At 39.5% G+C, this 72,089-nt stretch overlaps 1 long non-coding RNA gene across 2 annotated transcripts; it reads left to right on the top strand.

Annotated features, from left to right (window-relative positions):
• Positions 1 to 23,937: 23,937 nt before the first annotated feature.
• Positions 23,938 to 56,165, top strand: LOC110295484 (uncharacterized). Of its 2 annotated transcripts, none has more exons than XR_003836747.1 (4): positions 23,938 to 24,124; positions 25,452 to 25,650; positions 29,905 to 29,978; positions 55,838 to 56,165. It is a non-coding gene; the product is annotated as an uncharacterized LOC110295484 (long non-coding RNA). The 2 variants fall into 2 exon arrangements; XR_003836748.2 differs by lacking the exon at positions 55,838 to 56,165 and adding an exon at positions 31,677 to 31,816.
• Positions 56,166 to 72,089: the final 15,924 nt, after the last annotated feature.

Here is a 72,089-nt window from a genome sequence, read left to right as displayed (position 1 = left end):
AAAATGAAACCATGTTCAGAATTTTACATAAATTAGACATGGTCACATGTGCCTGTATCTGCTACTGGAGAGGTTGAGGCAGGAAGATTGCTGGCTTAAATTACACAGTGAGTCTGAGACCAGCAGAAGCTATCTTTCCTGAGTAAGCTCCCTTCTCAGGAAACAGCTGCCACAGCAAAACCTGAGGTGATCAACTGGAGCAAGAGACAGAGGACAGCTCTACCTAGTCCAGTCTTAAATGTTTTCTCTTAATGCACCCATGGGCTGGGAATCAACTCATGGGAATTTGGGGGGACACTCAGACTCCAAATGAGAAAACCAGCTTGTCTAGCAAAAGCCAACACATCCTCTTCAGCCCCTTGTTCTTTATATCCTGTCTTATCTTTCTTCATGGCTGTTATTAGGCATTGGGTCATCTGTCTCATGAGAACAGGGCCCACGATTGGTTTATTCCCTGTACTCCTGGGACGATCCTAACACGTAAGGAAACCTCAACCACTTCTCTTAGACTTATTAATTAATTACTCACTCATTAGCCTTTGCAGAAATAAATAAATGCTTCGATATGTTACATATTTAAATAATATTAGTCGCTGGACTTGAAGTTGTGGATTAGGGATTTATCTTTCTACTGTGCCATATACAAACTCTAGGAAGTGCATCTAATTCTTGTTCCTTTTAAACAATTGAAAGCTAACCTTCAAGGCAAGCCCGTGCTCTGAACTTCTCTGTACCCACCAGACCTTGCTTTCCCATCTTTCTTCCTCTATCCCAAGTGTTGATGTATATCTGTAAGACAGTGGTGACTCGGGACTAAGCTAATACGCCTAAAAGGAAGGCAGAAGGGTGAATAATTGAACTACATTGGAAAAAGACTAAATTGACTTTTAGAAATGCTTTTCTATGTGTATGGAGTTAGAGTGTTTGTGCATGTGGGGACACAAGAGCACACACCAGCACACGTGTGGAGGACAGGGTAAGGCATGAGGTGCTCTCTATTTCTCTCTGCTTTATTCCTCTGAGAAAAGATTTCTTACTGACCCAGAGTTTGTCATTTTTCAGCCCAGCTGGTAGCCAACAAGCTTCATCTTTCTTCCTGCCTTCCTCTCCCTGGGTGCTGGGACTACAGCAGAACATAGCCATGCCTGGCTTTTGACATGGCTGGCTACTGGGGCTGGAAACATAAGTCCTCATGCACGTGCAGCAAGCACTCTCACCCCTGAACCATCTTCCAATCCCTGTCAGTGTTTGCATTAGTATCTATTGATGATGCATTAAAATGAGTTTCATTATGATGTATTTATACATGTATGTAATTTATTTTGATCAAGTCTGTCCCAGCTTCTCTCTCCTATTCCTGACTGTGTCCATCGCTCCCCCTTCTTCCCAAGCAGCTGCCCTCCATCTTTCCTGTCTTCTTTGCCTGCTTTATTAGGATGGTTTTATCAGAGCATGGGTGATGCTTGATTTTCAGGAACCTGGACAACTTCCTGTGACTACACCACTGAAGAAAATATTCTTTTCTCTGTACCAACCATTGACCATGATGAATCCTCAGGAGCAGGTGAGGCCCTGTCAGTCCTACCTCTTCCAAGACAAACTGCTGACAGGCTCCATCTTGGGCCAATCTTCCACAGGCAATTGCAGTTGAGATGGACCTGGAGAGATGATCCAGCAGTTTCCAGCAGTAAAAAAACAGCCACTAGCGTCTACCACTCTTACAGAAAACCCAGCTTCGGTTCTTTGCACCCATGTTGGCTGAGTTGCATCCACCTATAACTCCAGCTCCAGTGTCCAAAGCACTCTTCTGGACTTTGTAAGAACCTGCGTTCTCATACTCACACCCATACACCCTGATACACATAGTTAAAAATAATATAAATCTTCTAAAAAGTAGTGCAAAAGTCACGTCCTGAGCAGAAGTCAGCGTTCCATAAACCCCTCTGCTCTTTCATTCGTTCAGCTCGTTCTGTAATATTCTCTGAGCCTTGTTGGGGGTTGTACAGATGCTCCATTTATGTCTAGACATCCGATAATCATTTATCCCCAGCACTTTGGCCACTTACGGATCTTTGCAATTATCACTGAGCACGACAAAGAGAAGTGTCTCTGACAAAAGCTGACAGCATTACTCACCTGTGAGCCTGCACAGTTATTTAGAGGGCAGATTAACAGACATATCATGTCCGTCTAGCAAAAGGTAAGGCTGTAGCTTCCCCTGTAGTGTCTGTATCCTCATCAGCATTTAATTAGGTTTATAGTTCTATGTGTGCATTCCCTCTAGAGGAACAGGAATCAAATCCAATTAGAAAGTGGATGGCCTTTCACTATAACAGGGTTCCCATTATTGTGCCAATGTGTATGGTTGCAAATAGGGTCCACAGCAAAGTTAAGTCTGTTGATATTTGTTCTCCCCAGCAGCCAGTATAGCACCTTCTGGAACGATCTAAGCTAGCCAGCAAGAAGGAGGTTCCCAGACAAATATAGGTTGATTTTTCTATATCCCTTGACTAAGGCATTTGGCCTCTTCAATATTAGGGTCTTAGTGTCTCTTCTGGTGATCATCCAACAGCAATGGCAATTGATTGTATTGTTTGTGTAACTCAATAGCCTCCCTGGCTAACAACTCACAAGGACCCAGACACTGGTTTACTCATTTAGTAACCTATGACTTTGGGGAAGATGTTATCTACCCATGGGGTACCTCTCTTTTTAACTCTCATTTTAAAATATCTTTATCATTATATTTATTGAGTATCACATTTCCTCATGGGTTTTTGCAGACATAAACACATTTAAAACACACACACACTTACACACACACACACACACACACACACGAGTACAGTCATTGTCTCCAAGCAGAGTAAGAGAGCGACATTGAGTTGGATCTCTGCCCAATGGGGCTATGCAGAGAGAAAGCAGGGTCTGTAGCTGAGAGGAGTTACACTCAGAGTGAGATCTGGAGTGACTAGTTCAGTGGCCAACAGGCTTGCAAGGTTTCAACAGTGTCAGTCATTGTAGCTTTTAGTGAATTGGTAAGTTCAAGGGCAGAGGGCCACTCACTACCAGAGGGGTGATCTAAGAGGGCGAGAGAGAGTTAACTTCTCTTCTGGAAAGTCTGAGAAAGGGAGGAACCACAGAAGAGGGCAGGGTCAGGGAGCTGTAAGGATGGCAAGTGCCCGGGCATTGCTGGGAGGTGAACCTGTTTGAACCAGAAGGCCTGGGTGTGAACAGGAAGACAGCTGGGGGCGGAGGGGGGTGTCATCCAAATGTGGCTCAGGGATAGAGAGACTCACCTTCCTCAGGGACCGGGGAGGAGAGAAAGGAAAGAATCAAGAAGTCATAGCTGGGCATTCGTAGGCCGCGGGGCAGGGTATAATTCCCCAAAGCCTGTTATTTCTTTAGTAAAAATGATGTTAGGTTGTGTGGGGAGCAGAGTGGAGGAGAGGTTGAGTTGGAGATCTGCCCTCCCCCAGAACATTAGCATGACCTCTGAAGATGAATGTTACCACTGAGGTCCCTCCGCTGACTAATGCCCAGCAGATGAGGAGATAGTATTTCTGTTGACAATTACACTGTCAGCCTAATGGCTTGCTTTTTTGATGATTTCTACCTTCGTCACGGGCTGTTAACAAGCACTAAATTGTGCGTGGGCTTAACTCTCATGTCCAAGGCTAATTATATTAATATTCTTTTGCTGTTTTAACTTCCTAATATGAAAGCATAATAAACAACGTTGCTGAGAACAGCTCAGCATCTGGTGTCCACCAAGAAGTCACGGATGCTCATGAGTCAGCGGGTGCATCTCACCCGTCAGGAGAGCAGGGCTACTTATCTATATTGCTTCATCTTCTGTTAATGGAAAGGCAGCAATGTGCAGACATTCATTCGGGAAGCATCAGCTCGTCTCTTGGCTATGTCAGGTACTCCGGCTGTGGGCGAGGATTTGATGATGGGAGGCACAGCCCTCAGTACTGATGACTGAATGCTTTTCTAGAAGTGAACCCAGGAATTTACTCAATATAGCTGCAGATTTTCCAACATTACAGCTAAAGTCAGTTGTAGCACGTGACCCATGTGAAATATGGTTTGAGTGTCAGAATGTATTTTCCAGTACTCAATTGAAAGTCTCTGAGCCGTGTGTTTTTTTAGTGAGTTATCAAACTGCATTTATCCCTTAGAAGTCAAAGAGAAAGAACAGCTTCCTGCCTGTTTATTTCCCACTCTGCCCTGCATAGATCTGCATTGCCTCCTACCTGACTCCCATCCCCATCCCCCATCGCCATCCCCAACCCCACCCCCACCCAGGCCTCCAATGGCAGTGGGGCATGGCCATCTCCCAGGCTGCTTGCTGCCTTTGCTCTGCATGCATTTCAATTTCTAATTCCCTCCAATAAAAGGTGATTTTTGCAAAAAAATAAAAAAAAATGTGTATAAAAATTTTTTTTGAAAAACCTCAAGGATGTAAGGGAATAGATTTGCTAATATCATCTTTATTTTTGATATAGAGTTGACTGCTAGGCATCATTCATTGTCCCATTCACCCCCTCCAGGTGGAAGGAAGTTTCGCTGACTGTGGTTTCAGGGGGACATTTCTAGTTTCCTTGTTTTCCTTTCACATTCTTCCCTTCCAATTTCCTTCTCTCCCTTCTGCCCTTCTCACCTCCCCTTTTCCTTCCCTAGCCTCTCAGTCCACTAGTGCTTACTGAGCACTATTTTTTGCGGTGGGCTGTGTGGGTGCACAGTCGAATTATTGAGATAGCATGGCAGGCACACACACACATCCACGCACACATGCACTCATGCGCCAGTCACACTGAGGTGTGTTAGGTTAGCGCATGTAGCAAGGGACAGAACTGCCTGGGAGAAAGGCTCCACAAGAGCCTGGAAGTGGAGTAAGGGCTTCACTTAGCTAAACAGGGAAAAAAGCAAGCATAGCCTAGTCCAATGAAGCTGGGCAGAAAGAAGGGAGCAAGTGTGCCTTTAGATTTAGAGGTTTGGGTTAGACCTTTGCTATACAGGACATGGATTAAAGGATCATAATCAGCTACTCCATCATCTTCTGCAAAGGATGCAGGTCTCTGCTGCTCTTTGAAGCTGACTTTTCCCTTCGGTCAGCCAGATCTGAGGCAGGAGTTCTGTAGTGTTACCAGGCCACATTAGCTTAGTTTGTGACATGAGATACAAGACATAATCCCTTTCACGATGCCACTACACCTCCTCCTTACATGCATCCCTGTGGCCACGGTTTCCCTGGGCACCATGGAATGAGGGATTCTGTCTGTTCTGACCTGCAAACTGCCTGGTCTTTTCCTAACTACAGGACACACTTGGCATTTGGTTTATGTTTGCTTTAAAGTAAAAGATCGTCTGCAAACAAAGGGTTGACATAATCACTATTGCACCCTTTTCCTTTAAGAGAAGCTCATGTGGGCTGGTGAGATGGCTCAGTGGTCAGGCTGTGTGCCACCCAGCCTGACCAGACAACCCGAGTTCAATCCCTGAGACCAAAGTGGTGGAAGCCTAGAGCTGATGCCTACAAGTCATCTTGATTTTCACATGAGCCTCAGGACACATGATGAATATGCATACACACACACACACACACAAAGAGAAAATGCAATACAATTTTTTGAAAAGAAACTTGTATAAAAATACTACTTATGATGCAGAGCTATGCTCTTTCTTATCTATATGCTCTTCTTTATACCTTATAAGGAAATATTTCTCCTTTAACATCTCAGTATCCTGAGTATCTTATTTTAAGTGTGTGCTTCCCAATCTGCCACTGAACATCTTTTTTGTTTGTTTGCTTCAATTGCTAGCTCTTCGCCAAGGTGGTATATACAATCATTAGAAGTCTCCTTTACTAGTATACCTGGAGTAGTAGGGTGAGCATCCTATATGCTCTGAGCATGCCTTGCATTGCTCACTGTGGTTATGTTACTGCCTGATAGCTTGGCCAAATCCTTTCTAGACTGTACATACCAAGAATACAAGGTTAAGTCTATGTAGAATAACCATGAACTTTGTAGTAATGCATCTTTGCATTTTGAGAAAATTGACTGGTTAATAGTCATTTACAGCAGTTATTTTCCATGATCAACTTCTATATTTTATTAAGTTTTCTCATATTACACTTAATTTTTTTGCATTAACCATGACTACCTAAGAAACAAATGTTTTCTTATCACAGGTATTTTTCTCTGCATCTGCCTAGAATATTTTCTTTCTTTTAAGACATTTTCAATCATATATATCAACAAAAAATTATCTACAATATAGAATTTAATTGTGTTTGTCTACAACTCCCCAGTATTTTCATTATTGATGGGTTACATCATTGTAGCAACATTACATATATCCTTTTATTTAATATAACTTATATGTGCATTTTTTATATTAATTCATTTTAAAATCACTTAAGTACTCATTCTTCACTGTATTTGAAAAGTGACTTACATTTATTTTTTATCAGCACTTAAATTTCCAAGAAGATGGTTTTGTTTATTTTTATTTGGGCTCTACATAGAGCAATAGTTATGAACTTCATACCTTCTCGCTATTTTTTGCAGAACCCTTAGTAAATAGTTATGTTAACTAACTTGAGAGACCAGGCAAATATGTAGAATCTGGCCACTGTTCTTTTGTTTTCTTTTGTTTGTTTGTTTGTTTGGTTGGTTGGTTGGTTGGGTTTTTTATTTATATTTTATTTTATTTTATTTTTTCGATAAGGATGATTGCTATCAAACTGGTAGCCCTGAGTGAAGGTGGAGATTCTTCTGAAAACTTTCCAGACTGACTAATACTTGTCTAGAGGGAAGTTGTGTCACGTAAGCAACAGAGTGATCATCCTTTCTTTCGCATTTTCCGCATATTGATGCCTTTGTTGGGGAGTGGCCGTTGCGCAGGCTCTTACTCAGGTTTTGTCAGAGCCAACACCATACCTGGCAAAGCCATTCATCACGAGAATTTTAGGTTGGGCTAGAATTTCTGAAAGTTACTATTGGGTGGGGTGAGCAGAAATCCAGTGTGTTTTCTGTAGGTTAGTTTAACTTCTTTACAGGAGACCTACATGAAAGAGTGAGTCACCTGAAATCTAGATCCCAAAGTGGCTCCGTGGGCATTCTTGATGGGACAACCGGGAGTTCATAGGATGTGTGAAGGGCTGTGTCCCCTGAGTACCAAAATGTGAAACTGATGGCCTTCCTCATCTCAGTGGGTCATGAGAAGGAGGAATCTTGCCCTGACCGATGTTTTCCACTATGCCCTTGCTTCTAGGAGTTCTGTTTTATCACGGATATATCTTGTTTGTCTTATACCGTAGCAAGTACAAATGCTGTCATGTTTGGCTGGAAGTTGGGTCTCAGCCACTCTTGTGTAAAAGACACATGTCTTTTGGGACATACAGGACACCGGCAGTGTGGAGTGGTTATGGTGATTGTGTAGGGACATACAGTGACTCGAATAGTCATTCGCCAGAAGCCATGTGCTGAGCTCCAGAGACCATAACAGTTGTGCAAAGTCACTGGTGTCATTCTGTTGCTCTGTCCATTCTCTGAGACAGAAATCATGGCTCTGTTGCAATGATGGCCACCACAGCAGCCTTCTATTAACTTGGCTTTTCCAGATGAAGAAACAGTCCCTTGGCTGCCACGATAAGGCCAGCACCCTAGGAATCTATTTTTTTTTTTTACAACTTCTATTTTGATGGACCTAAGCAGCTCAGAAGATTGCTCTATGACTTCTTTATTTAAGAAAAATAAGGAACACTTCAATTCAACTTTTAAGTAAAGCCTTCTAACTTGGTCACAGCTATTTCACATGATGATTATTCTAGCACATAGCTCCAGGTAAACAGGAATGTGCAACTATGTGCCTGCTGGGCAGGGCTTCCAGAGAATTCCATTCAGACCTCAGATCTGCTGCTGTGTCCCAGAAAAGGCCAGTGCTCTATCTCCAGAGACCACCATGTGTTCCTGTAGTCTCCAGAGACCACCATGAGCTCCTGAAGTGCTTATTTTCAAAGGGCTTCTACGTGCCCTGTTCTGAGCACATCACACTTAATGTCTATCACAAGTCTGCCAGGCAAGTAAGCAAGTATTTTCATTTTAAGTTTGGAGCAAGGAGAGCACAGTGGTTGACAGGTAAGCTCATGATGGGAGGAGGAAGAAAAGCCTGCAGTCTGGTACTGTTAACCCCGTTCACTGTGGTCAGAAAGGTCACGCTAGAAGATTCTGCACAGCAGATGCCAGGGGAAAAGACCATTAGACCACTACTCTCTGTTTTCTTCTCTTCCATTTGGCAGCCAATCAGGCCTGGAGTCAACTGAATGTAGCTGTTCATACTTCAAAAAATAATAAAGTTGAGGAGGTAAAAACTCAAGCAGATTTCTAATTTATAATATTTAAGAGACTACTAAAATGTATTTTAAAATATTTGAGCAAAATTATTAGCTAAATTCTAAAACTCTTAGCATGTGTTTGTTCTGAACTAGTGTTCTCCAAACTTAATGCTTTTGACATTTCCTGAGCCCAAGGGAGACGATGGTTTCTGGGGTTTCATTAGATCTACTTGGGCCCAGTCCTGGGTTTGTGGTTTATTATACTATTTTGTGACGTTTAAATGAACACTTGTAGGTTTTCTGGGTTTCTTTTCTGATCTCTGTGATTAGTACAATCCTCTTCTCTCCCTTCCAGCTCATTCATTCTTTCTGCCCTGTCTAACACAGTGTTTTCTAAGCCTCAGAACAGGTAGAATGAAGGCCTTCTTTAGGGCATTCTTGCCATCTTGGGTCTTCATGAGCTTACCACAATGAGGCTTCTCTGATGAAGGTTGAGAGTACCATTTGTCTATTGGTATAAAGACAGACATTTCAAGGGCAGGTTGATACAGTGCTGATCTCCCTAAAGAACAGTAGTAAGCACTTCTGATCTATGAAATGTGCAGTCTTCCCAGTCATGGATATTTAACCAAGTTAGAGTGTCAGATATATTTTTTTCCTCTAACGGTGAGTATTAAATCCAATCAGAGAGCAGATAGGCATCCCTAACAGCTGTGCCACTATTACTCAGGTGGGGCAGGGAAAGCTATAGGTCCTCAGGGGTGGAAGACACTTACTTCTGCTTGTTAGGAAGACTGACATAGCATCAAACTGTGTACAAAGTATTACAGGTCTTTAACGTTCCTCTTGGTAACCCGCTAGAATTATTACTGACACTATCAAGGGATGTTACTGGGACTTCCTTGATCAGCAGCTCTTACAGAGGTACCCTGTACCTGGTACTGCGATTTTTATTTAGTAATGCTTTGTTTCTATGGACACCATGCTCCAAGCTATACAGTACCTCCCTTCAGATCCTTTTAATTAGATTGCAAGGCAGTAGGATTCCAAGTGGTGTTTTCACACATCCTTTGTTTAGGTTAACCCTCTCCTTCTGCCCCCTTAAAATCCCCATTCCCTTATCCTTTTATCCTTGAGTGGTCTTTGTGAAAATGGGATAGGGATGCCACCTCTCTTCTTACCTCTGTCTCCCATTGTCTTTTTACTCACAGAAAAGGTTCCACCCCTTTTCTTCCAAAAATATGTGGCAGCTGGTAGAGAAGCACTTCTGAATCAGCGAGAAGCAGGGCCTGAAGCCAGCTTGCTGACTCACTCATAGACGTAGAGGACTAGACAATTGGAGAATTAAAAGCTGTAACTTCAATTGAAGGGGTAGTGCTTTGAAAGGTGGTTTATACAAGCACTCTTATTACCTGTGACACGACAGGAAACTCATTTGATTATTACTTTTTATTCATACACCCACACTAAACTTGTTTTAACTCATTTGGTATGGGGAACTTATCACGGAAATAGGCTATGACCATTTCAGGATTTTATGGACATGTCATAGAGTAGAAAGCACAATGCCAACAACTTAGACTTGGTATCATTTCTATTTCACTTTTCCTGGAACAAGACCTGGAACAGTGCCCTATTCCTTGGGTAAAGGTTTTCAAGCAGGCTTAGAGAATGGGGATCAGTGACAACCAGGTGTTTGCCATTAAGAGCTATAATTGCCTTGTGCATTTGGGCTGAGATAGGCTACATTATGAAATCTAAACTACCTACACAGTATAAATCAAACAAAAATTACTACAAAGAGATATTCTGAAACATATTTACCTATTTAGAGTAAAATCTTCACTAAGGTTTCTATTATTTCTCCTGGGAAGATAAGTGAAACTATGGTAGGAATACACAGAGGTAACTGTAGAATAGCTTCATCTTCACTTTGTAAATATACCATGTCTAGCAACTGGATCAGGGCTTTCTTTTTAATAGTGAGGATGGATACATCTGAATTCAATGTTACTGTAAGACAGACGACATGAGTTATCTTTATGTATCCTTGTGTCCTTTTCACACATGACTTTATTTTCATCTATTACATTTCTCATCTTTCTGAGTCAGAATTCACCATGAAGTTACAGAGGAGAGCATCTACTCTTCTATTGACATGTGTAGGATACTTTGAAGTGCCATGGAAGCATCTTTCAAATGTTGAAAAACTAAGCTTTGGCAATAGGTTGTACTCCAATGGGCATTAGGAAAAATGTAAGAAAAGAGGGGGCGGGAGGTAGCCTGCTCCCTCTTCCATGAGAGAAGGAGCTGGAACAGAAGAGCGATTACTGGGACAGGTGGAACTGAGACAGGGTGAGTCAGCCAGCAGGGGGGAAGGACTTGAAAGTTACCTTCCACTTATGTTTGTCCATTAATGAACACAGTGCTTAGGTCTGTAAATGTAGGGGGAGGTACTTTACTCGGAAGGAACAGTAAAGCCTTCAGAATGGATGCCAAGTTGGTTTTGTTAAAGGGAGTTACTTTTACTGGGAAAGTTATTGTCTTTCCTATGAGGTAAATTTTGAATTGAATAACTTGTGGTTTTCTCTTACTAAAACGGACCTTGAATCTAGAAGCTTCTTCCTACATGTAGACTGTAGTCCAAATGGCCTTCTCAATGTGGTCTTTGCTTGGTATTCTCTTTCATTTCTCCTTGATTAGTGATAAGAACAGTAACATGTGGTTGTTGCTTTGTAACAATGTTATTCCATTTTAAATTTTAGTATTTTAAAATTATACTTTTACTTGTTCATTGGGAACATCATATTACGTATTTATATCAAATTCACTGCCCACACTTTTTTTTCTCTCTAACTTCTCATATCCTGCCCCCATTCCACCCTACCCCAATTTGATGTCCACTTAAAATAAATAACTCACAGAGTACAATTAATGTTGCTCATATACACAGCATGGAGCCTCCCAATGGAATATGGTCAGCCAACCAGGGACACACCTTTAAATAAAACTGACTATTCTCTCCCAGCAATCCTCAGCTTCCCATAGCTCCTCAGGCAGGGGGAGGGCTTAACTGTCCCTCCTACATCTTTGCTATTTAGTTTTAGTTTTAAACGTTGGCTATCCAAAATTTATTTATTTTTCTTACAAATGCAATGGCAAGTGCTCTTATCTAGAATCTCTGCATGTCTCTGTCTTTCTTGTTATTCAGGTATCTGTTCCAAAGTCCCTCTGGCTACCTGGTTGACAGGAATCACCCTGTCACCTGTCATCTGGTTGTCCTGGTGTCTCCCCTTCCTTCCACCATAAGCTTTTGTTCATTTGTTTGTTTGTGTAATCTTGTTTCTCTAAAACCAAAGTCTCAGTAAGCCTAGAGAGCTATATGTCACACTAACTACTTAGAGTCCCAGCTGCACATCTGCAGGAGCTCAACAAGCCCTTGGTGAAGGAGTGAACTATTCCTCTATTCTATGGTCTGCTGACCATAGAAATTGCCCCCATCTACAAAGAAATTAGCATTGAGGATGTGCCAAACTCCATCTCTCAACCAGCTTGCTGCCAGCTAGCCAAAAGCATGACTACGCATGCTCACCCATGCATTTTAACACTTTTCTGAAGAAGCTTTGTAGTTTTAGAAAGCTTCATATACTTTCACTGGCCCAAACAGTCCAACAGCTAGCACGAGATACATTCCGTGAACCTAAATCAACTTTCATTTAACATTGCTTACTTTACTTAAACTCTCTATATTAGAAAGACTGACCTGAGAAACCCACAGACATTAATCCAGATCTCAAAGATGGGGCAAACAAAGGCAATAAAACAGGTTTCAAAGATCATTGCTTGGGAATGATGAATCTGCACTGCCAGTCACTTCTCAGGGTTTCCATTTGGATTGCTTCTGATGATTGATTGACATTTTAGGAGCATCAGATCTTTAGGATTATGGCTTGATTTCCTACTTCTTGCCTTTTCCCAAAGGACTGGTTTGGAATGGTCAAATATTTCAAGATAACTCTGATACCGGTTGAATATAATTCGAAAATGAATTTCAGACAGACAGGTTTGTTCTGTGATAAGCAGATGCACATCACGGTGACATAAGTGCTTTGGCACACATCCTTCTTCTACAGTCTTCCTTCTAGCCAGGTCTCTTAACATGTATGGGCCAATCTATTACAGTGGCGAGACCTCCTCTTTCCTTCCCTTCATCTCAAGGTATTTCCTTAGTGCCCAAAAACATGGTCAGAAAGCTACAAAGGTGATACTTTCTTAAAAAGCTAGAATTTGGAGTGGGTGGATTCCTGGTGGCTTAGTTTCAAGTTTATGCTAACAGGCTGTAATTAAATCTTTTCTTCTTCTATACCTGATCAAGCCCTGCACCTTGCCTCACAACTCCAATTCATTTGTGTCTCCTCACTGTCCCAGCATAAAAACCCTAGTTTAATCCCAATCTTCCATACTTGACTTTATACTGGAGCTCAGGAACACAGGCAACTAGACTATACCCTACAGATGGATCTCTGATTACTGAACTAAATTGCTAAATTAGGTTAAGGATCAAGCTGTGTGATAGTAATACAGAGTGATCCGAGCCTGGACAAAATAGCATCCAGTGTGAAACAAGATGTGCCAAAGATCCGTCTTAAGTTAAGAAAGCCCCTCCTGGAATAGGTGGGCAAATGGAAGTGCTCAGAGAGGAACTGGTATGCTGAGCGGAAGGAGGGTAGGCTAAGTTCAGCCTCAAGACATACAACAGGATTCAGTACCTTTGCTCTCTTTTGGAGAAGAATTCGATTTTGGATCTGATATTTTCTTTTAGAACTGCTAATTCCTTCCTACATTTCTCTGCACAATGAAAGTCCAATGAAAGACTGAGAATGAGGACTCAGAAACCTGCTCCTTTAAAATATCTTACTCACTTTGGCAAGGAATTAAAGACAGATATATATATATATATATATATATATATATATATATATATATACATACACAATCAATGTATATGACTTGCCATAATCCCACTGGATGAAGACAGAGATTCAAGTTAAGAACTGAAGTTGTACTTAGTAGAAGGCAAATGGATATTTACGGAGAAGCAGGTGTACACACTGAGGAGGTCTTTTTTTTTCTTTTTCTTTCTTTCTTTCTTTTTTTTTTTTTTCTTTTCTGGTAGTCTTATATCTAAGTCAGCATCCTGTAATAAGGAAGAGCTTAGCATCAGATCACAAGAAGACCAGCCAACCTTACAAGGTTTATTGCCAGCTCAGATGCATGTGACTGTCATTATTTTTCACATATGAACAGGCTTCTGTCCTAAGAGCAGAAATTGTGACTATCTGCCCCTGCAAATACTTGCCAACCAGTCCAGAGGTGACCTGTGAGCTTCCTTTCTACCTGTTTCATCACTCAGGAGAATCATTTACCAAATAGGAGGTGGCCCAGCTTTGTGCATGCCTTGGGAAGGTGACTTCAGAGAACACAGAGAACCTGAACAGTAATTTTTACTGCTTTAGGTTTTCCACAGCTGTCACGAGGCAGTGGGGTAATTAGCGGTCAAGTTCTTCAGTGTAGCAGTCCTCGAGAAAAGTCCTTAGGTCAGATCATTTTTCCAGGTCAGGTCACTTCTCCCAAGACTCTGGAAATCCCAGTCTCACTGGCAGAAATGAGGAGGGGAGTACATTGTGCAGTTAACATTAGCTTCCTCTGGGCATTACCCTGTCTTGTACCTCCAAGTCTGTGTACAACCAGAAGAGGCACATAAACTTCTAAGAGGCACATAAGCAGCCTATTTCTAGATCTTTATTCCATTCCATTCTTTCACTGAACAATTTAAAAAGCAGCTATTTTTTTATACTCTGTATGTAACAACTTTAAAAACTGAAAGCCACTGTGGAAATTCATCTCCAAAGGTTATTAGAAAACATTTCTGTCTTTGTGATTTTTACCCCAATTCTAGGCTGAGTTTTAGACATTTGTGGAATCTGATCATGGAAAGCAAGCAGATCCCATGGTGTCACATATCTGTCCTTATTACTTAGCCATAAGGATAAACAAATCAATTTAATGAGAGAGATAACGTGGGACAGATTAAGAATGACTATTTTCATTAAAACATTAAAGTCAGTGAACTTTAGTTAGTTTTTACTTTGCATCTTTGTAGGGTTTAAAGTTATTTGTGATGATTCTTAGCTCTAAGACTTCCCTTTTGTGATCTAAGGGGACCTGGAGTTACCCATGTCATAGTGTGCGCTGCGATCATTCACTATTTAATCCAGACTGGGCTAAGACCTGTTTTACTAGGCGAATTATGTATTCATCTGAGGTTTGGAAGAAAACAGGAAATGAACTTGGATTCCCTCTTTAATTTAGGAAAAAGACTTTTTCAACTAAAAATTGAATATTAAAATGTCATTTAAAACAGTCCTTTGAAGAAATGATGAGTGAAAATATCTGTAACTCTGAGCAGGGGTAGTCTTAGGTGAAGCCAAGCAGCACAAATCCAGGGATGGTAAAGCAGTGAGAAGAACTGCACAGCACAGGAAGAGCATGAGAAACAAAGGAGGCAAATCACTGACCTGTGGAGACAGGGGGGCTGGGCAGAGGATTGCAGCTATACCTGAGAAATAATAGCTTGATTAACTATGAAGAGAATGATAGTTTAGAAATAATTTGACACTTAACTAACAAGATAACACAACTTGTATAAAAGTGCATCACGGTCATCAGGCCACTCATATTGCAGGATGTGTCACTGAAGATCTCAGAATCAGGAGTCCAACAATGCCAAATGATGGTAATGATGCAGAGTCAGTTTTAGTGAACAGTTTGGAAGTTCATTTTATTCATACATATTTACCACAAGACCAAATATTACCAAGAGATTTTCCAGGGGTAAAGGCAACATATGGAAATCAGTTGATGCCAGGACAGGGGAAGGCAGTTTTCTTCAGTGGAGTTACAGTAGACATATTAACCTTAACCCTAGGCAGGCCTGATGCCCAGGAGTAGTCCCAACACAAACTGGAATCCACTGTTCTATTTTCATTAATGTGTGGGGTTTTTTTTTTTTGTTTGTTTGTTTCTTAAGAATGATCTAGAACATGGAGTTGGGTAGGTAGAGAGGTGGGGAGGGTCTTAAAGGAGTTGGGGGAAGGGAAGCTAAATGACAGAAATATATTTATGGAACTCTCAAAGAATAAATTTTAAAAACATGACTTCAAAATAAGCTAAATGAACTTATGAAGAGCCATCCAGGGACAGTGTGCAAACATATGAAAGTTATCCATAGGATATGTCTATAATGACATATGACTGGGTAATAAGAAGCAGAGCTATACAATAGCAGGCACACGAACAAACGCATCATTGTGCTTCTTGGAAGATACAAGAGGCAAAAGACTGCGTGTATCTGATCATCTGCACGAGGTCCTCGAAAATGGGACAGAATAGGAATGAAAGAAACCAGATCACTGTTTGACAGGGACCAGGAAAAGGGGGAGGAGTCATTGGGGGATAAGGATACATTTTTATTATAGTCGTTATAAGACATATATGTAGGCCAGAACTCATCAACTGCACATTTACAGACATTTGCAACTGTACAGTACAAAAGCAATTGTATAAAATTGCTGAGAAAAGTGTAAGCTTGTGTGGCAATATCATCCATAAAGGGTCCTTCCCTTCTCCTCGGCCCATTACATGACTTCAATTCAGTAGTTTCTCTTTCCAACACCATGCCATTGTTATAACCATATGTATCAGCCTGAATCGATTAAAATTGAATGAAAAATAAAATTTAGTTCTTCAGTTAGACTGGCCTCATTTCTAGACCTGAATAGTACAGATGACTAGAGGTGACGACCACCAGAGGCAGTTCTATGGAGTTAATATCCTTTCATAGAAACTGGCAGCCCTAGCCTGGAGGATCACATTTCTATTAGATATTATATGTGCTATAAAGAAACACCACAAGTAAACACCCAAAAGCCTTTGAACTGAGAGAATCACACATTGTCAGAAGAAAGCATTCTGCCATGGTTCTAAGAAGGGTGTGAGGTGTTTCATGGGAAGCACTGAGCTCAGAGTCCTCCAGGAATGGTTTCCAGAGGAGAATAATGGAGTGGTGAGGATGTCACAGGTCCCAGGAAAAGGTGACCATAAAAGAGAGGAGAGGAGAGGAGAGGAGAGGAGAGGAGAGGAGAGGAGAGGAGAGGAGAGGAGAGGAGAGGAGAGGAGAGGAGAGGAGAGACAGAGACAGACAGAGAGACAGACAGAGAGACAAGAGAGTGACAGAGAGAGTGACAGAAGACAGACAGAGAGAGAGAGAGAGAGAGAGAGAGAGACAGAGAGACAGAGAGACAGAGAGACAGAGAGACAGAGAGACAGTGAAGACCTCCTTCTGAGCATGCTCAATAATACATAAGGCACCTTGAGTTGGATCAGCTTGGGAAAGAAGAAAGAAAGATGGACTAATGGAGAGCAGCAGTCCTACAAGTTGACTGAGGAGGCCACTAAGGGGCTGGAGGAAAGCATGAGTAGTTGCAAATGGGAATGATCAAGTTGCTATCAAGAAAACTTGTAAGTGAATGTATGTGTGAATTCAATTCACACATAAATTGAAACAAACATTGGCTCCAGCTCCTTGAACTGTAACATGTTTCTTATTCTAATCTATTTTATTTCTTTTGCAAAAAAAAAAATGTTGGTCCAAATGTAGTAAATTAGTTTTACAGGTCATTAATGGGTCAAAAATCAGAGTTGTCAATGTCACGGATCGTTCGTGCATAAAGAAGAGAAGCATAAATGGAGCTGAGTAAGGATTACGTCACATCACTCAGACAGGCCTGTTCTATTTCCTACAAGATGACAGTCACAGGTCTTAGGTCAATAAGAATGATGTAATCATTTCTTAATCTTTATAATTTCTAATCTGGAAGATGAAAGTTCAAAGAAAAGACAGTGGAGGAAAGCTGTTTATTGCTTTCTTTGAAACTAGGTATCTGTAGATAAAACAAAAAATCCCTGGCTAAGAGATGAGGAAATGTATCACTCTCTTGAAGCCAAAGTAGGCAAGAGGAGAAAATGACTTTATCCTTGGGACTGTGAGGAGGAAAGGGAGCTACCCTTTGTGGTAAAACACAGACTAGAGCCTCAAGAAGCATAAGGACTCAAGGTCTAGGAGCTACATTTTAAATTTTGATTTTGTTGAATGCCCTCCCTCCCAACCTAACTGCTAGACAACACTCAAAGAAGTCACATATGTAAGATATTGCCCTATAAGCAGGTTCATGAGTAGATATCTTTAGGGTGGAAATAAACCTTCATCAACCACACGTTCACTTTCTGTGGACAACTCAGTTCCTACTAATTGATATCTCTTAGGATGTTTCCTGGACAGTCTGTGTCATGAATGGCTTAGGATATGCTTAAGGCTAAAATTCCTGAGCTAAGTTCTTATGATGACAACCTTAAGGATGAAGATACTTTCTCACCATGGCTCCTTCAAACCTCTGGCTCTTACAGTATTTTCTTATTTTTTTGTTCTGCTATCTGATCCTTGGGGAAGGAAAATATGATACAGATACCCTGTTAATGACTGAGCCCTTTACAGGCACTTGTTCTTGTATTTTGACAAGCTGAGAGTTGCCATGTTGCTATCCATCACACAAAGGTTCTCTGATGAGGATGGAGAGCTGACGTGTGTATAGAGTCACATGTTTAGAGGGTAGTTTGATAAGGCAAAGTATTATTGACTATTATTAATATAAGAAGGCTTTAGAAACTTTTATTTGATTAGTTAGAAGGATTCTTTGTACTCAAGTAGGATTCCCAGCAAAAGAAACAAGTTATAGTTCTTCTGGCCCACTTATGGTTATCTCAAGATGGTCTCTTAATAGTATGGCACACGCCATGCCAAGCCTCCACATTTATGCTTTCACTAGTAATTTGTCACCATCCCTGTTGTCACCATTCCCTACATTGATTTGGGGTAATTTACATTTAGAAAATTCAAAATGAGCTCATCAGAGGCTCTATATGTATTTATATGTACTCTCTGTGTATGGAGGTTTCCACAGAGATCACAAGGAGGCCTTGGATCCCTCTGAGCTCTATCTAGTTACCTAGATATGGTGAGTTGCCTCATATGGATTCAGGGAACCACTTAGGTTATCTGGACAAGCAGCAAGCACTGTTCGCCACTGTGGCATCTTTATAGCCCAATTCTAATTCCCATATTAATATTATAATAGATATTGTTTCCAATATTGTAATTCTAACTCAGTAATTCTTAAATTGTGCTTACAAATTCTTTTATATATCTTTTTAGATAATCATAATCTGTTACTAATTATAGTTACTTTTATTTCCAAACATTTTTCTTTGCTTTTGGCTCACCCAATTGGTTGAGACTTAAGTTACCATGTTAATATAATAAATGCCATGGAATAGTTAGTCTTCATAAGGATTTGAGAAGGATTTGAGTGATATATTATCCAAGTTATACTATTAACAATATATATATATATATATATATATATATGGATATATACAGACACAGACACACACACACATACACAAACATATACATATACATTTTGGTAGATACCATTTAAATGGTTACGATTTCAGTGTATGCATTCTGAGAGGGAAACAGACACAAGCATTCAAACCATAGTAGAACCAACCCATTGCCCTATCTCTCTCCCTTCCACCTCCTCTTATGTGGCTTGATTTGGGGGTTTGATGTTATCTCTGGAGATTTTCCTGTTTTCTAGATAGTCCAACACTGTGCTAGAGCTCTGAGTTGAAATTTATCTGCAGTCTAGTCTATGTTATAACTGACTATGTTTAATGGCATGAATAGTTCCTTGAACAAGTGTATAGCTGGTGATGATTCAGATGAAAGTCTGAAGCTTATGATCATTGGTTTAACAAGACCAACAAGAGTCATTTTCTCATGAGACAATTTGTACATTGTTTCTATACTGGGATATTTACCTTTGTCGTATTAAATAAACTTATGTGGGATTCATCACATCACAGTTGATTTTTTAAATTGAATTTTCTTTAGTATGACTTCAACTTCTGTTTGTGGAAGTATACTCTGCTACCTTTTATGTCTTTGCCTTAATTTCTCTTTATTGAAAAGAAAGACAAACGTAATGATGAAACATCTTAAAATAGATTTAGAAAGAAATTATCTGTCAAGATCAATTGTCACCTAGAACTTGGCAATTGTTTCATATACATTTTCAGAAAATTAAATTTAAATAAAAGAAGAAGATCCTGCAACTAACTAATATCATTGTCATATAAAGCTTTTATTTAAAACCATAGGAGTTAACTGCTTCTTGTTCCTCTGCTCTTGGCTTTTGACCTCTCTATACTCAGTTTCAGGCTACAGTAGCTAGTGATGCTGTTATTATTCCCAAGCCTCTGTGGAAGCAACCAGTCTGCTGCCAGTCCTGTTCTTTGGTTTGGAGATCTAGAAAGACAGGCAGCATGCATATCTATGACCAATGACAAGAGATAGCCAGAATTTATGTGACGTTGAGTTATTCTTTTCTATTAAATACAAAAATATGGACTCTTCCAGAGGTGTGACTGAATCTCACAGTTAGAGGCTGGATCATTGTTTGAATTTTTCCCAGCCTGCAGTGTATGATAAGGTCATCTGTCTGTATGGATGACAGATATGTTGGTGATGGTGACTTAATGACCTGACGTTAAGGAGGCCTTCTTAGAAAAATACTGGAGCAAGCATGCTGTGCAGAACAGTGAGGTCGGCAGCTAAACTCTATGTATTCAAATTCTATCTCTGTCCCTTGGCTTTGGACCACATTAATTCTCTTCACCACAGTTTTTCTGTGAAGTGGGATAACGCTCATCACAGATATATTTCTATAATTGTAATTCTGTATATAATTTTGTTTATGATGGTATGAAATGTATACAAATTTGGACAATTTAAAATATCTGTGAAACACTTAGGACAGTTTCTGACAATACTTAGAACAGAAACAACCAATGAGGCATTAGCTTTTTTTTTAAATGCAGATTTTATATTCAAGAAAGACATAACCCAGTGAAAACTTGCAAATTCCTTGATGCAGAAAATGAGAGTTTGTGCAACAAACTATTTTGATTTTCTCACTGCACATTTATTTGGATGTTAAATCATAATTATACTGCCTGAGAAACAGATTTTAATGTATTGTATATTTTCTTTTCTACTTCTACCATATTTTACACAAGGAGAATAACATTACTCTGATGGCCATGGCCATTATATAAGATATACTTCGCTTTGAGCTGTTCTAACACGATAGCTTTAAATGTATAAATTCTTGGTTTCTTTACCCTTTATCTGTCCTCTGAGTCACTTACAGAGCAAAGTATTTTGTAACTCAGAGCACTGCAGAAACAAGAGCAGAGCGCTTGCCTCTCAGGTCAAAACCATAGCCTAATGTCACCACTGTGCCCTTCTTTGTCATAGGCCACCTGAGTACTTCCCCTGAGGTACACATGCAGGCTCAGAATCATCATTTTAAATTGTCATTTCCAACTGGTTAGAATTGACTTACGAGTTAAAACCCACATGCCACCTCCAATTTAACTAATAACAGGCATGCAGCAGCTGCCAAAGCCTTTGATTACTGGTTCACAGATCTCATAGTCTCTGCGTGCTCCAGAGTTAGAAAAATTCAATGAGAATCTGAAATTTGCATGATACATTCATGAAAAAAAAATGTAGCTGCATTGGACTTCTATGGCTGTGTTATCAGCACTTGTCATTATAGGGGACCAACTTCCCCCTCTCCTGGTCTCATTCTATGAACGTAGCCTAGCTCTTCTTTCTTTTATGAAACTTGTTTATAAGAATGCGAGAACAGTTACTTGATGTCGCAATGCAAGGATAGATGCCCCCGGGGAAGCAAGTAGCACTCAAAGATAGGATGTGCATGGTCTTTACTGCACTGATTGAGAAACGAGCAGAATCCAATGACAAGGGCCACACAGGAAAGGAGTGACGTGGTCATAGATCTCTTTGACTTACATAGGAGTGCAGGAAATTCCTCAGAATTTCTAGGAGCTGCTGTCCTGACATTAGCTAAGTCTTTCCTGGAAAGCTGGAAGAACGAGCTAACAAAATCTATACTATGACCTTCGTTTCCCCTTAGGGTTCCTCCATGTCACCCAGAGATCACAGATGGACATTGGAGACAGATGAGTCACAGCCTTTGGTACTTAGAATTGGGAGTCACCCAAACCTGAGCCCTTTCTTTTCCACATTAGACTGTCACATCACCTTGTCACCTGAGCTTCTGCCCTTTAACATCCTGCCCTTTAACATAGAGCTGTTAGACACATCAACTTCTGCATTATATCTTGTTTCTTCTGCAGTTTCCATTCTTAGGAATATTTAATCAGATTTCCTTTTGTTCAGTAGTCAAAACTTTTTGTCCAAAATCTCAGTGTCACTTTTATATTTAAATCTTTACAACTGATTATTCCGTGCACAGGGTCTGTATGTCACCTTCACAGTGGTGAGTCTCACACCTTGGCTGCCTCTTTGGAGGACTGCGGTGACTCACTTAGGCTAGGAAGCATTGCTTTCAATGTTTGTGGGTAGGCAACATTTGGAGAAGTAAAGACAGCTCATATTAGCAATCACAACACCCATAGAGAATAATAATGCAGGATGGTCCTGAGTTCAAGATCAGCTTGGGTGCATAGTAAGAACCCATCTCACACACCAGAAAAAGAAATGAAAATACGGAGTAGTGAAACTGTACTAAACACATCAAGTACTTATTATTTAAAGAGATTGAATCCATGTTCCTTTTATATAAAGTAAATAATCAGTTTACTACTTGATCTTGAGTTCAGATTTTTATATTTTAGGTTTTGTTAAGCATATACCTCATTTTTTGCATTTTCTTTTGTTGCTGTTGAGACTTCTACTTGCTCAGGGTTTATTTAGTTTAGAGTCACTTTGCCCTAAGATAAATATGTATATTATGTATTTTCCTGGGCATCAGTCTTGTTATCAGCAAAATGAGTTCATAAACTGGATTCCCTGTTTGTGACAAGGACTCTGATAAGCAGCACTGTGCCATAGGCTCTTTCCTTAAATTGTATATGTCAATTTTTTTGTGTGTTGTTGTTGTTAATCTGGGAACAAAGGAATGGCTCTAAAGCTTTGAGCTCATGGTTGCCACAAGGCATTTTGAGCTGTTTAAGCAGACAAGTTCTCTCTAGGCAAAGGTATCAATGCTTACCACAATTTTGTAGAAGATAATTCGTTTAAAAAATTATTCACAGCTCTTCAACTGAATCAGCTACCTGCTCTCTCCTGGAATCCAACAACACTCTATTTCTTCAGGTAATACAAAGTCTTAGCTGTTATTGTCAGCGATTTCCTACATAATAGAGGAGCTTATGCCAAATGAGGCAGTCTGTGGGAAGTGGCCAGATTATCAAGATGCAGAAATGCAGGAGAATGAATGAGCACCCTGGTGTCTGTGTTTGCATTACTGTGCTCTGCTGTGCCCACCTCCTGCCTCGCCTACACTTCCTTGCTAAGCCTCCACAGTTCCAAGAAACTTGGGTTTCTTCTGACCAGTGGAGGAAATAGAATACCGTGTTTTGTTTCATGTTCATACTACAGGGCTGGACAGTACAGCTCTGTGGTGAGAGGATACTGTCCATGTCAAGGAGGATGGGTGAAGGCTGGGCAATATCTTTTAGCCTGAGGGCTTTCAGAAAAACTTCACTAATCTTTAAGGCAGTAATTAAAAAACCACCAGTGGGATTTGAGCACTATGGTTCAAAATAGTTTCATATGGTATGTTCTTTACCTCAGACAGGGAAAACTATTTGATTTAGTTTTTGTTTCTAAGGCATATAGTATAATCAGAATAGTAACTGACAGAAAGTGAATTTATAGCATATACCTGATGAATAAGTAAAATTTCAGACTCCTTATATATCACATGATATTTTGATATAGCTATCAATGTGGAGAGAAGAAGGAAGCGAAGGAGAATTATGCAGATTAATGCTAAGATATAAATAATGTCTGATAGATACCGTGTTCTCAAATACTATCTCCTCCCAGATATATTTTTCCTAAAGAGTTGAATTGTAAACTTGAAGTGTCTATCCAAACTATCATGAAAGAAATATTCTTGTTAAATCAGTGGTCAAGGAAACCACAGTACAAAGGGTGTTTGTTTCTTCCATGTCTGCTTGATAATCTTATACTCACAACTTTTTATATTCCCTCTGTCTTAGTTCCATGGCAAACTCATATTCTCCTCATATTGTCTTAACTTTATCTTGCTAGATGCTTCGGTTAGCTTTCTGTTCTAATGAGTGATTCTTGTACTCAAACTGTTTGTCGTCTCTGAGGATGGAATATGTGTACATTTGCGAAGCATGACTACTCCACTTGAGCGAACTGCCTAGCATGAGAAGGAAAACTGAAAAACGTGCAAACCAGAGCATGAAAGGATCCCATGTTTCTCTTTGAGAAAGGCTGACGTCATGTGCCCATTGCAAAATCAACACCATGGTTAAACACTCTTCAGGATGATAGTGCAGAGCAGAAGCCTGGCCCAAACCACAAGCCCTGGAACCGGTTCAAACCAAACACAGACAGGAAACCACCCACCCAGGAACAGAGACTTTAGGTGCTTCAAGCAAGAGGGGAGTGTAACCAATGACTGCCACTTCACTCTCCTTCATATGCTTAGCCGAACTTAGGAAAGGGTGAGTGTGTCCCAAGACATCCTGGAGGGATGGAAACTGAAATGTACTACAACCAACTCAGATGGTTAAAATCCTCCCCGAATGTTACTACTATGTGTCAAGGGACCTATGTCTTTTCACAGTTCAATTATTTACTTTGCTTTATTGCTAGAGATAAAATATTTTAATGTGAGGGTTAGAGACCAATAACTAAGACCTATTATTGGGACTGTGGAGTTGGGTCATTGGGTAAAGCCTGATGACCCAAAGTCAGAGCTCAGAACCCACAAAAATGCCAGATGAGGCAATAGAGATGTTGATAGTTTTTTAGTGGGCTCTGACTAGTAAATGGGAAACTGTGCATTCCTTTTTTGGTCATTTATTTCTTTAATTATTCATTTATTTTTACACTCCATATTTTATCCCCCGCTCATCCACCCTCTGACTGTTCCACATCCCATACCTCCTCTTCACCCCCTGTCTCCTCGTGTACGACCCTGCCCTCACCACCCAACCAACCAGATCTCTAAACTTCCTGGGACCTCCAGTCTCTTGAGGGTTAGGTGCATCTTTTCTGACTGAATCCAGACCTAGCAGTTTTCTGCTGTATATGTATTGGGGGTCTCATATCAGCTGCTATATGCTGCCTAGTTGGTGATCCAGTGTTTGAGAAATCTCCAGGGTCTAGGTTAGTTGAGACTGCTAGTCCTCCTACACAAGGTCGACCTCCTCCTCAGCTTTTTCCAGCCTTTCTCTAATTCAACCACAGGGCTCAGCAGCTTCTGTTCATTGGTTGGATGCAAATATCATCCTGAGAGAGGTAACTCAGACCCAGAAGGACATGCATGGAATGTACTCACTAATAAGTGGATATTAGCCAAAAAGTATAGAATACCCAAGATACAGTCCACAGAACTCAAAAAGGTCAATAAGATGAAGGGTCTAAGTGAGGACTCCCCTGTCCCACTTGGGAGGGAGAAGAAAGCAATCACAAGTGGGGAGGGCGAGAGGGATCTGGGAGGGGAAGTGGATGGGGGTTGGGTGGAGAGGAGAACCTGATTTAGAATTGGGCGAGGGAAAAGGATTGAAGCCCTGAGGGCCAGCAGAAAGAATGGAAACATGCAAGCTCAGGAGGTAGGAGGTTAAGGGGACCCTCCAGAATGTATCAGAGACCTGAGAGGTGAAAGACTCTCAGGACTCACAGGGAGGAACCTTAGATAAAATGCCAGACAGTAGGGAGAGGGAGCTTGTAGACCCCACCTCCTGCAGAAAGACAGAGCATCAAGTAAGGGAGGGGGGTGCCATCCCACAGTCAAAACTCTGACCCATAATTGTTCTTGTCTGAAAGAACTGCAGGGATAGAAATGAAGAGGAGCCTGAGGAAATGAAGGTCCAAGGACAGGCCCAAAGTTGGATCCAGCTTAAAGGAAGGCCCAAAGGCCTGACACTATTACTGACGCTATGGAGCGTCCACAAAAAGGGACCCTGTCATGACCACACTCCAGAAGACCCAACAAGAAGCTGAAAGAGACCGTGCATTCTATTGGGTAACACTAATACAGCACTTAACAAATGGCAGGCACTATTTGAAGCACTTGATGTATTTTAATTACCTATTATCTAGTAACAACTCTATGAGTTAACACTATTATCTCCAATTTCTTGAAGAGGAAATTGAGTCACAGAGAGATGAAGGAATCCTGTTTGCAATTAGCTGAATCAGGATTACATGGGCTTCTAATGATGGCCAAATTAACAGGTGTTTTTAACGAAGGCACATTTTTCTGAAAAGTCTTGTTGGATAGAGGAAGTCATCATAAAAAAAAATGCTTATTCACCTGTTCAGATGTGTGTAACGCGATCACTCTGTGTCTGGTGTTAAGATGGGGCAAAAGATAGCAAGTTCGTGCTATCTATATCATCTACCAGTGCACAGCGATAGCTGTCCTGCTGTATGTTCATAACATTGAAACAGCGGTTACTCTGGGGACTAGGGGGAAGGACAGTACTACAGCTTTCTCTGACCTGTGATGATTTTTGTCTGTTCTCTAGACAGGCTCAGTGTCTCCATCTTCTGATGAAACCAGGGTCACATTACTCTTAAGAATATGATAGAGGGCAAGCTTAAGCGAAATCAGACAAGTACATTTTAGATCCCCACCCCCACCCTTTATTGTGATTTGCTTCCGGAACCGAGATGGTACAAAAGTCAAGAAACAGATGTAAAGGCTGTCCAAGAGTGTCCTAAACACATGAGCATTTGGTTATAGAAATGATGAATGAGAAAATGAGAAGGGAAACTAGAAATGCTGGAGTGGTCCTGAGGAGACAGGCAAGCCTGGCTCCAACAGAAAGGGAGAGAGGGAAAACTAGCTGAGAGCATCCTGGGAGATTCTGCAATCAACTGCAATTGAACTGTGATCTAAAGCTGCAGTGCCAAGCCCAGCAAGGAGTCTTCAAGCCAAAGGACCTATGCCACTTCTTGTTGGAGATCATTGGCTGAGATTTGCTTGTTCATAGGAAGCATTGTCTCAGAATAGATGCACCAATTAATTTAATTTAATTTAATTTAATTTAATTTAATTTAATTTTTTGGGTTTTTCCCATTTTTTATTGGATATTTTCTTTATTTACATTTCAAATGTTATCCCCTTTCCTAGTTTCCCCTCCCCAACCCCTTATCCCTTCCCCTGTTCACCAACCTATCCACTCCCACTTCCTGGCCCTAGCATTCCCCTATACTGGAGCATAGAACCTTCACAGGTCCAAGGGCCTCTCCTCCCATTGATGACCAACTAGGCCACCCTCTGCTACATATGCAGCTAGAGCCATGAGTCCCACCATGTGTTTTCTTTGGTTGGTGGTTTAGTCCCAGGGAGCTCTGGAGATACTGGTTAGTTCATATTGTTTTTCCTCCTATTCATTTTAAACTGCAGTAACCAGGCCCAGTGGTTTGTGGTAGATTATGTTTCAAGGACATTGGCTATTCATGGGTTGCATTCTCAAGGATGCCATACAGGTTCAGGTCAGACTCTAAAGATGGGTCTGCCTCTATAATGAGAGAAACAGAAGGTATGGGAAAGGGCAAACATTGTAACATTCAATGCATTAAGTCTAGGAGAGGAAAGGAAGAAAACACTTACAAAGAGTGAGGCAAGAAAGAGAATCAGCCAAGGAAGAGTGGATGGCCAAAGTAGTGGCCATTATGACAGCCTGGTGCTTCATTAACTTCAAAAATGCTCTAGAAGACCATTGTAGAGGAGCATAGCCAAAGGGCAAGGTTGACAGTAGGTATTTATGATTGGTCTGAATGGAACATAGATAAGAACACCAGAGTCTGGGGAGGTGAATGCTTAGAAAGATAAGAATTGCCTTGACCGCAGGGCTAAGTGTTCCTAGTTCACTGTGGGGGTGGGAGCATGTGATATGTTTGAAGCATCATAAGAGTTTTCATGATGTGATAACTGACTGTGATGTTGAGTTGGATCAAAAAGAGATAGGAGCACTGGAGACTGGTCATGAGCCATTTACAGGTTCAGGTGAGAAGTCAAGCTCCCTTGGAGCAGGGCAGCACCAATGGAAACTGGGAATGCTTGGTAGATGAGGAAGTTTTGGTGAAAGTTGATTCATTACTGGTGAATGAAGAAGACTATAGAAGCTTGACTAGCTGAGAGAATCTCAGAGTGTGTACCGGAAGGAATGGAGGGGTTCAGGATCTAAACAATAAAAAATTAGGGGAAAATTGAAGATGCTGTGGTTGGTTTTGCTTTTAGTGGGTCAAGCTATTGGGGGACTATAACCTTAGAGAGCCTATCCGTGTGTGTGTGTGTGTGTGTATGTGTGTGCTTGCAGATATACATGTGTGTATGTGATCATGTGTATTTATGTCAGGTGTCTTCCTCAGTCTTTCTCCAGCTTATTTTCGATAGGGGTTCTTTCACTAGGAGTTTATGAGTTCAGCTAGACAACCTGGCCAGTGAGCTCCAGGGACCCACTTGTCTCTGTATCTCTATCCCCATCAGAAGGGTTGCAAACGTTCACAGCTACACTTAGCATCTTACATGGGTATATTACAAGTGCTTTATATACTGAGCCTTCTCCCTCCGCCCCCAGCCCTAAGTTCAGGGATGTTTATAGGAATCTGGGCAATAAAGCCGAAGGTTGGGTAAGATCACCAGAGTGATCTTAATGTAGAACTAAGGAGCCACTCCACTAGCGTTCTCAGCTGTCACAGACAGGAAACAGAGCCATGGCTATGAGAATGTCTTTGTATGCCGTAAAGACACTTCCTCTTTATGACTCATTTGAAAACTGATGACTACAACTCGGCTTAGGCTTAGTTAAGCACTTTCCCCCCATTACAATCTAGGTAAGGCATAGGATGTAATCAGCCCACAACAGGAAGCTGAGGGTGAATGGGTGGCATGGAGAAACTTGCCCTCTTGTCTACACAAGCTTCTATCCACCTCTGACCCCATGGCACAGTTGTACAAGGTCTTTATTCAGCCATATTTGTTGTTAAGCCTGATCCTTTATCTGGCGTCTTTGCAGAGATTTGCAAACTCTGCTATGAATTTGTCTTTGAAAAAAAAATACCTACCAAGAATGCGACTTTCCCCAGTACTATTGGAATTCCATGAGAAAAGCCAGACCAGTCATGAAAGCAAGATCAAGACAAAAATTAATGAACGTAAATGGTATTTGTGTTTAAATCCAAAGCCAAATGTGAATACCAATGGAAAGCTCCTGGTTTCTGCTAGTCGGGACTGGGAAAACATGGGTCTTTCAGAATAGGATACATCTTCTTTTTTTTAATACTTAATAAATGCATGTAATAACTTTAGAACAGACTTAGTTCATGCACTAAAATGAAACAAAGACTCTCAAATAATACTGATTAAAAATATTTACGTGGGGGTGGAGAGATGGCTCAGTGGTTGAGAGTACTGGCTACTGTTGTAGAAGACCTAGGTTCGATTCTCAGCCACCACCTAGTAACGCAGAGCCTCCTGTCACAGCAGTTTCAGGGAATCCGATGTCCATTGTTGTCGCTGCAGGCACCAGCCATGCTCATAGTGTATGAATAAAGATGGAGGTAAAACATCCAGACACATGAAATAAAAGTTTTATTTCATGATGCTCTTCTAGGAAAAGCAATCTATCGCTGCGTACCTTTTAACTTTATGCTTCACATCTTCCCCCCACTCATGTTCAAAAGCCATCTCAGGTCATCTAAAGACATTCTTTACTAGAATCTCATATCCACGGCCAGAGTAGATTTTCTCCCACTACTGGCATTCTTTTACCCATTTATCTTTTGTGTCAGATGTGTTTTCAAACAATTGTATACTTGATAATTAAAATGCCCACTCTATTTTAAGTGTGTCCCATTACTAAACTCAGCACTAAGCACCTACCTATAGTACTTTGATTTCAGCTTGACAGTACCCTAGGAAGAACCTATGGCCATATCTTTTATTTGTAAAGAAATAGATTTAGTGACATAAATAATTTTTTTTTTTGGTTTTTCGAAACAGGGTTTCTCTGTATAGCCCTGGCTGTCCTGGAACTCACTTTGTAGACCAGGCTGGCCTCGAACTCAGAAATCCGCCTGCCTCTGCCTCCCAAGTGCTGGGATTAAAGGCGTGCGCCACCACCGCCTGGCGACGTAAATAATTTTTAAAAGTGGTATGAATAGGAAGATGCAAAGCTAGAATTTGCACCAACAGTTTCATTTTTATTAGTGAAAAAGTCTGTACACATTCATACAGTAGTTTGCTGTTTTCTGTTATATTTTCTAGATTGTTTAGACTGAATATGGATTTGCTATCATGTTCTTCAATGGCCTCTCACAATTGCAACTGTTGGATTCTTGGTAAGTAACTGAAGAGGAGGCCAGTTGTAGGCAGTTCCATAAGATTAGGTCATAGAGTTCTGATTTTACCTTGCTTGTCCAGTTACCGATTGGTGGCATGTGTTGTATTTTGATACACGTTGTTCAAGATACATGTGCAATGGTAGCAATAAAATAATAATGGTCCTGCAAAGCATCGGAGACCTGGGAACTACCAACTCCAAGGCTGTGATAGCTTTGTGAGGCAGGAAGAGTGACTTTCATCTGCCTTTGCTACCATTTCACTGTGGGTATTACGGTTCTAAAGAGGAGTAGGGGAAGAGGCTTTTCATGAAGCACTAGTCATCGAACGTGGTCTGCAAAGGATGCTGCCACCCTGCTTTAAGTACCACACATGTGAGTCTAGCTTTCAATATGGTTGGCTTGGAAACCGAAGTGAATAAACAGACTGAAAATGGATCTCATTCTCATAATCAATTCAGATGACCTTAAAGAATGCAAATTTGTTCCTGGATTTGCTAATGCTAAGTTGCAACTGTTTAAATGTGGCAATGCTTTAGATGCTAAGGTATTTCTTTCAATGGAGAAGTGTTTCCAACATTGTGTAATTTCTTTTTCTTAAGGGTCAGGTAAAAGAAATGGAAAGTGACAGCCAGCATTTCAGTGTTGGGTAAACACTGGCATCAGAGTGTGAGGTCTAAGACCATGAAGGACTAGGACCCTCTGACCAGTCCATCGTCTTTCAGAAGACAATGCATATAAAAAATAAACTTATGATCACAATGATTGCTGTGGGCATGAAATCTACCGGAGAGCTAAAACATCCACCAAAGGTCTTTCACACACCTATTTTAGTGATCAGAATATAGACAGCCAAGCTGGTCAAATGGCACTGAATGATCATAGCAGACTTAGTGATGATGTGGCTTGGTTTTAAGCAGCACTGAGTGTGGCAATGGTATTATGACTCCTACTCTCCTGCATAACCCATTCTTGCCCAGTTTCTGAATGGAAATCAGATCAGGCCAGTGACTTACGTGTGTGCAACAGTTGAAAAAACAGGAGACTGAGACCATCTTGGGGGCGGGGGTGCTCCTGTTATTTTTGCTAGCAAGTGCCTCTATTCCAGACTCCAGGGTGCTGCCTTGAGAGCTAATTGAAGAACAGATAGATTTTTTTTCCTTTTCAACATAATTAAGGCTATAGGTTTTTGAATGGAAGAATTTCTGCAGCATCTTCAGTTTCTGATCCAGAATCTTGATTAGCCATTTCCCTATGATAACACTTTGGATTTATTTTCCTTTTATGACAATGATATATCCGTCAAGTCACAGACATCAAGTTTTGACAACTGGTCCACTATTTGCTTGTTTAGATATTTAAATACTTTTGTGCCCTATGATTTGTTGATTCTCCCTTGGAGAATCATGCTATTTCTATCTAAGATCAGGTGAGCATGTGCTTTTTGAATTCTTTCTAATCTATAGGGAGAAATTGGAAAATGGCATACTAAGTGATGCCAACTATCTGTTACATCTCTAACAGTAGGCAAACAGTGAGCAACACTGCTAAATATAAAAGGACATCCATCACACAATGGTACGGCTATAGGCTACCATATGATTGTTAAGCATTTTACTGCTAGTTGGTCTGTATTAAATTGCCTTAGAATCATTATCCTTTACTTATTTTAAGCATCTCCACCTTCCTTTCACACAGGAACTCTCTGTGTAGCTCTGGCTGGCCTGCAATACACAGAAATCTACCCATCTTTACCTCCCAAGGGCTGGGATTAAAGACATGCACCATACCATACCCTTCTATTGTGCTCCCTTTTCATCCATGAAACAATATCTGTGTTTTCTTCCCGCAGAAAAACCTCAGTAGATCAGCAGTATAGAGAGACGTAGACTATTGTATAGACACAGCTGGAACAGGGCAGAGCCATGAAGAAGGACACCTGTTTGTTCAGATTGCTGGGGTATATACAATTTGAAGGCCTCTTTCCGTACCATCTTCTTTCATATTCTCAGCACAAGATAACATCAGAAATATTGTTTCTAAGTAAGAATTGGATGGGACCATCTTACCATTCCCTTCAAAACCAGTAGGTAATTTAAGGAAAAGTCTCTTGTCTCTGTGTGTGTGTGTGTAAAACTTTACCCAGAATTTGATGTGCAATCTAACATTGGAGTTGAAGCAATATGTTCATCAAATGATCATTTTCTCACTATGGGAATAAAAATCTATTTTATCTTTTAAAAATAGCTCACTTGCACCTGTACCTATGACAAAATAGTCCTATTCTCTCTTATCTTTATTTCAGCTCCTTGTTTTGATAAGCACACACTGGCAATTGCATTTAATTTTCAATCCAAGGCCACAATACCACTTCTCACTGGAATGGGTAACTGGCTCACATGGGCAGATGCAGGGGATGTCTATCTAGAAGTGTTTTTCTAAACTGGTTTCTTGGAAAAGGAGACAGAAGAGTAACATTAGAAAGTCAAAGCTGTCCCTCACCTGACACACAGATTTATTATTCATATGGCTAGAGAAGCCCTGTGGACTTTGTGGTAAGACAGACATGTGGATTCACTGATGTCATGTCAGTGGGACTTGTCCCAGCTTCCTCTATGACTCAGGGAACTGCTGTTTCATCAGTATGTCTAAACTCCACTTCGATTCATCTCTGTCTCACTTTATGCAATACCTTGTAATGTTTATTAGATGACTTTGTGGTTTTTACGGTTCTAAAGTCCTCTCTTTAAAACCTCAAGGGCCCTGATTCACTAAGTAAAACTATGTTCATTTGTTAAGAAGGGCAAGAGAATTGGTGACAATCAAAGAAAAAAATGTTTTAAAAATTCATTCATGGCAAAGTGAAAAAATGGATATAGAGAGAAAGGGGAGCATTTTTTAAATTTCTTTTTTGCTCATTTTAGTCTTTTCCTAATTCTCTAGGGATCATAATATCTGCTATCATCTCCTTCAATCCGTTTTCTATGTTCCTTTTGATGGCTAACTTCATCACTGACTACACATACTACAATGTAAAACAGAAACATAGCATTTGCCAGTTTCCATTCCTTTGTGGGCTTCTTCCATATGAAACCAGTAGGCCTCTGAAATCGCCACCATCATGACTAATGCAGTTCCCACCAAGATTAAAGTGTGGATTTGAGTATTCTTGGGGGCTTAAAGTGTTCATCACAACTTCCACTCCTTGGAGTGTTGCCCATTGACATATATTCTGCCTTTTATCTTGAAGGGTTCTCCGCTTTCACATGACACAACTCCCAGTGTTTGAAACCAGAGCCTTTCCTATTCCAGGCCAGGATCTCGTCTGGCCTGCAGTTAGATGCCTCATACACAGCTCATACCCTCCGGTGTCTCAGTGACTTTGAAATACAATGCAGAGAACGTAAGGGATTCTTCTTAACAGTGACCATCCGCGATCCAGAAAGGATACTTGGAGAACACCAAGTCCGGGTCTTTTCATTATTTTTAGTGTATTTTAAACTCGAGTTCAACTCAATTTCCATATCTTCTGGTAAGGTGGGTTTCTTTCATATTCTTTCCTGTATTTCCTGTATTTAATTTTAGGTGTAGGACTTTTTATTTCCTTGAAAGTTCAACTTATTTTAGCCTCCAATTCCTGGTTGTTGAAAACAATTCGAAATCTAGGATTTGTTTATTTATTTATATTTTAATTGTGTGTGTGTGTGTGTGTGTGAGATGTGTGTGTGTATTTGTGTGTATGTACTCTTGTGTGTGTGTACGTGTGTGTGTGTGTGAAGGCAAGGAATCAGCTTCTAATGTCATTTCTTAGATGCTATCACCCTTAATTTTGAGACAAGGTTTCTCATTGGTATGGTGCTCAGAATAAGCCAGGCTGGTTGGTCAGCAGGCCCTAGGTATCCCCTATCCTTTCCTCCCTACTCCTCATGCCCATATTGTTTTCTGTATCATACAAAGTATCTTTATTTTTAATTAATTAATTAATTAATTAACATCCTAAATGTTGCTCCATCCCAGAGTTCTCCACCCCACATATCCCTCCCCTTTGCCTTTGAGAGGGTACCCTCCAGGTAGCCCTTTTATCTGGGGTTGTCAAGTCTCTACAGAACTAGGCACATCCTCTCCCACTGGCGCCAGACAAAGCTGTCAGTCCTCTGCTGCATATGCGCCATCCATGTCCAGCTTTTTACGTGGTGCTGATGATGGGAATCAGGACCTCATTCCTGCATGACCAGCACTTTACCAACTGATCTATGTCCCCAGCTCCTGTACTTTTACCTTTGATAGCAGCATTTTCACTAAACCCGAGAATAAGTTTGTTATAACTATGGAACTATCTCGTTAAGGGAGCATTGCAATAAAATTGAAAATGAACAGATTATAGATAGCTAAAGCCATGCTGTGCAATTGTCCTTGAGCAGTTCTGTGTTCTGTGCAGTGAGATGACTCAGCAGGTGAAGGGACCACCAACCCTGATGAACTAAGTTCAGTTGTGAGAACCCAAATATTAGAATCAACTTCTACAAGTTGTTCTTTGACATCTCCACATATGCTCTCTATATAGATATACCACACACACACACACACACACACACACACACACACACACACACACACACAGAGCCATCCTCTGTCATCCACACACATTCTGTGATACATGTACACATGTCTCACACATACACACAGGCACACGGCCATACTCTGACATCTAAAACATGCTGTGATACAGGTACATGTGTCACACACACAGTCTTATTCTGACATCCACACACAAGCTGTGATGCATGTATATGTGACACACATGCACATACACATTCATACACTAACATCCACAACATGCTGTGATATAGGTACAAATGTTACACAGTCATACTGTGACATCCCCACACATGCTGTGATACCTGAACATATGTCACACAACACACACACTCAGTAAAAAGTAACTCCATGGTCTTAGAGTTTCTAATTCTCTTCATAAATATCATTTGGTCTTTATGTATATGTAAGCAGTATAAAGAAACAAAAACTACCAATTTTCTGTCAAGACTTTATATGAGTGAGTGTGTGTGTGTACCAATGAAGATTAGCTATCATATACAGGCACACTGCCTGCCATTGAATTATACCCTAAGACACAGTAACAACACATTGAAACATGTCATCTGGTCTCTTTTCCATGTACATGTACCTATCCTTTAAATGGAACTTTTATGGGTACACTGTCTTATTACTACTATTTTCCATTAGCAATGTATCTTGTCTATTTCTTGACAATTTCCCTAAAAGGTGCTCTAATACAAATGTATTTTCTCTTCATTGCTACACAGTGTTACACTGTGTGAATATATGGTGCTTTACTCCCTATCTTATTGCTGTTGAAAAATAATATTCATTTTGCTGTGTATCCACCAATTTCCCCATGATACATACTCTCTCTGGCTATTCTGACAGGTTCACATCATTTCAAGTGGCTCCAACAAGAAAGGCAGTACAATGTCCTTTCAAGGACACTTGTAGTGTTGCAAAGGCTCCAGTCTACACACTGACCTCAAGTACTTTCTCTCTGCTCTATTTATACTTCCAACATTTACAAAGTGAACAATCCCAGTAAGAACATGTGTGAGGGTTCGATCTTACCCCAAAGGTCTGTACACTGAAGGCAAGGCCCAGCCTATGCCACAATAAAGAGTGGTGGAAACTTGGAGCTCTGTCTGTCTGTTTCTGTCTCTGCCTTTGTCTTTTCTGTCTGTCTGTCTGTCTGTCTGTCTGTCTCCTCTCTGTCAGCCTCTCTGTCTGTCTCTTTGTCTGTCTCTCTCTCCATCTGTCTCTGTCTCTCTCTGTCTGTCTCTGTCTCTGTCTGTCTGTCTCTGTCTCTGTCTCTCTGTCTCTCTGTCTCTCTGTCTCTCTGTCTCTCTGTCTCTCTCTCTCTCTCTCTCTGTGTGTGTGTGTGTGTGTGTGTGTGTGTGAACTTAGGTCACTGGAGCTGTGCCTTTGGTTGTGATCCCAAGATCTCTCCTGGTCTCTTTGCTCCCCTCACTGTGATGGAAGGATCACCTTCACTGCCATGCATTCCCATAGCAATGCATGACTTGGTAAGGCCCACAGCAACAGGACCAAGTGATTATGGACCCAAGGCCATTGTCATTCTTAGATTACTGTTTGCTTCATCTGATAGAGGAGAAGCACTCTGTACTTAGCGCTGTAACTTTTGTGCCTTGGTAGTGTTTGTCACAGAGCAGCCCACAGCCCTCAGCCCTCAGCAACTAAGTACTTTGGCACATTAGCTTCTGTCATGTCATGTCACATTATGCCAGTAGGGGACACCAGCATGCATACTGTCAGTGACTGCACCACTGCATTATGCCATGGCTCTCTACCATCACCTGAAGTTCAAGAGTACTTCACAATATTTGTCCCTCATTTTATTAGAAATTTGGGATTTCCATGGATGTGCATTTTTATGTTTAAGGAAATTTTAACATCATAGTGAGTATTCTAAGTTGCATGTTAGAGATTATGAAAATCTTACATTGAGTTAAAATGCTATGCTTTGAATATCCAAAGGGTTCGTACTTAACGCATTCTGACATACATTGAGGCAGTGGTAAATCCCCAGATTGTCAGAGAAGAGTCTCCTATCTCACAGTGCTCAGCTACTTTTGGTTAGTGAGACTTACCCTTCTGTTTGTGCTTTCTGTTGTTTGATTTCTATAGAACCACTCCCCATCATCCTTCTCACAGTGGCTCTGTTCCCCAGTGACTTGCTCAGCTGTCACTGTTCTTCGGGTCCTTCACTCCTCTCCAGCTACTGCCCCCATCACCCCTTTCCTTAGAAGTAAGTGAGATGCCCACATTGTCCTTAGCTGAGAGTCACTGTGCAATGAGGGAAGTATGACTTGGTGTCAGTAGTCACCATACTTTTTTTTTTCCTTTTCATAAACATCTCACAAAGGCCAGATACAACCTAACCCTTGCAGCTTGAGACTCCCGAAGGGGGCAGGACTGAACAAGGACACCCTGTGAGCCCAGTGTGTTCAGTGCACTTTCACCAGGACAAGCCCAAAGGAAGTCACACACGCTTTTGTTGTAGTCTCTGCTTAACTGGGTCCTGGGTTTTGCTATTTTTAAAGGAGGCCTGCTCTCTTGATCAGGGTTCAGAGACACATGAGGGTTGGTGTGTGACCCTCGGTGTGAGAACTGGTGTCTGGCTGTGGATGTGAGGGTCGGTGTGTGGTGCTAGAGATGTGGAAGAGAAGTTTTGGGTCTTAGAACTAAACTGAAAGACAGGAAAAAAAAGACCAATTTCCTGACCTTTCTGCCTCTCCTTTCCAAGCTCTGGGATCATAGCCCTGCTGCACTCTGTTCCTTAGCGTTAGGAACTGAACCTCCTCACGCAAACTTCGCATTCTGTATTACCCTCTACATGGTAGCTATTAGACTCCTGAACTTCATTTGAAAATCACTTTATTTTTCTACTGGAAACTGCTGTCCCCTATCAACAAGTTGATTCCCGAGGTGAGACTTTTCATCTTATACTTTGAACTTTCCAGATGGAGTGCTTCTATTTTTGGCTACATCCTTTATATGTTGTACAAACCCAAAGATGAGCTGGCAGGCCAATAAGTAGAAACTGGAAGCTTTATATTTTTATATGGAAAACTCACCCTCTGTATTGGTTTTGAAAATAAAAGTGATGAAAAGAAAAGATAGTTTTGTGTCAAAAGCTCTAAAAGTCAAGGTTTTGAAATACAAGAATACTTTTAAATATATATATATATATATATATATATATATATATATATATGTATATATATATATGTATATATATATATGTATATATATATATATACACACACACACATATATATATGTATATATATATTCAATAGTTTTGGGTGGCTGCATTTTCTTTCATTAAAACTTTTTTAACTAGATATTTTCTTTATTTATATTTCAAATGTTATCTCCTTTCCTAGTCTTCCCTCCAAAAACCCCTACTCCATTCCCCGTCCCCCTGGTCACCAACACACCCACTCCCACTTCACTATCCTGGCATTCTCCTACACTGGGACATCGAGCCTTCACAGGACCAAGGGCCTATCCTCCCATTGATGTCCAACAAGGCCATCCTCTGCTACATATGCAGCTGGAGCCATGGGTCCCTCCGTGTGTGCGCTTTTGTTGGTGGTTTAGTCCCTGGGAGTTCCAGGGGTACTGGTTGGTTCATATTGTGGTCCTCCTATGGGGCTGCAGACCCCTTCAGCTCCTTGAGTCCTTTCTCTAGCTCCTCCATTGGGGAGCCTGTGCTTAGCCCAATGATTGTCTGCAAGCATCCACCTATTTATTTGTCAGGCACTGGCAGAGCCTCTCATAAGGCAACTATATCAGGCTACTGTCAGCAAGCACTTGTTGGCATCTACAATAGTGTCTGGGTTTGGTGATTATATATATGGGATGGATCTCCAGATGGGACAATCTTTCCTTCAGTCTCTGTTCCACACTTTGTCTCTGTATTTGCTCTCATGGGTATTTTGTTCCCTCTTCTAAGAAGGACTGAAGTGTCCACACTTTGGTCTTCCTTCTTCTTGAATTTCATGTGGTCTGTGAATTGTATCTTGGGTATTCAGAGCTTTGGGCTAATGTCCACTTATCAATGAGTGCATACCATGTGTGTTCTTTTATGATTGGGTTAACTCACTCAGGATGGTATTTTCTAGTTCCACCCACTTGCCTAAGCATTTCATGAAGTGATTGTTTTTAATAGCTGAGTAGTACTCCATTGTGTAAAATTTACTACATCTTCTGTATCCATTCCTCTGTTGAAGGACATCTGGATTGTTTCCAGCTTCTGGCTATTTTAAATATGGCTGCTGTGAACATAGTGGAGCGTGTGTCTTTATTACATGTTAGAGCATCTTCTGGGTATATGCTGGGTATAACTCTGGGTCCTTTATGTCCAATTTTCTGAGGAACTGCCAGATTAATTTCCAGAGTGGATGTACCAGCTTGAAATCCCACCAAAAATAGAGGCATGTTCTTCTTTCTCCACATTCTTGCCAGCATCTGCTGTTACCTGAGGTTTTTTTTAATCTCAACCATTCTGACTGGTGTGAGGTGGAATCTCAGGGTTGTTTTGATTTGCATTTCCCTGATGACTAAGGATGTTGAACATTTCTCTAGATCCTTCTCAGACATTCAGTATTCCTCAGTTGAGAATTCTTTGATTAGCTCTATACCCCATTTTAATAGGGTTATTTGGTTCTTGAGTTCTTTGAATATATTGAATATTAGCCCTCTATCAGATGTAGGGTTGGTAAAGATCTTTCCCCAATCTGTTGGTTGTGATTTTGTCCTGTTGATAGTGTCCTTTACCTTACAGAAGCTTTGCAATTTTATTAGGTCCCATTTGTTGATTCTTGATCTTAGAGCATAAGATATTGGTGTTCTGTTCAGGAAATTTTCCTCTGTGCCCATGTGCTCAGGGCTCTTCCCCACTTTCTTATCTATTAGTTTTAGTGTATCTGGTTTTATGTGGAGGTCCTTGATCCTTTTGGACTTGAGCTTTGTACAAGGAGATAAGAATGGATTGATTTTGCATTCTTCTAAGTGATGACCGCCAGTTGAACCAGCACTATTTGTTAGAAATGCTGTCTTATTTCCACTGGATGGTTTTAGCTCCTTTGTTAAAGATCAAGTGACCATAGGTGTGTAGGTTCATTTCTGGGTCTTCAATTCTGTTCCATTGATCTGCCTGCCTGTCTCTGTACCAAACCATGCAGTTTTTTTTTGTTTTTTTTTTTTATCACTACTGGCCTGAAGTCAGGATGGTAACTCCCCCAGAAGTTCTTTTATTGTTGAGAATAGTTTTTGCCATCCTGGGTTTTTTTGTTATTCCAGATGAATTTGCAAATTGCTCTTTCTAACTCTATGAAGAATTGAGTTGGAATTTTCATGGGAATTGCATTGAATCTGTAGATTGCTTTTAACAAGATGGTCATTTTTATTATATTAATCCTGCCAATCCACAATCATGGGAGATCTTTCCATCATCTGAGGTCTTCTTCAATTTCTTTCTTCAGAGATTTGAAGTTCTTGTCATACAGATATTTCATTTGCTTGGTTAGTGTCACATCAAGGTATTTTATATTATTTGTGACTATTGTGAAAGGTGTCATTTCCGTAATTTCTTTCTCAGCCTGTTTATCCTTTGAGTAGAGGAAGGCTACTGATTTGTTTGGGTTAATTTTATACCCAGCCACTTTGCTGAAGTTGTTTACCAGGTTTAGGAGATCTCTGGTGGAATTTTTGGGATCACTTAAGTATACTGTCATATCATCTGCAAATTGTGATAGTTTTACTTCTTCCATTCAAATTTGTATCCCCTTGATCTCCTTTTGTTGTCTAATTGCTCTGGCTAGGACTTTAAGTAGTATGCTGAATATGTAAGGAGAGAATGGGCAGCCTTGTCGAGTCCCTGATCTTAGTATGATTGCTTCAAGTTTCTCTCCATTTAGTTTGATGTTGGCTACTGGTTTGCTGTAGATTGCTTTTATTATGTTTAGGTATGGCCCTTGAATTCCTGATCTTTCCAAGACTTTTATCATGAATGGATGTTAGATTTTTGTCACGTGCTTTCTCAGCATCTAATGAAATGATCATGTGGTTTTTTTCTTTGAGTTTGTTTATTGAGTGAATTATGTTAATGGATTTCCTTATATTGAACCATCCCTGCATCCCTGGGATGAAGCCGATTTGATCATGATGGATGATCATTTTGATGTGTACTTGGATTCGGTTTGCAAGAATTTTATTGAGTATTTTTGCATCGATATTCATAAGGGAAATTGGTCTGAAGTTCATTTTCTTTTTTGGGTCTTTGTGTGCTTTAGGTACAAGTATAATTGTGGCTTCATAGAACGAACTGGGTAGTGTTACTTCTGTTTCTATTTTGTGGAATAATTTGAAGAGTATTGGTATTAGGTTTTCTTTGAAGGTCTGATAGAACTCTGCACTAAACCTATCTGGTCCTGGGCTTTATTTGATTGAAAGACTATTGGTGACACTTCTATTTCTTTTGTGTTTATATGACTGTTTAGATGGTTTATCTGATCCTCATTTAACTTTGGTTCCTAGTATCTGTCTAGAAAATTGTGCATTTCATCCTGATTTTCCAGTTTTGTTGAGTATAGGCTTTTATAGTTGGATCTAATGATTTTTTTGATTTCCCCAGTTTCTGTTATTATGTCTCCCTTTTCATTTCTGATTTTGCTAAATTGGATACTGTCTCTGTGCCCTCTGGTTAGTCTGGATAAAGGTTTATCTATCTTGTTGATTTTGTCAAAGAACCAGTTCCTGATTTTGTTGATTCTTTGTATAGTTCTTTTTATTTTTACTTGTCTGATTTCATCCCTGAGTTTTATTATCTCCTGCCTCTACTCTTGGGTATATTTGCTTCTTTCTATTCTAGAGCTTTGAGATGTGCTGTCAAGCTGCTAGTGTATGCTCTCTCCAGTTTCTATTTGGAGGCACTGAGAGCTATGAGTTTTCCTCTTAGCCCTATTTCCATTGTGTCCCATAACTTTTGGTATGATGTGTCTTGATTTTTATTGCATTCTAAAAAGTCTTTAATTTTTTTCTTTATTTCTCCCTTGACCAAATTATCATTGAGTAGACCATTGTTTAGCTTCCATGTCTATGTGGGCTTTCCATTATTTTTGTTGTTATTAGATACCAACCTTAGTCCATGGTGATCTGATAGGATGCACGGGATTATTTCAATCTTCTTGTATCTGTTGTGGCCCGTTTCGTGACAGATAATATGGTCAGTTTTAGAGAAGGTACCATTAGGTGCTGAGAAGATGGTATATTCTTTTGTTTTAGGATGAAATGTTCTATAAATATCTGTCAAATCCATTTGGTTCATAACTTCTGTTAGTTTTACTGTCTATGTTTAGTTTCTGTTTCCATGATCTGTCCATTGCTAAAAGTGGGTGTTGAAGTCTCCCACTATTATTGTGTGAAGTACAGTTTGTGCTTTGAGCTCTATTAAAGTTTCTTTTATGAATGTGGATGTAGGTATTCAGAATTGAGAGTTCATCTTGGTAGATTTTTCCTTTGATGAGTATGAAATATCCTTCCCTATCTTTCTTGATAACTTTAGGTTGAAAGTCGATTTTATTTGATATGAGAATGGCTACTCCAGCTTGTTTTTTGGAACCATTTGGAAAATTATTTTCCAACCTTTGACCCTGAGGTAGTGTCTGTCTTTTTCACTGAGTTATGTTTCTTGTATGCAGCAAAATGTTGGGTCCTGTTTATGTATCCAATCTGTTAGTCTTTGTCTTTTTATTTGAGGAATTGAATCCATTGGCATTAAGAAATATTATGAAAAAGTGATGGTTCCTTCCTGATATTTTTGTTGTTAGAGTGTTTATGTGGCTATTTTCTTTTTGGTTAGTTAAAAAGAAGATTAAACTTTTTTAATAGATAGAAGGTTTTCTATCTCCAGAGTTATTTCCCTTTGTGATTTATTTTGTGTTTCTATTTCTATTTTTAGATCCTGGATGGTTTTGTTGAATTTCTTCTCCCATTTGGTTGTGTTTTCCTGCAATTCTTTAAGGGATTTTTGTGTTTCCTCCTTAAGGACTTTTACCTGTTTACCTGTGTTCTCTTGTATTTTTTTAAGGAAGTTATTTATGTCCTTCTTAAAGTCCTCTATCATCTTCATTAGATGTGATTTTAAATCTGAGTCTTTTTTTTTCAGGTGTGTTGGGGTATGTGGGACTTGCTATTGTGGGACAACTGGGTTCTGATGATGCCAAATAGCCTTGGTTTCTGTTGGTAAGGTTCTTGTGCTTACCTTTCATCATCTGTTTATCTATGGTGTTAGTTGGTCTTGCTGTCTCTGACTGGAGCTTGTTCTATGGTATTATTTTCTTGCTTTTTTCTAGAGTGTAGTTTCCCAGCTTTTGTTGGAGTTTTCCATTTATTATCCTTTGGAGGCTGGATTTGTAGAAATATATTGTGTAAATTTGGTTTTGTCATGGAATATCTTTTGTTTCTTCAACTCAGAGTTTTGCTGGGTATAGTAGCTTGGGCTGGCATTTGTGTTCTCTTTGAGTCTGTATAACATCTGTCCAAGATCTTCTGGCTTTTATAATCTCTGGTGAGAAGTCTGGTGATATTTTGATAGGTCTGCCTTTATATGTTATTTGACTTTGTCCCTTATTGCTTTTAATATTCTTTCTTTGTTTTGTACATTTGGTGTTTTGATTATTATTCGATGGGAGGAATTTCTTTTCTGGTCCAATCTATTTGCAGTTCTCTAGGCTTCTTGTATGTTCATGGCATCTCTTTATTTAGGTTTGGGAAATTTTCTTTCATAATTTTGTTGAAGATATATAGTGGCCCTTTAAGTTGGGAATCTTCACTCTCTTCTATACCTATTATTCTTAGATAATAGGTATATCTTCTCAATGTGTCCTGGATTTCCTGGTCATTTTGGGTTAGGGGGTTTTTGATTTTGCATTTTCTTTGATAGTTGTGTCAATGTTTTCTATGGTATCTTCTGCCCCTGATATTCTCTCTTCTATCTCCTGTATTCTATTGGTGTTGCTTGCATCTATACCTCCTGATCTCTTTCCTAGGTTTTCTATCTCCAGAGTTATTTCCCTTTGTGATTTATTTTGTGTTTCTATTTCTATTTTTAGATCCTGGATGGTTTTGTTGAATTTCTTCTCCCATTTGGTTGTGTTTTCCTGCAATTCTTTAAGGGATTTTTGTGTTTCCTCCTTAAGGACTTTTACCTGTTTACCTGTGTTCTCTTGTATTTTTTTAAGGAAGTTATTTATGTCCTTCTTAAAGTCCTCTATCATCTTCATTAGATGTGATTTTAAATCTGAGTCTTTTTTTTTCAGGTGTGTTGGGGTATGTGGGACTTGCTATTGTGGGACAACTGGGTTCTGATGATGCCAAATAGCCTTGGTTTCTGTTGGTAAGGTTCTTGTGCTTACCTTTCATCATCTGTTTATCTATGGTGTTAGTTGGTCTTGCTGTCTCTGACTGGAGCTTGTTCCTCCTATGGGCTTTTAAGCCTATGTCAGCACTCCTGGCAAGACCAGGTCTCTCCTGGACAGGGTTTGGGTTTGGAGGGCTGTGGAACAGCCTTAGCTCCCAGGTGCTGATGGAGACCACAAACATACTTTTAAGAAGATACTCTTATCCTGTCAGAGAATTTTCCAGAGAGGTTTCTCTGATTCTCAGTTTCTTGAGACTCTCTTTTTCCATTAGTACTTTTTATGAAAGTCATGCAGTTAATATTCCAATAGCCAGAAAACTGAATGTATTTGCTCAGTTGGTGAATTGCCATGATTTCAGTTCCTCAAGGCTTCAAAGGTAGTTTGCTGCTGCCATTTGGTTCTCAGCTCTTCCATTCATCCTAACATTCACAGAGCTTTGAGAAATAGTCCTAAGTCCATGCTTAGACGCTACAAGTAATAAACAGAGACACTACCTCCCCTGTGAGTTCACACCTCCTTAGTAATGCAGTAACTTCTTTCTTGGTGCATTATTTGAGTCTTTCAGTTTGTTGCCTTATTGGTTTGAAACTCTGAAAAATAGCTTGTTCCACTAACCAAATGTTCAGAGTAAACTGTGTGATCAGAAACAGAAATTGGAGGCTGTAGGGCAGAAATGATGATTGATGGCTTTTTCCTCAAAGAGAGAAAAAAAGTTAAAAAACATTAAATATATAAATGTATCATATCACCATGACATATCAAGATAATAACATTTGCTAGCTTGGTTTAATTATGATAAGAATTATAATAGCCAACATTTTCAATCATCTTGTATGTATTTCTTCCTTGTAACATCTCATTGTTGATAATGTTACTGAGAATAATTTATAAATGAGGAAACAGCCCAATGACATTGTGGTAAGTAGTCAAGTTGACATTGCCAAGGAATGCCATCTTATTGCAAGATTTTCTAATCATTGGTCTGGGGGCATGTCTGTGGGGGATATTTTTATCATAATACCCCCACTGTGGGCATCACTATTCCTTAGTCAGGAGATTTTGGACAGTATAAAATAATGGAGAAAGCTAGTGTGAGTACTAACAGGGATGACTACACTTTTTCTATCATGGTTGCAATGTGACTGGGTGCTTCTGGTTTCTTCCACTCTGACTTCAGCAATGTCTGTAATTTGGAATTGTGAGTCAAACAATGCTCTCTTCCCCTTTAGTTGCTTTTGTCAGGGTATTTTATCATTGCAACAGGCCTGTAAGCTAATCCTTCTCTTTGGGGCCTGCATAGTAACTGAGTCCTTTAGGGGAGTCTTAAGTGAGTTTTAATTACATTCAAAAGAAGTGCATATTTCAGCACTATATTTTTGTAACAATTCTATGGGAAAGACCTTGAGAAGTTACATGAATGGGATGTACTCAGAGAAGACATCAAGCATTAAAGAACGAAGCCTCAGCTCACTATCTCTGATTGTCACTGACTAGAGCTCAATGGAAGAATCAACATAGGGCTTGTTTATACCTTTAAAAAGGTATTTATGAGTCAAGAAGTATTGTGCTAAGCACAAAGAAACAGAAACAAAGAGTGTGGCTTTATAAAAGAAATGAATTCTAGGATTCTTATGTCAAGAGATGTTAGTATTATCTCATTAACCACTAAAGATCTGTCTTTGGTTAAAACTCACAAATAAATACCCTTTGGTGTGATTAGAAGAAGCAAGTGACTTCTTGAGATTAAGAGTGAAACAGCTTAACCGGGAAAATATTGTCACTAGCCTTCAGCTCTTGTGGCCATATCCAGGATTTCTATGGAAGCAAAAGAGCAAAACAGTGATATAGTCCTGCTCTTGTGCCAAGTTACACACACAAGGCCCACAGAGTGGCCACCCCACCTCTACTTCCCTGCTAAGTGGCTGTTGAAAGATCAAAACCACAGAGACACTCCTTGCCCTCTGAAAGAGCATTCATTAATGAATTCATGCATTTATTTATTCTTTCACTTAATCCTCAAATATTTGGAGAGTCTAGAGCTACCTAGAAACTGTCTCCTGGGGGCACAGCCAATTCTCAGGGAGAGCTAGATAGGATGTTTGATCTGACATTTTCCAGTAAGAGCCATCTAAAACTGTCTCTTTTTAAAAAATTATTTTTAAGAAAGAAAACTGCTGAACTTTGAGGAATATCAGCAATTTATCTGGTTAATAACATAAGCTAGACTATTTCTAAAATGCTTCTAAATGGGCTGTGTCTTAAACCACATGGTTCGATGTTGTATCACTGCAATGAGTCTCCAACTCCAGGCTTCTGATGCTCATATTTTTGAAAGTCATATTTTTCTTCACCTAATCAAGGCTTTGGATTTAGTCTTTAACACAGAAGGTGAAAAGTGTTTATACTCCTGGGTGAAATGAAGCAGGGAAATAAATGAAAGAAATTTTAAAAAGAATGAATCCTTTTGGGAATCGGTTACATATTAGGCAAGTTACATACATCTTGTATGTGGTTCTTATAGGAAGTAGATTGGTTAGGTAGTCTATTTCCCACATGATAAACCTGTCCAGCAGGCAACCTGCTGTCACATGGTCACATACCTTGTCTTGGGCTAGGCATAGCTGGCCTTCCAATTCACATCTGTCTGCTTCCCAAGTCATGCTCTTGTTACCAAGCACACATAATTTACCTTGATTTTATCAAACACTTCACTCAAGTGTGCTTACTACACTGTACTAGACTGTGAACTATACTAATAAGTATTAAAATTCATTCTAAGTAGAGAAAATTAATCAAAATACATTGGTTCATGGCAAAAAAGTGGGAATGTAGAGAGTGGGCTTAAGGAAATTAAGACTGCAGAGCCAGAGGAGGCCTCCCTGGGAAGTAGGGCTCATCAGATATTTGAACGAGAAACCAGAGTCAATAAAGCAGATATTTCCTGAAGAGGGAAAAGCAAGTGCAAAGTTCTGAGAGGTATGTTGGCTATGTTTAAAAAGAGTGATGTGGGAGTTCTGACAGGCTAGAGAGAAGCCAGGATGAAGAGAGTGACAGGGGAGCAGCTATAATTCCTGCTGGGGAGCAGACTGTATAAGGTTGTGTATCTTTACCAGAGTAAAGATGCTGAGAAACGAAATCTTGGAATAGTATGAGTTGCTAAATGACGTGGTTGCCTATGTTTCAAATGATCACTCAGGCTTCCATGCTAAAACAGCCTATAGAAGGGAGAGGTAAGAGTTGAACAAACTTGGGAGTTAAGCAAATGTGAGAGTTGGAACCCTCTTGAGCAAGAATGGAAGCCCCAACATGCTTAGCCGGAGAGGTTCTGCCTGGAAGTAGATTCTATACCAGCTTCTGGGATGAATAACAAGTATAAATTCCCAAGGGAATATAAATATTGATTGTCTGAGATAAACTTTGAAAGAAATAGTGGAATAATGGAGTGAGATCCCAGTGGTCAAGGGGCTAGCACTTGTAAGAGAGGAAAGGTATCAAGTGTTTCCTCAAGAGGTGGCCTTGACTCTAAGAGATTGTCCAAGATTAGAACAATCAAGGGAAGGTAAGATCTGGAAGGTGGCTACAGTGTGGAGATAGTAGGCAAGATTAGGAGTAGAGTGGGGAATTTATTTATTTTCTATAAAAGATCAGAGGGTAGCTACATTAATCTTATATGCCATATGGTCTCTGTGTAACTCCAAGAGTTTACTGCTAGATGCAAAAAACAAAAACAAAACAACCCAACAACAACAAACAAACAAAAACCAAGCCAGCCATGGACAATATGCACAAGAATGCAACTGCATGCTCATCTGCTAATCAGACTTTGCTCAGAAACAGTAATTCAGATTTGACTCAAGGATAGTCTTTTAGTTAGGTTACTATTATTGTGATTAAATACCATGACAACAAGTAACTTGGGAGGAAAGGATTTATTTTTCTTAAATTTTCAGAGCAGGAACTAGAGTAAGAAACTTGAGGCAGGAGCTAAGGCAGAGGCCATGGAGGAGTGCTACTTAGTGGCCTTCTCCTCAAGGCCTGCTCAGCCTACTTTCTTAAAGCACCCAGGCCCATAAGCCCAGGGGTGTCACCACACACAACTGACTGGGTTCTCCCCCATCAATCACTAATTTAAAAAAAATCCCCCACAAGTATGTCTACAGCTGGATCTTATGGAGATATTTTCTCAATTGACATTCTCTCTTATCAGATGACTCTAGTTTGTGTCAAGTTGTCCTGAAACTATCCAGCACAGATATGAAAGAATTTAATCAAGTAGACTTGGCAAAAGGAGCCATCTAAACCTCTCACAATGTTAACAATATAACAGTATCTATCCTTGTTATCCTGCGCTCTCTCTCTCTCTCTCTCTCTCTCTCTCTCTCTCTCTCTCTCTCTCTCTCTCCTTCCCTCCCTCCTCCCCCTCCCTCTCTCCATAATCACAGGATTGTTTGTAACCCAGGTTGCTTTCCCTGTGTAGCTGCAATGACCTAGAAATGTACTGCCTGGATGCCAGACATGAGCCACTAACTGGGTCCTATGAAGTACTGGGATCCATCTCAGGACTTCTGCATGTTAGCCAAGCATGGTCTATCAGCACATCTACACTCATACTCCCCTCAGAAGTCCACACAAGAGTCAGTATAGTATTACTGCTCTCTTGATTCCTTGAGAGCAAAGTAACATAATGACAGCAAATATGCAAATCCCAGCTGCGTGGAAGTTATCACAAACTCAAACAACAAACTAAAAGGCGCCCTTTTCCTACTCTTTCTTTATAAAACATATTTTATTTTCTAAGTATGAGTGTTTTGTCTGTGTGTCTGTATGTGTGTGCACAGATGTGGATCTGTGCCTAATGCCGGCATGTTGCAGGAGAGGGTGTTGAATCCCCTGAAACTGAAGTCACAGAGAGTTGTGATTCTCAAAATAGAACTGGGCACTTCTGCAAGAGAACCAGGCTCTCTGAAATAATGAACCATCTCTTTAGCTCCTTTCTTATGATGTCTTAAGAAGTGGAGGCTTGCTGGAGGCCAGCTTCCACATTCCATGTTGCACTCCAATAAAAATCATCCCCAAAGATATTCACCTAAAAATATAATATCCAGACAAAGTTGGCCACTCTTTTCCCTCAAGATGAGACTCACAGTGTATTTCAACACAGACCCCAGTGTTACCTTTTATAGAATAGTGGGCTCATTTACTCATTTCTGTCATCCATTTGTTCTTTTTTTTTTGCATTTTATTTAAAAACAAACAAAACTTTGTAGGCCTGTGGATAGGGCTTAGTGGTAGAGCAATTGCTGAACATTTGTAAGGTTTTGAACTAAAAAGAGATCTCGTTTGCACATTTGTCTACCTATTTCTTGCTGTTCTTTTGAAACAGATCATCATGTTGTCCAGGTTGACCTTGAACTTATGATGAACTGGAGGTTGACTCTGAGATCCTGATCTCTGGTCCCTAAGTACTGTGATTACTTCATGCCTAACTTTAGACTTGTTTTTTGACTGACAAGTTCTCCTTGATTCCATTAGCAACTGGCTTCCACTGGTATATAGGACCAATGTGGAAACTCTCTGAGCTCAGTTCAGAGGTCTGAGTGTGACATTTCAGCTGGCCTAGAGGACAAGAAATAAGAGACACTGAGGTACAGTGCTATAGGCCTGTACTACAGGGCAAAGACTGAACAACAGGCATGGGGCCAGAGGCGGGGGAAGGGAGCATTGTATGTGTCTATCGTCGGGTGTTCAGAATCACCAAAGCTCCCAGAGTGAGAAGGCATTACAAAAGTGACATTGAGGATTGCTCAAATTAGATGCTCTTTGGAAATGACCTCTGTGTATTCTTCATCTTTTCTGTGTGACACTTTCCTATGCCTCAAATTGAGCTGTCTCTGAAGTCACACCTATTGCAAAGCCTTCTCTGGGCCACTAAAGAGCAATAGAACAATGGAGCTAAAGAGAAGTGAGGAGCTCCTTAGATGACTGGATTTTCCCTTTATCCCTTTGTGACAGATGGTATTGGAAGTGGAAAAGAAGATCTCATGTAGCAGTAGTTCTTGGCTCCCAGGAAAACACAATGACAGGGAAGACAAGGGCTGTCACTACATCTGTGCTATTACTCCTACATCTTACAGCTTAGTTCTCCTGTCCTTTTAACCTGTTTTTCATAAATTGTGACACCTCTGAAGTAATGGTCATTTGGATTGTTTTATTTCATCACTGTCCACAATCTGTAAACTACAAAAGTCTTCATCATGACAAGTGACCTTTGTTTATCTTTATGAATTAAAATCTACAAACAAAGGAGCTGTCTCCAGAACCCACAGTTATACCAGAAAAAAACACACAAAAGAATAGAATTCAACTCAGAGGGAATGGTGGCTTCACCCAGTCTCTTCTAATGAAACTACTCCTTCGGAAATGTGTTTGCCCTGACACAGCACTTGGCCTGCAAACAGTGGCATTATTAATGTAAATTATTCCAGTCTTGTGGTTTGATAGATAGATTAATGATCTCGAATCTCAAAGATAAATGCTGTGCTTGTGTAATGAGGTCAACAATCACCAAAGGCCACTGGAGGCCTCTGACAGGGAAAAACCAGTGGTTAAGATCTGTATGTTGTTAGCTCATCTGGGTGATGTGACCCTGGACTCTGATGCTTAGAAAGCCAGCACCAGCTACTGAATCTGCTAATTAACTCTAGCAGCTTCCAGGTTCTCTTGGGACATCTTATCATCTGTCCCTCTTAAAAAATTAAAAACTGAACATCAGTAGAACTCAAAAGAGATAAGATCTACCCTTAATAATACTCCATTAAACTATATACTCCTCCTGCTCTTTGTTCTAATATATAGGACAGTATGCCACTAAATTCATGAGTCCTATGTTTTGCTCAGTTTCTATTATGAAATATAACTTTTGCTTGATGATTAATTTATTATTTGTACTCCCTATATATTATTGTATTGTTTAATTTTTGTATTTATTAACACTCATACTGTGACTAACAGAAATCTATCCCAAAATATCTTAAGAATAAAAGAGTTCTTTGACTTCCATGTAAAAAGTATGGAGGTAGATTTAGATATACAGTAATTAACATATCATTCCAAAATTTTTTCCTCTTTATAGGATTCGAACAGGAAGGAAGGATGCTTTTGCCAACCTTTTTCTCTGGTAGCATCAGCAATGTCTCCCATGCATTTGAGAAGAATGAATTTTCTATATGATTTAAGTAGAAAAAATACTACTTTAAACAAAAAGAAAAAATTCAGGGATGTTTGAAAGAAAATGTTCTTAGGTATGCATTTCAGGTAGGGTGGTGTAGTTTTGAACACAAACTGTAGATTTTCCTGTGTTGGCCATAGCGTATCATGTAGGGTCTCTAAACAGTGAAACTTCAGTAAGAGTTAAGCCTTGGAAGGATTAATATAGTATCAACATGAAGAGTAGATTCTACAAAGTTAAGATGAAGTCATGGTTGTTCATCACAAAATGCAAGGCTTTGAGAACCTTACCTTAGATTAAACTGATGGCAATGCACAAAGGAGAAAAAGTATTGAATATACCTGAAATGTTGACTATGCAGGAGTTAGTCACCAGTTATAAGTTAGAGTGCAGAAGCAGAAGAGAATAAAGGAAAGAGAATAGGTAAAATATTACTTCTGGTCTTCATGTGAAATGGCAGTTCCTTCTGAGATAGGATGAATGAAGATGAATGAAGAGAAGGCTTGCTGGCTTGGGTGGGTGTTGAAGTGTTTGACAGCCCAATATGGAGCATGGAGCCCTGTAATAAGCTCACCCAAGGACCTGCAAGCATCACCTGGGAGAGGTTCAGAATGCTTACCTGTGAAGCAAGCATGAAGAAGTCATGACTGCTATGCATTTTAGGCCTCACGTGGAGAATTTTTTAATCTCTACTGTTTTCTCATTTGTGCAAATCTAAGAATAACATTTGCAGGGGGCAGGGAAGAGTATTTTAGAAAGAACAAGAGCCAAATGATCACAGTAAGAGGGCCTGCTGTATCAGGAAGCAATCCGAACTATCATTTTCCAATGTAAAAAGTTTAGGATTAGAGTTTGATGGGATGTAGGCTTGAATAAGATAAGGAGGCCAGAGGATTCAGAGTTACACCTGGATTTTACAGGATTATCTAGGATAGATCCCTGAGGTCTTTTTAAAGATTGTCCTAGGTGTTGGGGATTGGTTCTAATGTGGTCTTATTTTAGCTCCCAAAAAGCTGCACTTCCACACCTGAGATCTATGCCCAAAGCTGGTTTTGATGGATAATAAAGAATTGCCACTTCTGTATTTGTCAGGCACTGGCATAGCCTCATATCATCATCTATTGGATGGAACACAGGGTCCCAAGTGAAGGAGCTAGAGAAAGTACCCAAGGAACTGAAGAGGTCTATAGCCCTATAGGAAGAACAACAATATGAACTAAGTAGTACCCCCAGAGCTTCTGTCTCTAGCTGCATATGTAGCATAAGATGGCCTAGTCGGCCATCAATGAAAGGAGAGGTCTTGAGAAGATTCTATGCCCCAGTACAGGGGAATGGCAGGGCCAGGAAGTAGGAGTGGCGAGCAGGGAGATGGGGGAGGGTATAAGGGATTTTGGAGAGGAAACTAGGAAAGGGGATAACATTTGAAATGTATATGAAGAAAACATCTAATTAAAAAAAGGAAAAAAGAAAAGAAAATATATAAAAATAGAACTGCCATACAGCCAAATGGCTAGGCAGAAAGACTGAGGCAGGTCTTTTAGGTTGTACAGTTGAGGGGCTGGGAGAGAGAGGAGAGGAGGAAAGTGCCATGACAGGGAATCAGAAAGATGAAACTTAAAGGACCTCTGGCATGTAAGAGGCCACTTCCCTGATTGGGTCTGGAGTAGCAGAGATGAAATGTTGACTTAACAAGTTGACTCAGGAAAGTTGGAGGGGCGAATGTCTGCTAGCCACAGGGATATTTAAAAGTGTCCAGCCATTGAGAAAGTCAAGGTAAATCAAAATTAGCTGGCACGAGTGCATGTGTGCATGAGTGTGGGCATGCCCGTGTGTGTGTGTGTGTGTGTGTGTGTGTGTGTGTGTGTGTGTGTGTGTGTGATATTCTCAGATCCAGAGAGCTCTTGGGTAGGTACGGTATGCATGAAACCTGCTGGGAGCCAAAGTGGTTTAACTAATTCACCGCTATGTCCAGGAATTTGTCAAGACAGTCCTAAAGCTCCAAAAGGGTAGTGAATGAAAACATTTTACTTAAATGTTATAGTTATCATTTTTTAATGTTATTCATCCATATGGGAAAGTGGAAGTTTTTCATCTGTAGTAATATGATTGAAACGCTTAAGTCGATATATTAAATCACATAACCAGACAGAAAGAAGACGTCAGCCCAAATATAGACTTATGTTACTAAAGAGTGGGAATGTCCAAGGTATGTGCATAAAGAGGAGGCTGTACTTGGTTACTGCTTACTGTATGAATGTGTAGAAATACCATGCCAAACTTCAATAATATGTGAAAGTAACACACAATAATAAAGTGAAATAAGTTGAAAACATTTAATATAATCCCAAAGGTATCAGGGCTACGAAAATGGCTCAATGAATAAAGGCATTTACTGTAAAACCATAGGAGCTAGGTTTGATTTCAGAGATCCATATGACAGTAAGAGATAGCCGACTCCTCTAAATTGTCCTCTGACTCCCACATGGTACTGCAATGTGAGCTTAAGCACACACACTGAAGTTTGATTTTTTTTTTAGAAAAAGTTAAAACTTAATAAAGTTATCAGTATGAACTTTAGTAGTTAGTTTTGGATGCTAGTGATTTTGATTGAGGATGAGAGAGATGAGGTATAAAACCTTAACTACTAAGGACCTAGCAAGGAGGGTTAGATCAAGGGATCTTGTAATGATAAAATAGTTTTGAGAAGGAGAAACTAGCCAGATAACAAATTAGAGGGAAAAGGAATCTTGACTATCAAACACAATCATTTACAAGGTACTATCAAGGAACCAGCGACACATCTTAATATTTTTAATGCTGCTTGAGTCTTATACTCAATATGGATATTTTTCTTAATGATATTGTTTAGCCTAATGGAATATTAATAAATTCATGATGTTCAAGCTATACATGGCATGATGAATCTAAGGAAATGTATGACCGAAGACATGACTAAGGTACTGGGCAAAATCATTTTGAAACAGCAGAAACTATTACAGAATGTACATGAGGGTAGCCCTGGGAAGTGTCCATCACTTATATTTCATCCTGCCAAGAGTTTGAAAGGTAATGATACAATGTGAAGAAAGTTACGTTTATGACTTAAGTTAATGATCGAATGCAGTAAGGCAGAAAAGTACCAAGGAACATGATCAGAATGGTCAGATAGTGTCATGCTCATCAAATGAAATAAACAAAGAATGCTCAGACATTCTATTGGTAGTGGCAGTAGGAATCTTCATCAATACGTGTGGGTAGCATAACTTCCCCAGAGTGCCCAGTGAAATTGACTTCAAGCCTAAAATGTGATGATTCTATGCCATCATGTTGAGCTGGAAGTCATAGTTTGGCTTTTCCACTCATGCCTTCTTACACTGCTTTGTATACATTGAGGACTTTGTTTACATGTAAATTAATGCTCTCATGCTTGTTCTGGCTCTTGGTTTGCTGATGAATACATTCCCTGAGTCTGTGAGGATGAGAGTCAGCTGTCCGTGCCGTTCCTTGAACTATGTAAAGGACACACTAGCTGTCTGCTTCACTACTTATCTTAGAAACTCCACCACCATCCTGTAAAGAAAATAAGGTGATAAGCGCTCATCTAAGGACAAAGCAAAAACAAAACAAACAATCCTCCTGTCACATAGTCCAGTCATATTAACCCTTGGTGGCCATCAAGAATCACGGCCTTTTCCCAGCTCAAGCTCTTGTCTGATTATGCAGCGGCAGGGAAAAACCAACATTTTCCAACTCATTAGTCACATGACTTTTTGTACTTTTCCATTTTTGAGTGACTTTCATGTGCTCTCTGCCAGGTCCCAATCCTGTTAAAAATGTATTTGAAGATGTGGGTTCATGCTCAATGTCTTAATGATGGAGAGAAACCCCTTTTTCTTAAACCCAACCTATGATACTCATTGTATGTCAGGCAACTAGGATGATAGCATTTTCTGCCTAGGAGGCCAATAAAATGCAGTTGAGTGTTAGCCTCCTCTACAAACCCATACAAAGCTGCCTTGCTTTAATTACTGCTGGGTAGATGTTCCTTGGATGGTCCTTAAGGGTCCATGCAAAGAGCCAAGAAATTGATAGCAATTTCTGGATGTGTTAGGCATTGCTCATAAAAAAAAAGCATATGGAATTCAGCTGACATGATATAGTAACATATGGGGATGAGGAAATTCTAGTTATTTAATTTTAGAGTGTATTTTTCCCCCAGTATGCATAGCCTACTTCTCTTGCCTAGGTAATCATTTTTTTCTCTCTCTCTAGTTGACATATGTTTGTTTTTTTTTTTTTGTTTTTTGTTTTTGTTTTGTTTTGTTTTTTGTGAAGTGGTCATGACAGAGGCCATAGCATTAAAGTCAACTCCTGTCTCTTCAGTGTTGATTCCTGAAGCTGTCAAAACTTAAAACAACAACAACAAAAAGGAACAAGAAAATACAATACTCCAGACATCAATTCACAGGTCTTTAGTGAGAATACAGGAGACAGGAAATTTTGGATTAGCTCTACTGAAATCTGTTTGGCATTAATGATGCTTTGTCAATAGCATGAGTAACACCAATTTTTAAGTATAATCCATAATTAATTGTTTATAAATCATCTCTTAGGTGTCCTGGAAGCACAACATCTACAGTGACATTTATTAAGACTTGATGCTCCTAAGAAGTCAAGGTCTCCACTGCGAAGGAATTGTTCTTACAGTGACACGTTTTTCTTCCACAAGACTGATCCTTTTTGTGTAATACTACTAAGAAAGCATTCCACTGCACAGTGGCTTGTCTAGGAAGATTCAAAAGTTTTGATTTTGTCCAAACAATGTATGTTTTATATTTAAGAAATAAAATTTCTGGAATTCAGGATGCTGTATAGTGTGACAAAGCCCTTTAACCCCAATGCATGAAAGACTAAGTTGAGAAAAGTAAACGTTCAAAGCCATCCTAGGCTATGTGGTGGTATTCTGTCTTTTTCATGCATACTCTCTCTCAAGATTGTGGAAAAGTTCATGCAAAAGAATTGTAAGGGTGCCTTATTAAAGCTCTGTTGGCAAGGTAAGTTTATTTGGGCATTTGAATTGCCAAATCTTGAAAACAATTTCAAAGTTATACATTTTAGTCATATGAAAGGCTATTTCCTATGAAAGGCTAAGTTTTCCTTGTTGTAAATGTTTTAAAACTTTAACATAGTGCTATAATTCACCTGCTCACAGAACCAAGGCATAAGTGTATTTCCTAGTCAGTGTTGAATCTATGACTAATTTCCATAATTTAGTGCTAAATTCTAATTCCTGTTGATATGGTTTCAGAGAATTTAAACTCATTTCAATGTTTAGCCAAGCAAGGCAGAATAATGAAAATAATCTCTCATAAAAATGTCTATTAATGCAATATAGGAGCAATGCAGGGACAGTCGTTATCCTGACTTGGGGTTTGGCATGCAGTCCCTTCTCCATTGCAGAGAATGTCACAGTTTTAAAGAAAGGAATGTACATGTATATAGTCACATAAAAATGAAAGCCATAAGAGTTGCTGAAATTCTACTCAAGTTGTACTAAAGATGATTAGTACAAGCTCACAGGGCTTTCCCAAGACAGCAGCACTGTAGTTGAGTGTTTTGTAACACAAATGGCTCTGTATAAAGAATAGAGCCATTTGGGTACATATTGCATAATGTACCCAGACAAACTGGGTCATTTCAAAAACAGAAATACACTGAATGCCTTAAATATTGTCTTTCCAAATTCCTATCTTGAATTTTTGACATCTAATATCTCAGAATGTGAACATAATTAAAAATGTAATTAAATGAGGTAAGACAATATAAAAATTAATAAAATGGGACCCCAAATGACCTTTATGTGTGTCTATAACAGGAGTGAATTTAACAGAGGGGGGGAGCCAATTATGTGTATTAAGACTATGCTGGGTCTAGAAGAAGATAGAGGTCAGAATGCTATTTATATTCAGTTAATGCCAAAGATTCTTAAAAACAAATCACTAGATGTTACTGAAGGGTATGGAGTGAACTTTCCCTTTCAACCCTTTGAGAAATCTTCAGAGCCCTCCTACTAAACTCCAGAATCGACACAGGGCATTTCTATTACCTAAAGGACTCCGTTTGTTTAAATAATCCAGTACTTTGTCATGATGTCACCAGGAAATTTACATAACATACTTTTAAAATTCTGTTTTCTAAGAATGCGGTGGTGTTTCTCACATTCTCCCTGTGTCAAACTGAAGAATCTTCAGATCAAGAGTCTCTAAGAACACCGCAAAGTATCACCAGGCTTCTCTGAAAGAACCCAGGCACTTTAAAGAGTACTTAATAAATCCAGCCTCCAATGATGTTTCATGGCATGGGGGAAAAGTAGAGAACTTTTTTTTTTTTTTTGACAGAATGTACCATGAAGGGCCTTCAGGACACTTTCCAATAGAGTCTTAACTCTCTTCTGAAATCAGTCTTTACTATTCACATTTATATTGAAAGTGCATTCAGGAAAAAAGATAACAACACCAACTATCCCAAGAATAATCTATCTATATGCTAAATTTAAGTGTGGGCTGCTTTCATACTTTGTGTGGCTGACACACATTTGAATTTAGTGTTTTAAACATGGCAGCTAATGCTTCAACCTCTCTACTCACCCATAAGTTGTCAGGAATGAAAGGAAGATGACAAGCAGGCTTAGAAGGAGGGATTGGCTTTCATGGGATAGAGGCAGAATGTGACCCAGAAATGACATTGCCGGGCGTGGTGGCGCACGCCTTTAATCCCAGCACTCGGGAGGCAGAGGCAGGCGGATTTCTGAGTTCGAGGCCAGCCTGGTCTACAAAGTGAGTTCCAGGACAGCCAGGGCTATACAGAGAAACCCTGTCTCGAAAAACCAAAAAAAAAAAAAAAAAAAAAAGAAAAAAAAAAAGGAAAACACATTTTGAAGAATTGTCATTTAATTACTAAAGAGCTTAGATTTACACAAAGACCATCTTCTGATCTTTCAGGGGGGGAGGGGAGGGGCTAAGCAAACTCCTATGCTCTATTTGCCTCAATAAACATAGTCACTGGGTGATCTATGTAGGACATAAATACTCTTTGCATACTACATAGTGAGCTTTCTCATCACTGTGACAGAAGCATCTAACAGAAATGGCATAAAGGACAGAAGGTATTTTGCTCAGGGTGTTAGACTGTTGAGTCATGGCAGGGAGGGCTTGGGTAGGAGGAGCTCATGTCATGCTGTATCAGGAAGCAGAGAAATAGGAAATGCTGGAGCTGGGTGGACAACTCCCTTAGCAGTTCTTATTCCATCTGGGTCCTAGGGCCATGACACACCCACATTTATGTTGGGACTACTGTCTCCAGTTAATTCCACAACAACCCAGAGCTGTGCTCCAATCTCCATAATAATTCTAAGCCCAGTCAAGCTGACAGTGTGAGTCATCAGAGGTCCACCCTTTTGTCAGTTTGATACCCAAAATTGTCATTTAAAAAGATGACATTCTGCAGTTAGTCCTCAAGAGGCTTACGCCCACCTCATAAAGCAAAAGGCATTTAATCCGTAGCTCCAAGTATTCCAGTGTGGCTCAAGAGTTCCGGCTGAAATACTCTTCTGATGCTTAATTCAAAATTGTATCTGTCTATGCTTTAAAATCAAATGATTACACACTTTCACAGAGTAAATGTTTCTATTACAAAAGGGAAGATGGGTACATAGGAAGGAGAGATGAATTCAAAGTGAGACTGAAAACCGTCAGCAAAGATCCACATCTGCCATCCTGGGAACATGGTGGAGTGCTATGAGTTCTAATGGACAAGGCATCCTGATCTCTGTGGTCTTTCTATTTGGCACCCTCACATTCAGTCTCCTATGCATTGCACGCAGCTTTCCTCGGCAGACATTCCACGTTCTTGGCACTTCAAACATCCTAGGGTTTTCGTTAAAGCTTAGGCTAAATCTGTACTGATCCACATATCATTTTCTCAGAGAGCCCTGCTACATCATTACTAGTCTTCCAGGCCTTCTGAAAATGATGAGTTGAAGCCTCCATGCCCCCATAACTCTTGCATTCTGCCAGCTACAAACCAAATGCCAGTGTGGACAACACTGAGCAGTACAGAGACCTTTAGACCATGGCTGGCCTCCTGAGGGTCTGGTCAGTTGAACACAAGATGCTTCCCAGATGATCAGGAAAAACTCCATGCTCTCTCTTATCAAGGGAAAGTCTTATAAAAATTCTTAAGTCTCCCAGGAAAATCTAAATGTAGTCAAGTTCATCAACCTTCAGACCCCGTAGCCAACTACTGTTACTCACATAGTACATTTTCTGCATCTCATAGAGAATGAAATTATGCTCCCTTAAAATTTTCTTTACACAACTTTGCCAACATGAAACAGTTCCCTAAGTAGTCAGATGGAATATAGATCCAGGGCATTTTGAGTTCATTATCTCAGGCTTCTGTGTGCTTTGGGCAATTTCCTTAGCCTCTCTAAGCTTCATTGTCCTTATCTATAAAACTCCTATTACACAAGGCTGTTTCAGTTATCAAGGAATAATAACTCCTACTACACAAAGCCATCTTAGTTATCAAGTTAATTTAGAGGTCAGGCGTTTACTGAAGAGTTAATATACCGTAGTTTGGAATCTTTCCAAAAATTATAATCTCAATTTCAAAGCTGTAACTATTAATTGAAGAGCAGTAAGATACAGGTGGCCAGTTTTGCAATCTATTGAGTAAGTGGAAATCATTTGAGATTTAACACCAGATATACAAAGGTTAATTGATTTTTGGCACACTCAAAAGTTTCATAGAGTTCTTTGTGTGATTTAAAAAGGAAGCTGTGAGACCCTACAAATAAATGGCTATCATTTATAAGCTGAAGCAAACAAGCACCAAGTTCTGATTCTGAAGACTAAAAGGACAGATTGTGAAACAAGGAAAAAATGAATGGCTTAAAAGAAGAAAGAAGAAAATACACCATATATATATATATATATATATATATATATATATATATGTCTTCATATATATATGGCTGTTTTGCCTACATATATATATCTGTGTACCGTGTGTATGTGTTGTGCCTGTAGAGGTCAGAAGAGTGTGTCAGATGCCCTGGGACTGGAGTTTTAGACAATTGTTAGCCACATGTGGGTGCTGGGAATCTAATCTAGGTTCACTGGAAGAGCAGCCAATGCCTTTAACTGCTGATCCACCTCTCCAACCTCTATAATTCAGCTAGGAGCTCTATTTTAAATGTTTACTTTATGACTGTGTTTCCTGTGTTATTGGTAAGTTTGGGGAGCATTGCTTCTCATGTAGACATCTCATATATGTTCTTAAAAGTTTCTTCCCCTCAAACCTGTAGTTTTCCTGTTAACTAATCTTACTTAGGAGATATTTTATTATCTTTGCATTAATCAGCTTTTCATCCTTGTAGTAAAATACCAGAGATTGTCAACTACAAAAGAGGAAATGTTTTAGCTCCTGCTTTCGGAGGTTTCTCTTCTACAGTTGTTGGCTTCATTTTTTTTAGGGATGAGGAAGAACATCAGGATGGAGGAGTGTGCAAATTCAGTGTACAGTAGCATCATTCATAATAACCTCAGTGTATAAACAAGTCATATATCCTTCAACACTACTATGGGTAGATAAGTGAGGTGTAGTCCTAAGGAGTGCTCTACATTGAGGCAGTGGACAGGCTGTTTCTACATAAGCAGCATAAGAATCCCTACAGCACAACATTTTACAAAGGAGCTAGATAGACACAAACCTTCCTGAACACATGCGTATAACTTTTATGGGACAAAGCTAATGCACAGTGATAAATGTTTATTTTCTAACTGTCCTAGTAGTAATCTACAGTCAGAAAAAACTAATTATTAAGTTAGTACTGTTAAAACCAACAGGAGATAATATATATGCATATATATATATTAAAATTATAACAATAGAAATAATTTTACATTGGTTTTTAGAAACATGGATAAAATTTCCTGTAAAAGTTGATGAATTTTTAAAGATTTATATGATATAGCTTGCATATCATAACCTATTTCCTCAAACAAAATATGAACTACTATGAGTAATTACTTGACAATTTTAAAATATATACATTCAGAAAAATCCTCTAGAGGAATTATCATGAATCAAAGCATTATCATGAAAAGCAAGCTTCAGAAAGCCTCTCCGTCCTCCAAACACCTTTAGCCTCACTCTTTCCCACACCAATGACTATTGGACTTTTGACAGCATACATTAATTTGAACTATATATAAAATGAAATGATTATATGGCTTTTTGTATCTATGTTCTATGTAACATTATGTTTGAGATGTTTAAATGTAACATTAAAATTATAGTATTTTGTATATGGAGAGATTTTAGCATTTTATTATATATAATAATAAAAATGGAAGAAAATGCAGTTGTCATATGGTTGTCTAAAATATTAAATTCCTGGAGGAAGTCACAAGGCAATAAATTATTACATTTGTTTTAATTAATACTCTGCTCAAATAAAAACTTGTATATAACTAAAAGGCATATAAATAATCATGAAAATCTGTCCAACAGAAAACAATGAGAGAAAAGAAATGATCACAGAAGTTACATATAAACAACTTCCATTAATTATTGAGGCAAACAACCATAACTAACTGAACAGAAAATTAGGACATTGAGCTATATACAGACATAAGCTAAAATAAACACATTCCTCTTTATGTGTCAAATTAGCAAATATGTTTAACTCTTCAGGCATTTTATAATCTGAATTTTTGCTAAATATTTATGTATAAAGGTATTTCATAATGCTTTAACCAATCTAAATAGTAAGTAGAATATCCCATGGATAATAGAGCACCCTGGAGTCACGAAGCATCTTAATGGATATTTGACCATAAAGAGTCAGTCTTTGGGGTTCAATGTAAATCAAAACACATGAAGTTTAAAAGACTATATCTTTTACCTTGAGCTCTGTCTGGTAACCTGGCAGCAGGCACCCTTCCTGAAAGCTGTTTGTCAAGGTCTGACCAGCTTTTCAAGTCCCTATCAGTTTTCCCTGATAAAAGACAGTGCTGCCAGGCCTGGGGCAGAGAGCTGTGTTCCCCCAAGTAAGGGATTAAAAAAAAAAAAAAAGCACTTGGGAAATAATTCACTTTTTCATTATTTCTTTAAAGGTGTTTGTGAGGGCATTGACCCCAGTGGGGATTCAGGATTAGTCTGACCAGAATCTGGCTCATTCATTAATCAAACAGAGTATAAGTAATTGCTCCAATCTAATCTAAAAACTATAAGTCTCAGTGGAACCACCCAGGTATAAATGTCACTGATTCATTCTCATGGATTCTTAGTCACACATTTATTGTCTATTTCAGTTAATAAAGTAATGACTAATAAACAAATACACTCATTCTTTGAGAGCAAACACCCCGCGTTCCCAATGGTGCTCCTTAAGCACTTGCTTCCAGGACCCGAGATTAGAATATTTAAGCATTCTCATTTCCTGTTAAACGATTTTTTAAATAAAGGTGCAGTAATCCGGGGGAGGGGGGATCCAGACAGCTACTGAGATGAATAGCTATGTATTTAGTAAGTGGAATGACTCTGAAGGATGGTATGAGGCCCCAGGCTGGTCTCTGGCAACTCTCCCATTTGCCCTCTTCTCTTCTGTTCTTATGCTGCTTGGAAGCTGTGAAGAGCTTTTGGGTCACATCACTGGCTATTCTCTTCTTATTTAAGTTTCCTTTGACAGTCACTTTGCCTCTATGTTGCTTTTTTATAAATGACAACTTACAGTAAAATAATATCCTAATTGTCACCCTTATCTAGTTAGCAACTGAGCAATTACAAAATTCTCCATGACAAATTATGTACAGAACTCAAAGCATATGCTATAATTTGCTACACTCTTTGACCTTATCTGAATTTTAAAAATGCGAAAGTATTTGTGATTTTTATTGTTCAGATTTTTACACTAGTTCATGTATAATGTGATTAACATCTGGGGGAGAATCTTTTTATAAATTGCCCAATGTAATATATTTTAATTTTAGACAAAATATGTATGTGGTAAGTAAATCATTACACGGTGTGCCAGCCCATGCAGGCCTTAGATTCCTCCTGTGCAAGATTTAATGATCATCCCATAAGTTTCAAATCCCTGTGTCTCTGTGATTGACTGTATGACAACAGCAACATGAGACAAATTAAATGTCTACCCCTTCACTAAGTGTGGGAACCATGTTATTTATATGGCCCATTACCTTGACCACACCTATTATAATTATATATTTTCAAATTATTCTTGACTTCTTGTTTTGGGGTTTCTTAGCAGAATAAGATATTATTGATACATATCTCTCACCATGAAAATTTATGGCCCTTGCTAGATACTAGGAGTTTGGATAAAGACTTAGTAGGCCACAGTCTAAATCAGAGAAATCAATTATTTTTCCAAGAAAAGAAAAATACAAAACAAGACAAAACAAAAGAAAAAAAAACCAAAAAAACAATGCAAGAATTAGGCATCACAGTGCTAACCATAGTGTCTCTAAACTTCTATGTATACACACCTCTTTTAAATTGTATAACATTGCATTAGCCATGTGACACAATTCCTTACTCCTAGCACTATGGAGGCAGCACTGTAGCAGTCTTATCTCTGTGAGTTCAAGCCCATCCTAGTCTACTACACAGCAAGTACCAGGACAGCCAGGGCTACATAGAGAGACCTTGCCTCAAGCAGAACAAAACAAAAATAATTTCACACTATTTTGATACTTATCTTTAGCACTAGGTTTTGGCAATAAAAAGCTTTCAAACAACTTTCCATGCATGATACAGGCCATGGTTTCTTTCACACTTTTTACTTCCTTATTTCTTAGGAGAATTTTGATATGCTATTTGGTGTGTGTGTGTGTGTGTGTGTGTGTGTGTACCCAAACTATATTTTGGTAAAGAATTTGGTAAAAAACAAACAAACAAAAAAACCCAATAGAATATTTTTTAAAGTTGAAATCTAAAGTATTTCAGAAATGTAGACATCTACAAAAGATAGAGCTTTGTTCCAATGTAAATATTTACTCCATAGGAAAGTGTATACAACAACATGTTTGAGATCCAACATCATCCACATAAAAAGACCTCAACCTCCATTCAAGATTAAAATAAAGGCCACAAGAAACCATTCATTTCTTCTACCATACCATGAGAATGAGCCGAAATGCCTACAAAACCATGTTTTTGTTTTGTTTAAGGTCAGTAGGAAACTGAGGCTGCTCAACCACATGGAGAACAACTTGAGTTTAAACTCAAGTTTCCAAGCCCCTCTGAGGGAAGGCAGGACAAAGACAAGCTCTCTGACATCCAGTGGAACGCTGAACAATGGTGGTTGTCACAGAACTGGGTAGGAGGGACACTTGATGGTTTTCTGCGTTCAGTGTTCTCCACTGGTAAGCTCTCCTTCACTAGCCATATCATTCCTTGGCTGTAACCCAAAGCTTACAGGGAACATCTGGGAAGACAATAGAGCTTGAATGAAGAGAGAACTTGTTAGTAATTTGATTTCTATGTTATACTGATGGCTACACAGCTGACAGATACTATAATTCCTCAGCATGAACAGATGCTGGGACAAAGTTTATTATGTGTAAACATGGTTTCAATGAAGAATTAAAAAGTTGTAAACCAGTCATTACAAATATAACTTGTACAAATTAGAGATGTTCATTTATAGTCTCCCCATTTCTCATCTTCTTGACTCATACATTAAGCAGAATTGTTACCTGATGCAACAATTAGGACTTGAAGTTAGTTTTAACTTGTCTTTTTAATTTCCTTGTGGTGGTTTGAATATGCTTGGCCCAGGGAGTAGCACTATTAAGAGGTGTGGCCTTGTTAGAAGAAGTGGGTCACTAAGGTAAGTGGGCTTTAAGACCCTCCTTCTAACTGCCTGGAAGTCAGTCTCTCCTGGCTGAGGTTAGATCAAGATACAGAACTCTCAGCTCATTCTCTAGCACCATGTGTGCCTGCATGATGCCATGATTCCTGCTATAATGATAATGAACTAAAGTTCTGAATCCTCCCTGTTTAGGATACAACTATGGTTTGAAGAGGGTGGCATATTATGAAACATTTGGCTTGTGACACACATGTATTTTATGAAATAAAAATGCATTACATTGCATAATTCATTCCTCCTAAACTTACCTAAACAGGGACACCAACTGGAGACCAAGTATATGAATGCCAGAGCATACGGGAGTCCTTTTCATTTAAAACATTACAACCTCCCAAATTTTGAAATCACTTAAAGAATGATAAGATCAATAACTTGACCATGAGCCATTCAAATCATTTCGGGCAACCATAAAAAATGCTATATGTTTGATGGATAACAGAAAACAATACACTTATTTTCTTGTAATTCTGGAAGCTGGAGGTCTGCCAGCAGGGTGCTACCCATTCTTATTTTAATTATGTGGTTTAGTCTTTTGTTTTATTCAGATACTTAATCAATAACTTCGCTTGTCTATGCCTTGCAACCAAAGACTACTAGAATCATGTCTATAGCTAATACTGTATCTTGTCTTTAAGGAGAGAATTAGCACACTAGGGGGAGTCATGTAATGTACTCATTTTGAGGTCGTGAGAGGAGCAAATCACAGGCTCAGATTTATGCTAAGTAATTTTGGAAGAGATTCAGTGAAGCACAGTTTTACTTCTAGATTGTAGGTTGTCACTCTGCAAGGGAAAGTATATTAGCAGCTTCCTTTTCTTTAGCTAGAAAGAATTATATGAGAGTAATCTATAAGCGACAAAAGTAGTGAGAATCAGCTGTAGTTATATTAGCTGCATGAAAGCCATACTTGGTCATTTTGTAATTTTTACAGTTTTCTTTTTCTTTATATGATATGGTTGTTATCTGGTTTCATTTTTGCTTTGCTCTAGTTATGAAATGTTTGTCTGATTTTATTTTATGAAAAATATTTCATGTTTGGAAGGAAGGTGATGCAGTGGCCATCTCCTAGCTAATGGCAATTGGAGACTTCTATGTTTGCAATTCATCTAAACTATATAGTCTTAATAATTTTCTCCCCAATATGGCATTACTTTTGTTACTTTTTCTCATAGGACATGTCAGTGCAATGACACAAGAAAGAAACAAACTTGTTTCTTATCCCCCATTTATATGTTGTTATTTGTAAATTTCAGAATTGTAAATCAGTCTCTCCAGTTGCCATGTTCATTGTGTGCCTCTCAAATACCATAGGGAGGAAATATGTCTTAGTAAATGATTTTTTTCAATTACTATTTATCTTTGAAAAAATAAGTCAAGTTATAAAAATTTCAGAGTAACAGCTAACAGCTTCACAGTGCGTAAGCTTAAACAGAACGAGGGGGAGAAATTAAGATAGAATCAACAGAGAACCACATAGTACGACAATCATGTTACAATATACATTGGTACAGATAGTTTTAGATCAGTATGAAAGTGTTGGACTATCATTTACACAAAGAGTAACTGAGTTTTTTCTTTCTTTTTGATAGAAAAAATAGTAATTGATTCAATATAAAGTTGTTGTCCTGGTTAGTTTTTGTCAACTTGACAGAAGGTAGAATTATCTAGAAAGATAAACCTTGATTGGAAAATGTCCCACAAATTGGCCTATAGGCAATCTCAATGATTGCTCCCTGGGGCTGGTGCCATCACTAGCATGTGGTCTAGCTGAGCAAGCAATGGGGAACAAACAGAAATCAGTGGTCTCCCATGGCCTCTGCTTCAGTTCTTGTCTCCAGGTTCCTGCTTGATTTCTTGTTCTGACTTCCCTTGATGATGGCATGTGATGTGGAAATGTGAGCAAAATAAACACATATTCCCCCCAAATTTGCTTGGGTCATGGTCTTTATTATAACAATAGAAACCAAACTAGAACAAAAGAAAAACTTTTCTATTAGGCAAACTGCTAAGGGAAGCATAATTATACATTTAATTATTGTATGTTTTGGGAGGAGTCAAGTTATTGTCTGGCAATACACATTCATATGTTTACACAGTTTACAAGTAAAATTTCAGTAGTTTTCATAAATAAACATAGAGAAGAAACTTACTTTGGGAGATCACACACATGTCCCACAAGGTCATTGTTTACAGTATTTTGTGACAAGCTCTTCTTTGAAGTGACTTGTGTGTATATCAAACCACTATGTACACATAAGGATTTCACTGGCCAATAAAATGAATATGAGTGTAGCAAACAGAAATGAAAATATCTCTGTTCATCACGCCCAGTTGGTGGAGGTCCAGGGGCACCTGAAAAGCGTCTGGGTCACTGTGCCCTCAGTATTGAAATGATCTCTGTTTAAATTCCTGAAGCTAGACCTTCTTAGTCTTTTCCTTAATTTTTAAACTATTTCCTTCTTTGTGCTTTTCTTTTAAGAAAATAGATCACACTGCTTTGTCAAAATTAGGACACAGAGGATGTTTAGTTTTAGGAAATAAAGAGCTAAAACTCCTGTGAATTTTGTAAGTCTATGTGGCCAACAGAAGACTGTTGGAATAAATACATTGTGTGAAAGTGTGACTCTGTGTATGCGATTGTTAATGTCACACCAGCAGAGAGCTAAATACTGGATGGGTCTTGGTATTGTTGTTCCTCTGGTCTACCACCAGCCTTATATTTTGTGAACATTCATTCTTCCTTACTTGCCTGTTGGGTGTGATAAAGAGCTGATGGCCAATAGCTGAGCAGGAAGTGAAAGGCAAAAAGAGATAGGGACTCTGGGAGAATAATTGAGAAGTGGGACTTTCACCAGTGGACTGAGCAGTGGATGGATGGGCCAGAGCAGAGCAGAGAGTAAGACTTTGCCATGTGGTATGATGTAGGTCAGAAATAGAATGGCTAAGAAGATGAACTGGATGGGAAATTGACCAAGCAAAAGGTGTAAGCTTTAAAATACTAAAAAGATTCTGTGTCATTATTTATACCATGAGTGGGGCTGAGAAAATTGCACTATAGAAGACCATCTTTCATATTAACTAGACATCAGGATACAGAACATATGTGCTAGCAATCATATCATGACACTGTATGTCAGCAAATGCACTGAGTGCTTTACAGTTACAATGCAGATTTATGACAACATGTATACTAAAGATTACAACACATATGCAAAAGATACTGAGTTTTACCTTATAATTGACATGGTAAGCATAAACTGATAGGTGGAATGAAACCTCCCAAATGATTCCTAGGTCCAAGCCTGTGAGCCTATGGATATGTTACTTTACATGAAAGAAAGAGCAAATCACTTAGGTTGGAAGAGGAAAACATTACCCTGGGTTGTCTGGGTAGAACCAGTGTATCCCAAGGGTCCTCACAAAAGGTCAGAGGGACAGTCAGAGAATGGACATCATGATTGAGTCCGTTGTGCAGGATGGCTGTGAAGATGAAGGATAGATCATGATGGAAGAGGACACATGGCCACTAGAGGCAGGGAAGGAGGAGCAGCCTGCCCTGAGCCTCTAGAGGCAAAGCACAGGACTTTAACCTGATGGACGTGCTTTATATTTCTGGCTTCCAGAACTTTATTTTTATGCTTGTGTTGTTTTAAGTCACTGGTTTTGAGGCAGTTTATTATAGCAGCAATAGAAACAAAACTAATATATGAAGCAAGACAGCTCTCTGTTGTGTATCATATGAGAATTTGGATGTTTTAGCCAACTCCTGAACTTGTTGACCATGTTAGACAGATTAGGCTAAAGAAAATCAATAATCTCCACCTAAGTAATGTTAACTGTGTTAGCTCTATGTATTTGAAAACTACTTCATGGAACATGATTTCTGTTCCACAATGTGAAGAAAATGTATTCTCTTGGATTGCCCTGAATGAAGTTATCCCCTTACTCTGTAGAAAACAGTTTATTTCCTGAGAAATAATTGTGCACCTTTCATGTTGAATCAACAATATGTACTTACTATATGACTCCTCGGTCTGCTTGTTTTAACATATAATTTTTATGTTCCAATCAATTTGTATTTATGTGTATGTTTTAAAGTAGTATGGTGAAAACACAGCTAAATTAAGGTATCATCAAAGCAGAGTCACAAACCGGGGCAATTACAAACCTCTTCATCATCGCTCTTGATTCTGCCCAGGGCTTATTATCAGATTAGAGTATTTTCCCACTTCCCAGTTTTTCTGGTAGGGTTATATGAGGTGAGTCTTCAGTATTCACAGAGATGAGCATAGTGTGTTCTTATTTCTTCTGTTTTAAGGTCTATCGTTGGATAGAGATAGACAAGCCTCATGATATTTGTAAACTCTCCTTTCACTTAACAAAATGTTATTGAGTGCCTATTATGTGTTGGAGGAGTGGGATTAGAGGAAGAATTGAGCTTGACTTTAAATGCAGGAGATTTTAATGAAGGAGTAAAATTGAAAATAAAAGTGTTTTTATGGCTACCAAATGGGAGAACAAATTGGAGAAAGAAGTATCTTGGTATTAATTCATTACAGATGCTAGTGGAAAGTTTAGATTTCATAGCGAGAAAGAGAAGAAAGAGCACCAGTGACAAGTACTGACTATTGGTCCATCTTTTTTAATGGGGACAGACAGAACCTTAGCAATGCTACACATTTGTGTGTGGGAACTTGAAAGAACGTTTGTATCATTTAGTCTCTGCAGCAGCTCTCTACCTTCCTCATGCAGTAACTCTTTAGTGCAACTCTCATGTCATGATGATGTTCCTGTCCCATCATAAAATTATTTAATTGTCTGACCAGGAGTAGAGACCCAGCACTGGACCAGACCCTAGACACCAGAGAAACGTGGTTATATTTTTTATATCCCAGGATCTAATGGGAATAACTTTAGCTGTAATGTGCAGAGAAGGGGGAAGGTAGATAGGCACAGCCCCTGGTTGAGGGATGGGGCCACTCACCCATCTCAAAGTTTTTTAAAGCCAGAAATGTTCCTGTCTAAAGGAAGAACAGGGACAAAAAAATGGAACAGAGACTGAAGGAAGGGCCCACCTGGCAATGGCCCCTCCTGGCGATACATCAGGTCTGCAGACACCAAACCCAACACTGTTGTGTTTGTCAAGAGGTGCTTACAGACAGGAATCAAGTGTGGCAGTTCCTAGGGAGGTCTAGCCAGCAACTGGCCAAAGCAGAAGCAGTTGCTTGGAGCCAACCATCAGGCTGAACTCTGAGAACCTGGTGGGGGAACTGGCAGAAGGACTGGAGGATCAGAAGTGGGTTGCAACCCCATTGGAAGAACAACATAAGCTGGCCTGACTACCCAGTTCTCCCAGATACTAGTCCACCAACCAAAGAGTGTACTTAAAGGGATCTTTGGCTCCAGATACATATGTAGCAGAGAATGGCCTTGCCCAACAGCAATGAGAGGGAAGGTCCTTGGTTCTGGGAAGGTTTGATGCCCCAGGGTAGGAGGATGTTGGAGGAGTGGGGTGGGAGAGTGTGGGTGGGTGAGGGAGCACTCTCATACAGGCAAAGGGGAGGAGGGAGGGCAGATGCAGGATGGGGGTTGGTAGTGGGGATAACCGGGAAGTGGGATATCATTTGCGATGTAAATGAATGGAATGATTAATAATAATAAAAGAAAAAAATCAAAAAGAAATTATTTAATTGCTACTTTATACTGTAATTTTGCTACTGTTAAAAATCATATGTGCAGGGTTTCTGCTATGTGACTCCTACAGGGATCATGAACCACAGGGTGAGAAGCACTGGTCTATAGGATGCAAGTTGACATTGACTGCCGTCATTGGCCATGTTGTGTCCCAAACTAAACATCACTGAATCAGAAGATGGTTTCAGTCATGTAATCACTGGTATTCTCACTCGGGCACCACTAAGACCAATCACCATTGTTGAAAAGAAAGGCTATTTGGTAGCTACACCTCAGCTTTGATATAGTTTTGCTCTTCAGTTTACAGAGCTCTGGAAAGGATGCTTGCCTTGCACTTCTACTCATTGTCTTAAGTTTCAAATTAATACATGTCCAGAAGGTACAGTCAATCTATTCTTCTATGTCCATTCTTCAAAAGCATAACCAGTGGCAATGTGAAGTTGCCAGCTGCCTCATCACTAAGAATGTACAAGAATTTCATACAGGAGCATGTGACTAAGTGGTCTGCTCACTGTAGTACCCTGGAAGTGGCTGAAGATCAAAGGAAAGTCTAGTTATATAAAAAGAGCTACATTTGTATTTTTTCTTCTGATGCTTTTTGATCTTTAAAAGTTATTTATTTAGTATTATTCCTGTGTGTGTGTGAACAAGCACCCTAGTGGAATTGAGCTGGTTCCCTCTTTCTACCTGAAGTGAGTTCTGAGATCCGATGAGGTTCCAGGCTTGTGCAGCAGAGGCCTTTACCACTGAGCCATCTTTCAGACTCATTCATGATCTTTCCTGATATGTTGACTTCGGCACTGTTTTTCTCACCTGGCAAAAACTGACTTTTTTTTTAATAGTAATTTTTTATTAGATATGTTCTTTATATACATTTGAAATGCTATGCCGAAAGTTCCCTATACCCTCCCTCTGCCCTGCTCCCCTATCCACTCACTCCCGCTTCTTGGCCCTGGCATTCCCCTGTACTGGGGCATATAAAGTTTGCAATACCAAGGGGCCTCTCTTCCCAGTGATGGCCGAATCGGCCATCTTCTGCTACATATGCAGCTAGAGATACGAGCTCTGGGGGTACTGCATATGACTTTTGTTTTCTATTCTGTTCAGTGGTGTAGAAAGTATCCTAAAACTTATAGTTTAAGTTTTGATCAGACAATGGTTTTCTGATCCAACTCAGAGTCATGGCCCTTCAAGATCTTTTTGTAGGC

The sequence above is a fragment of the Mus caroli genome, unplaced genomic scaffold (assembly GCF_978045245.1).
Source record: "Mus caroli unplaced genomic scaffold, Mus_caroli_1 scaffold_4, whole genome shotgun sequence".
Taxonomy (NCBI): Eukaryota; Metazoa; Chordata; class Mammalia; order Rodentia; family Muridae; genus Mus; species Mus caroli.
The sequence above is the reverse complement of the archived record's forward strand: the minus strand, read 5'-3'. Positions and strand labels throughout refer to the sequence as shown.